We start from the raw sequence: 72,089 nt of genomic DNA, 5'->3' as shown, positions 1-72,089 counted from the left end.
GCGCGTGCCCGCAATATGCTTGTTTATCAAATGCTTTCCTGCGTCATTTTCACACTGATTTTGCTTAACCCCGTACTTTGCTTAGCCCCGTACTATCCTTAACCCCGGACTATTTTTTTTTGGCTTTTCTCACTGCAATTCCTTAGCCCCGTACTAGCCATGGCCATGGAATTCATTAATTCGCTTCACTGCGTAGTCCCGGACTATTTTTCGTTTCTGTTCTCATTCATTTGCTTGGCACCGCAATTGCGGAGTTAGCAGGAGTTAGCACCACAATTGCGAGGTTAGCCCTGCTATTTTGCAGGGTTAGTTAACCCCGTACTATAGGTGGGGTTAGCCCACTTTGGTAAAAACGAGTCTGAACAGAAAGTGGAATAGGCTTAACCCCGGACTATAGGTAGGGCTAAGACCCCCCCCCCCCCCTTTAACCCCACCTATAGTACGGGGTTAAGCTAATTTTTGCCAGTGTGAAAAGAAAGTAGAATCAGCTTAATCCCGTACTATAGGTGGGGCTAAAACCCCCCCTTTAACCCCACCTATAGTGCGGACACTTTTTTTTTTTTTTTTTGTCTCAAAATTTCAAAATTTGACATTTTTTTCCTTTGGGGGGGGGGGTAAGGTCACCTTATTTAGGTTAGCCGTGGGTATAATTTATTTATTTTTTTTATTATTATTATTTTTTTTTTATAATAAAAAAAAAAAAAAAAAAAAAAAAAAAAGCCAAAGGGGGGGGGGGGGGGGGGGGTGTTTAGGTTTTTTTAGGGGGGTTTACATACATTAAAATACCAAAGGGTCGGTTTGAACCCCCAAACCCCCCCCCCCCCTGCTTACGCCCCTGCGTCTGGTACTACCAGTACATTTAAAACTCAACCATTACATTGTTATACTTCAGTTATAAATCCGATGCAACCGATACAGTTATTGCGTGGCATATGTACTGTAAGTCTAATCATGACATTCATGCAACTCGTTTGTCTCATTCTCTTATAATTATACTCTTCTATAGATCAAAACAAAAAGTACCTAGAGAAGCACTAAAAGAATAATGGTTAAATATGTTTAGGTCTCGTGCAACATGAATATCTTCCATTGCCACTGGACATGTTTCCTGCAGTCCCTAAACAAATTTTATGTGAGTAGCGATTTGATAATTTGGATTTGATTTGACTGGTTCGATTGTTATGGTTTGATAAATAAAGTATCAATTTAAAGCATAAGAAATGTTAACACTGACATACAAATATGAGCCTACACAATTAAAAGAAAAGTGTGGTAGATTCACATAATTTGAGATTATATCAAGTGCTAGACTTTTTTATCTTATAGACAGCAAGGAAAACAAAACTACATGACTATTTACATTCTTATCAATATTGGAATGTCACTGTTGTATGTTTTTAAAGAGAATTCCAAGATTGTATGTTATTAAAATAAAAATATGAAAATATGACTTTTTATTTGTATCATGATTATTATTGGCAAATCCAGGGAGAGAATGGCTGCCCCCTAAATTGCTCCCAAAACGAGAAGAGAATGGAGAGGAAATAAACAAAAGAGAATAAAAATGGAAGGAGAGATACAAAAAGAAGAAGGTAGAACAACATAAAATAAGCGAGAGAAATTATGATTGAGAAATAATTCACTTCTATCAGAATGAAGGTGTAGCTAAGAGTTATGGTCTTCAGTATATTCCCAAGTGTAATTAACTATATAATGTGATAAATAAAACGAGTCCTCAATTCCCACCGTAAACGTGTATGCGTTCGGACTAGTGCAAACCAAAAAAACAGTCCATAGATTCTAACTAGATACCTTGTAAACATTTCTAAATTCAAAATCATCGTGCAAGAAAATAAAGAGATCCAAGATTATGAGCATTATCGAGGTAAAAGAAAACGAAAGCAAAAGTTTGGAGTGAAATTGATATTTCACCTGGCCCTAACGTCTCAAGAGATTTTAACTCATCCACATTGTCACAGAATCTAAGTTCCAAAGCTTGAAGATTTTTTTTTTATAAACAACTTAAAGTATTACGAGTGCAGGATACGGTTACAGTCGGAGTGTACTAAACATTAAGAAACTTCAGGCCAATTATACCGAAAGTCCCAAAGGTCCTCGCCGCTGACAATGCAAATAAGTACTGTAGATTTTTTGTTTTAATATAAATATGAAAGAAAAAAATCGAATGAAGGAAATATTGAAAGAAAAACAAGGCTGTACCTGGTACAGATATAGAAAGAGTACCGGAAAAAAGCATGAACACAAATTTATAATGGAAGTAAAAGAATGCGCTAAAAATGACACACCCATGTTTGTTTTCCATGTTGGTTCTCTTTAGAAATGAACGCATTCCTGAATTGATTAGGAAGTAAAACTCGAGCAAGAATTCGTAACCAAGTCGTCATCCATTAATATGAATGAAGCTCATTTAGCCTCTTCTTAAAAGTGACCGACGATGAATTACTTTTAGGTGTACAAAAAATTGAACGATGTAAAATGCATGTTTATGACTTAAAACTAAGTGAACAATAGGATAACCAAATCGCTTGAATATAAGAGAGAGAAAGAGACAGGAAAAGAGAGAAAAGGGATTAGTTTTTAAAGCTAAATTTGACACCGGATGATATATTGAAGGAAATTCTGTTTGTCATGATAGTATAAAAGCAAGAGTACATTAAATGAACAGAGGGAAGGACTTAATGTATTGCAGTAGTAGGGGTGTTCAATCAGTAGATGGGGTACCTTTGCATAGGAAGAATTTCTATCTTGAATTCGGCGGAATATGTAGGAGGAGGATGGCATCTGCCTGCATTGACCCCTGGTTCCGCCCCTGTTTAATGCTCGTATATACAGACCTAGTATATGCTTTAACTAACAAGCCCCAGTATAGCGAAACTGAATCCTTCTTCTAATTACTTACATGTCTAACCTTTGTTGACAATATTTTTATATTTTCTTTGCTTCACTTAGAAACTTGAAGAGATCTCTACGAACTGCGAAGCTCTGCCGACATACTCCAGCCACTATGATTATAAACACTCAGACGAATTCGATTTCGACCGACGAACCTTTGACAATGTGCTTTCGAGTGAAGATGTTAAGGTAAAATAGAACGTATACTAACATGTACCCATGTTTCATTGATTTACTTGGCCCATATAATTGGTGAATTATCATACATTTATAGAACTGTGACTGCAGTTTGACCTGAAGCTGACCTACATAGTACGACCCTGTCATTCACCTTGACATACATTACAACATAGCTATTAGTATTGTAGTCTTCAATGGACAAAACCTGAATCCTCTGTATTAATTTAAATCTTGATTTCCAACCAATTATCATAAATCTACCTCTTAAACATGACAATTTCATATACATTTATCATTATCTTCAAATGTTATGGCATACAAAACAAGTTACCTTTTAAGTTCACCTTTCGATTCATTTCTTCATACCTTTAAAGATAAAGGTGAGTTCTGGTTTTTAAAAAAATGAATTCTCACATAATCAAACGATACTTACACTGAATGTTCAGGATTACAAATATGTCATTTTCCAAACAATGTTGGTAGAAAATGTATACTGGCTGAGTAATGAGCTTAGAAAGATTAGGACATCACGGTTGGTAGCCCCGACACCATTTGTGTAGTCCAATATACATCTTTCTGTGTACAGTGCTTTTACTTTACCAAGACTGGGCCAAATTTATCATGATTTTGATGACTCCAGAACTTTGCAATACACACCAATACTTACATGCTACATGTGATCAACTTTTTCTGATCCATTCCACAGCTTTTCTTTCACAATGCAATCGGATGACCAGAACTCACCTTTATCTTTAACCCATAGAATGTATAACGCGTTTTGGGGTGGATTTTATACCTTCTGGCTGTATATATTTTTTGATTTCTTTGTAGGTGACTGGTTCCCTTTCATTCCTTCATTAGGCGATCAATATTCCATTTTCAACTCTTCCTATTATACCATTGTAGATTATAATATACCAGGCGCGGATCCAGGATTTCTTAGGGGGGGGGGGGCCAAATTTGAAATTATGCGAGCCAAATATTGGTACGTAATGGTGACCAACAGTGACGTAATGCGGGGGGGGGGTCGGTGCAAGGAGGGGCGAGTTTCCCCCTCCCTCCTCCGCGAAACGCGGAAGCTTTGACGTTTCATTCAATTATTAAAGAAAGAAGACGATTCGTTGCACCGTTCCCGAAAATAATCCTCGTCTGAATTCAGTTTTTCTCCTCCCGCGCGAAGCGCGGAAGTTTTTACAATTCATTAAATTATTAGAGAAAAAAGACGATTCGTTGTACAGTTCTCGACTCTTAATCCTCGTCTGAATTCAGGTTCCCCCCTCCCGCGCAAAGCGCGGAAGCTTTTTAGTTTCATTAAAATCATTAGAGAAAGAAGACGATTCGTTGTACCGTTTTCGAAAATAATCCTCGACTGAATTTAGTTCCCCCCTACCTCCCGCGCGAAGCGCGGAAGCTTTTACGATTCATTTAATCATTTGAGAAAGAAGACGATTCGTTGTACCGTTCTCGACTCTTAATCCTCGTCTAAATTCAGTTCCCCACCCCCTCCCGGAAGCTTTTAAGTTTCATCAAATCATTTCCCCCCCCCTCCCGCGCGAAGCGCGGAAGCTTTTTAGTTTCATTAAATTATTAGAGAAAGAAGACGATTCGTTGTACCGTTCTCGAAAATAGTCCTCGACTGAATTTAGTTTCCCCCCCCCCCCACCTCCCGCGCGAAGCGCGGAAGCTTTTACGATTCATTAAATCATTTGAGATATAAGACGATTCGTTGTACAGTTCTCGACTCTTAATCCTCGTCTGAATTTAGGTTACCCCCTCCCGCGCAAAGCGCGGAAGCTTTTATGTTTCATAAATTAATGAGAGAAAGAAGACGATTCGTTGTACCGTTCTCGAAAATATTCCTCGACTGAATTTAGTTTCCCCTCCCCCCACCCCTCCCCCACTCCCGCGCGAAAGCTTTTTAGTTTCATTAAATAATTAGAGAAAGAAGACGATTCGTTGTACCGTTTTCGAAAATAATCCTCGTCTGGATTCAGTTTTTCCCCTCCCGCGCAAAGCGCGGAAGCTTTGACGTTTCATTAAATTATTAGAGAAAAAAGACGATGCGTTTTACCGAACTCCATCGCCCCTCCCCCCCCCCCCCCCCCGGCTACGCGCCTGCGGTCAGATAAACACATTTTGATACTTTGTCCGACCCCGGGAGCTCAGGGGTTTAAGGCAATAAATTACGGTCAGATAAGCATTCAGGGGCCCGCCTTAGGGCCCCTGGTGGGGTCGAAGCGGTGGAGCCCCCGGAAGCTCAGGGGTTTTAGGCATTTAATTACAGTCAGATGAGCATTTTTTTGTTGATACCTTATTATTTTGTGACACTGGCAGGACACTATTTGGCGTGGGGTCCAGGGGGTGGAGCCCCCTCAAATCAGGGGTTTTAGGCATTAAATTAGCGTCAGATGAGCATCTAAGGGCCCGCCTTAGGGCCTTAGGTGGAATCCAGGCGGCAGAGGGGGTTTTAGGCATTTAATCAAGGTCAAATGAGCATATTTTGATGCCTCATTATGTTTTGACAATGGCAGCTAACTATTCTTTCTGTCTTGCTCTCTTTCTTTTTAATTTCTCTTTAATGTTATACTTTTCCAAAAAAGTGGGGGGGGGGGGGGGGCTCGAGGCTCCCGATCCACTCCGTACCTCGGGCCCTGACGTGTAGAAATCTCAAGAATCATATATTCTTGCCTGGCTGTAAATTTAGGCATTTGTCATTTTCCAACAAACACATTATGTCATTCCAGCATTATTTGTAATCCACCGTTATGGAATTAGAATGAAACCACGTTTGAGTTTGATTCTCCCCCCCCTATCAGTACGCCAGTATCTCCTCTTTTCCCTTTTTCTTTCCCTTTCCTTCCTTCTCTCTTATTTTTTCGATTGGGGGGGGGGGGGCAACAGCCTGGGAGGCAAGCAAGGCCCTGTCGGCCCCCCGATCTCCTTATTCCCCCGTTTCTTTTCTTCTTCCTCTTCTTTCTTTCCCTTTCCCTTCTTTTCCTTTTTTTCTCTTTTTTTTTTTGCGGGGGGGGGGGGGGGGGCAAGGCACGCTCGGCCCCCCCTCCGGATCCGCGCCTGTAATATACAGAAATCGTTTACCTATAACAAAGTTTAATATATGCCTTTTTTTTTCAACAGAGTGGAATCATATTTGCTTTATATCTTTTACACCTGGAGTATTTGGACACTGACTTCGACAACTGTAAAATGCACCAGTAAGCTTTTTGTATTTTTAAAGATGTTATGGAAAATTTATTCAAAGTAAAATGAATATATGAATAGAATTATCAAGGGTTTCTTTAATTACATGAAGAATAATGTATTGCCTTATAAGTATACTGTCCACCTTAACTAGTAATAGGTTTGGTTCTGCCAAGTAGTTTACAAGTGGTTGAAGCTATTGCCAATAGTATCGTTTTTTATGAGTGTTTGTTTGGGGAGTGCCAGGGAGAAAAATAATGCCCTATCCATCCATTAATTCCTGTCATGCCCCCTGTGTTTCAAGTTACTGCTGGTATGAAGCACCCGTCATATCCTCTATTTTCTTGGGAATCCGTGTGTGTGTGTGTACCAAGAATGCGAAGAACCATGTCTTTGCAGCTCTTGATTCGTTTCTTTCCTCCCGTCTCTCTCTCTCTATCGTTCTGGCGTTTATTCCACTTTTTCTCTTTCTTTCTTTCTCTCACTTGCTCTGTCTCTCTTTCCCTCTCTCTCTCTCTCTTTCTCTTTTAGTTTACCATTCAGGCATGAATGCTTTCATGTGACTCAGAATAATGTGTATGTATATACTGTCTGCTCAGAGATGGTATAGTGTTGACTCCTATTTCTTTTAGCATTAGGTTAATCCCCCCTTTTGCCACCAGCACACGATATCACATTTTCTTTGTACCTAACACCGATAGGGAAACATAATTAATCGGTATTATTATGTAAAGACAACAAAACTTAATTTTATATTAACATTTGCACATTGACTATTCCATTTCATGAGAACGAGATGGTCTCTGTCTGCATGACTTGACGCATCTATTTGTGTCGGCTTGATAACGTGCATTTGTTGAGCTAAAATTCATTCATGTCAAAATCTGATGTAGAAGAAATTCGTGTACACCAAATATATGTTGCCTTAGATACGCAGTCATGATCATCAAACTTCGTATTTAACTATCAGACTGCGTATCCCGTTCTCCTTGAATTTATCATTTAGTTCACAGAAGGCTAAATTCAGGTTACACATTATGCATCTCGCGATGTTTGACACAAAGGTTTTCTTTTTTCATTCCTTAAACAGATCTGACATTGGATTGTACAAAGGGAATCATACTTACATCCCCGAACTATCCTTCGCTTTACCCCAATGATGCATTCAAGGAGTGGTCCATCACAGCACCTCCCAAGAAGAGGATCCTCGTCACTTTTAATAACTTTAGTTTGGCATATCCTTATGATGGGATTGACATTCAGGACATGTATCATATAAAGTCCTACACTGGCGTGAATATGCAATTTCCTCCCTATCTGACGTCAGGACATACTCTTCATATTGAGTTCACCTCATCTCGAAGTGGCAGAAGGAAAGGATTCAATATTTCATTATCCTGTAACAAACTGTCAAGTAAGTTCACTCTGTAGGATCACATATGAAATAGCATTCTGTAAATATTACCTTATTTGCACAAGATAATACCACGACTCTCTGTTCAGGTAATCTCATTTATGTACGTCATTTGCTTTCATTCTCCCTCTTCTGTCATTCTTTCCATTAAGTTAATGTTTTGCTCTTTCTGATTCCTGCTCTCCATGCCTCTAACGTGAAATGCCACAATATATATTGTATTGTAATTGTTTTTGTATCTTATTGTATCGGTTAGGTGAAATAAAACTCATCGAACTTGCAGCTAGAAGCTGAAATTGTTCAATTTACATGTTTTGATAACATGTTCATTTACTTTTTTAATTGTTCAATTTACAAAGTAATAAGTACATTGTACAAGTGCGTATATTGTACATGAAAGCGCACTGTTCCTAATTTCAAGTTTTTCAGGCTTAAATTCACTTTTTTAGATGGCATATTAAACTATTTCACCTTCAGTCAATTCTTTGAAGGGATGCAGTACTAATATCGAAATATTCTTTATTAGATGCCCTTTCTGGTCGTTTAATGGACGGTGCTTCACCAGCGGAAGGATTCCTCGAGCTATACACACAATCTGGTGAATGGAAGAGAGTCTGTGAAGACAACTTAACCGAGAGGGTGGCAGAGGTGATTTGTGGAGAACTTGGCTATCCTGGTTTCAAGGAGATCTCATACGAGAACTCCACATGTGCTTCAGATCAAGACAACTGTACAAGAGCTCCAAGTTGCAAAGATGGTTAGTATATGCAGTTCTTCTCTATCTTAGAATTAAATTACTCAAAATTCACACTAAGATAACAACAAATATATTTTTCCGAAATCTCTGTACACATCTCTGTAGTCGATTCACTCTGTGTTCTGGTATTTTTTTTTCTACAGATACATATCGTCTGGTGGATTGCACAGCTCAGCTTTCAATGTGTTCGACTGAGAAGGTAGTCGGAATAAAATGTCATGGTGAGTCAAGATGTCTCTCGTTTGTCCTGATTTTTGTAAAATAAGATACATACATTATGATTATTGCTTATGATACTTTTTCAACTTCCTTTTTAATTATTGATAATTTTTTTGTGTGCAAGACTATAAGACTGGTACCATGTAAACGATTATATTGAATGCGGCCTTCAGCAGATGAGAACAGCCACGAACGCCTCGATTAAAGGTTCTATGAGAGAGAGAGAGACAGGGGGAGAGACAGAGAGACAGAGACAGACATCTCAATCTCAAGTTTAATAAGGCTTAATTTAGTGCGCACACAGTGTTAGTAGTATATATCTCTATGGCGCACACATAGCTATAGATATAGCAAGCGCACTTACCTCTACCCATTTACGCATAGTGCTGCGCAAGAATAGGCTCATATGCTCACGCAGTATTAAGCGCTCTAACCTCTACGCGCACTACTGCGCGCTGAAAAAACGTGCAAAAGACTGGAAAATATTGAACGCTTTTTCATGAAACAGCGTGCAATAGGCTCAGTAAATTGAATCACACGTGACCGCGCATGACCAATCATTTGATTAGGATCTGGGAATGAGTTGTACCTTCTTTAGACTCCTCATCATTACAAAGGTTTGCTTATTATCATTTGAATGTTTGTTTCTACATTTAAGTATCTTGTTGGGTTCTTTCCCACTCAGAACCCGGATACAAAGGATGTTTTGAACTCGAAACCGTGACATTCCAGAGCAGCTCCAGATTTAAATTCTCGTCGACAGCACATTGTATATATTTGTGTAAAACACACGAAATCCAAGCTATCGCTATTATGGATCAAATGGAATGTTTTTGTTTCACATCTGCCGACGTCCATTTGGAAGATGCACTGAAGTGCGGTGAAGAAGAAACGTCGCTTTCAAAATTTTCCGTTTACGACGGTAGGCATATGCAGGCATTATTTATTTAATTTATTTAATAGCTTTTGATAACATAAACTAAAAAGCAATTTCAAAACTCTACTGTAAAGCTTTAGAAATCATATTCCGCTAATGTTTAATTTCATTGCCGTGTTGACACATTTCAAAAGGTAATGCACAAGACTATTGAAGTTGCCTTAGGTTCAGTTTCCAACGTCTTTGCGATCACGTTATTGCAGGATATCATCAAACCTTACATTGGTACTACATTGTAATATTTGCACTGAAATCACCTATATCAAATTATGTCCAGAACGGAGCAAAGATAAGATGGCAACTATCTTAGAAATCTTAAAATCAAACCGATAATTGTTATTTTGTATTTAAGCATGCATATCATTGTGATTACATTTCAAGTATGTCTAGGATGTTTTTGTGGAAAATTTTGCAATGTGCCATAATCACCGTTCATATAAAATTTGAAAAAAAAATCATAAAACATATTCCATTATATTTCATCATATTTCACCTCTGACAAAATCAGAGCCGATGAATTTCTCACAATATTTAGATTTCATACCCTCTCTTTTATAGCTTCTATAGGTTTTTGTGAGGAGCTGAACAACACGACTGGTGGTTCATGGGATTCTAAGATCACGTGGTTTGGTTATATCGTTCATCTTACATGTATGGATGGATACAGTCTAAAAGGCAAAGGTACTCTGCAATGTGTGCCTGGATCATCACCATTGAATCCTGTGTGGAACGATTCAAAGCCAGATTGCATAATAGATGGTAAGTGACGATAGCCAACTCTTTTTTTCAAAACGTATTGTAGTGTTTCGAGGGTTTCCAGCGTTAAAGAAAAGCTAAACCTATAGCTCATTACTATGTTCCTTTATCTATTCATTTCGATTTGATTTAAAAATTCCTTGTAGAAACCGTCCAAAGACAAAGATATATACAAAGTTTTACAGAGTTGTAGTATGTAATAGTTTATAAAAGAATGCTTTAACCAAAAGCGGAATGAACAGTTATAATCTATGGCAGGAATCAGCAAAACATTGGAAATAAATGGATATTTCTGGAAAGCATTAACATTTAAGAGAATGGTTATCTTTGACGATTACGCACAAAAACATAATACCTTACAATGATTTATACTACATTTTGGTCTTTAAACAATTTTTTTCCAGTGAATAATATTTATTATATAAAAACAACCAGACAAAACTGAAATTTAGAAAAAATATACAAGATACGCGAGAACAAAACACTCAATAATCGATAATGTGAATCATGTTGATTTTTTTCTTCATTCTTTTTTATTTGTATTTTTATATATTTATGGGATTCCATAGGTTTTAGGGAGGACCATTTTTTCCCGTAAGCCTTAATAATTTCAATACCCATCGCAAGTAAGCTAGTACTGCCGTTATACAGTTTCATTTGGAAAACGAAAAAACGAAAAAAGACAGATTTTGAAGAAGAAAAAAAGAAGAAAAAAATACAAAGTAACAAACATTTAACAAGATTTTGTATGTTCTTGTATCTGTTTCAAGACATCTCCAGAATAATTATATCTTGATTTATTTCATTACCAACAGGTTCTTCTACACTGTTGGATGTAGATTCACGTACGTTCTCTAGTTATTTTCACGTCATTCATGCACTAATGAAGTCCCATATCTATAAAACCGTACTCGATCGTAGACTAATTACTTCAAGAGAAATACTAGTTCTGGAAAAGGCGAAAATTAATTCCTGACTACCCTCTTTCTTGTTTTTCTCATGAAGAGCAATTATTCATATTATAAATTAAATCCTTTGATATTTAAAAACTTGTAGGGTTTTGCACGCCTCGGCTGCACAAATTCCACGTGGTATTCGTTCTGACTGCAGATCGTTCTATAAAAGGTTATCGACTTTTTGTAATAAGTGGTAGAAATCTCGAAATGAAATATCAAAACTCCAAATAGTTCCTGAAAGAGGATGGCAACGAATATCGGTACTTGCGCTTTAAGAAAATATACACTCTTCAAATTGAGAATAATAAAGATAGCGATATCTTCACCATGTTTACAAGAATGGTTCCGCGAGAGAAACCGTCTGTACTGGTCTATGGGATTTCGTCTCAGCAATGTTTTCACCAATATTAACTGAAATAAGCAATAATTTCATAGTACCGTTGCGTTCGCTGGTGCCTTCATCTTCGTAAAAAGCGAACACTTTAGCGCTGTGATTGTTTGCACTGTATCTATGTATTTGGCTGATCTACTTTTTCGTTCGTGTTGTTCTGATCATGTGAAAGTTACAGTTTTGAAGATTCCCAGTTGTGATAATTAGTGAAATTACAAAGAAATTTTGATTTTCTGGGACAGGCTAAGATTTTTGTTTAATACATCAGTAATTGATCAGTGTCCTCTTAACTTCTTTATTAAGCAGAGTCTACTGTATTGCAAATTTGGTAGTTCTATATTTTGTGAGTTCTGAATGTACCTGAAAAATGAAGTACCATAATTAATGATGAGAAACAGTTTGACAAAAAGGAACAAAGTTTAAAATGAAAGGCATATAAAACAATTGCATTTTCTCTATTTGTCGAAGGCGGCCTTTTCGCGAGTAATGGTAATATCCATAGCAAGTAAGCTAGTGCTGCCGTTATACAGTCTCATTTAGAAAATAAAAAAAAGACAGTTTGAAAAAAGATGAAAACTAATACCAAGTTACAAATATTTAACAATATGTTTTATTTTATTGTATCTGTTTCAAGACATCTCCAAAAAAATTATAACTCGATTTGTTACACTTCCAACAGATCCTACTACAGTGTTGAATGGTGGCTCACGTACGTTCTCTTGTTATTTTCACGCCATTCGTGCACTAATGAATTCACATATCTATTTTTAAAAAAAACGTACTCGTATTCAAGAGAAACATCAGTTCTAGAAACAGGCGAACATTTTTTTTTATTCCCTTGAAAAAGAATTATTTCTTAATAGTGATTTCAATAGCCTTGAAAAATATTGCTCACGAAGTGCTATCCTATTGAAGATGTGACTAAACCTAGTTTAACATTTGGGACCACGGTCTGATGCTACATATTTGTATAGTCCCACGTTCGGTGCTTTTCATTGTTAATGATATTAAGCAAGTGCTTTGACAAACCATTTTATAGTAGCTTTGGTGCACTGGATTCTGGAGAGTAATACAATTTAGTTACAAAATTTCCAAACTAATCTGCGTTCATAATGCATCGGACAAAGAGAAAGAGTAAAAGTTAAACAATTCACGTTAAAGTGTAAAACGTCGAGAGTAAGCATCTTGAAACTTGTGTTTACATATATTAAACAGGCAATGTTAATGAAATTATCTTTTACACCTTATAAAGCGGTACGCAATTTTATTTGTGGCCGCTTTCATTTTTACAGGATCATATAGGCCTATATAACTAATAAAAGTACATTATGTATTCGTATACTGAAACTTAATGGAGAAATGTTAAGGATATGTTCAATACTGCCAAAGATCCATGCTTTGATTTTGAATTGTTTTAAATTTACTACAGTATAAGTTGCCTATTTGTAATATTTTTTTGTTTTCGATGATTTTAGTATCAACACTTTACCTAGAAATTAAGTCTACGAACATGATTTCTGATAATGCCATTGAATATACGACAACATCGGTTTCTACGTCAACTGGTGAGGGAACAAAATGTAATAGTGATCACAATGCACATTGGTCCACAGCATATAGGCCTATAAAATGTGCCCTCTGTGGTGCAAATGTGCATTCTTTAATATCGATATCATTCTAATTGCAGAAGAGTATAATCTGGTACTAACACACTAACCCCATTTCAAAGCAATACTAAACCATAACTTTTTATAGACGTTTCTTTCAATTTTTCAAATTTATTTTATGTTTCTCTTACATTTTTATAAAATCCGTATGCACACCATCATGGGACAAAACAAACAATAATCAAGGAGATCCATAGCAAGAATAAGCTTACATTGAGTATATTAACAAAATCACATTGCATATAGTGGGAAAGGAGAAACTAACATGACTGAATATTACGATATGTGATTTCGTCAATCAAAACCCATTCCAACATATGCAGTATTGATAAATGTACACATGTAATTGATTAGTATTTACATACCATAGCACTATCTATTCCTGGAGTTCTCTAAGACTTTCAACGCGATTAATCAACTTAATCATGATATTTTCCTCTATATGCTATCAAATATCACTATTATAGAGCTAGTCTATAGGAGGAAGACGCACTGTCAAAAATATCCCCAAAACCAATTATACACAATAATATGATCATGTTGGTATAATGGCAAATGACCTTTTCCTTTAATATATGACATTATAATGGATAACGGAGAACTGATCATATTCGTTATCATTATCCATGAAAGATTTGTTATCATATTTGTTATGTTTATCAACTGCTTTGTTCCCAGCTTTGAATGTTCAAGCAAGTAATAGCTCATTAGAGATGGATTAAGACTCATTGAAGGGGGCAACATTACGAAACATTCTCTGAAAAGAAAACAAAAGAAAAATAGAGAATAGAAAGAAAAAATCACAATTATCAGATACCTTAGGGGTCTAGACTTTGAAATATTATTTAAAAAACGGTAAAATTGCATACACACAAAAAATAAAAGAAGATTCAATTCGAACACTTTCAAATACTACTCAAATCTCATTGTCCTTTCTACAATTACAAAAAGAACATCGAATTCATCTTGATGATGTTTGTATTATTTTTTTTATTCCTGTGCCTCAAATTTTATATTATTCGATGTAAATTTCAAGAGGTAGAATTAAATTTCCAGGGCTTCCTTTTTTGTACAAATGAAACAGAAAATTGAATATAAAATAGCAGAGAAGAAAGGTAAACTAAACTCCCACTTTAGGAAATGGTCACTTTCTTTCATGTAGAATTTTGGTCCCCTGGTATTTAATAAATGTTATACTTCCTTATTGTCAATTATGTTATTATATTGTTAATATTACTGTATTTCAGTGGAGCCTCTCCTTGACGAGTCCAGTCTCGGTTTTCTTACATGATATATAACCTTGAAGCATGTACAAATGTAACTGAGTAGAGTGAGGCATTTGTGTTGTGCTGTTTTGTGTTGTATTGTTCTGTGTTGTACCGTGTTCTGTATACATCCATTTACTTTATTGATATGTTATTACTGTATGCGATGTCGTTGAGTTTTATTTTCAATAAAAACACAAATACAAAAATACAACAACAAAAAAAACCTTGAAGTAGAGTGCGATGGCCGGGCACAGAGTTCCAGATTAGTCCGAAACTAGATCGGCAATAGGTTCGGAAATGAAATTGTATGTGCGCAGGCGTCATTAACTCGAGGGTGCCTATTTGGCGTAGTCGAATAACGCCTCGTATGTTACGAGCTGTATGATTTTGTGTTACTTTGAGTTACGTTTATTTTCAGTAATTCCACTTTATTCTTGGTTTACGCCTTTCAGTTTTTTGGTTAATATGTTGCTGATTATTTGCTACTTTTGTTCTGTTGCTTCATTGCTTCGTTGATTTTACTTCATATTATTATTCATACTATTTTGTTTGATTTAGTGCTATATTCTGTAAAAGGTAAGGCGACGAAAACTTTGTACCAATCAGCTTCATCCTTACCCTAGTCAGACACCCTCCACCATCCACACACACACACACCCGCGCACACACATAAAACGCAATTCAAGTGTAACTAACAAGATATTTTGATCACCCCTAACTATTTTTCTGTCGTGAGATAACAGACGAGAGAGCCGTTCACCACCCCTTTCCACCCGAAAAGAAATTACTTTTAACTGTTCAATTACTTTCTATATGTTATATTATCAGAATATTCAAGGTAAAATTTCTGTGTCAACTCTTCAATCTTTATCATGATATCATATTTCCTTCATTCGAATCATCCTCATCATCATCATCATTCTCACCTGCATTGTCAATATCATCATCCTTATAATTTGTATTTTCAATTACTTATCTATTCTACTTTCAATGTGTTGATCTATTTCATGAGTTTTGTCAGGGGCTGTCATATTATCGAGCAATCTGCTTACAATGACAGTCCTTCTTCCGCAAATAATTGTATAATGTTTGATGACATCAGTATTTATAACAGTTTATCATTTTGTTTTTGAAAATAACAATTGTTATATATATATATATATATATTTGCTTATTTATGATTCACTGTCAGAAAAATACTTATCGTATTTTATTTTGCTATTGTTATAAAAAAACTGTGTACTTATATATGAATGCAGAAGAAAATCAAATGAAATCCAAATCAAATATTAACCTACCTACCGTTCTTTTATGCCATTATAGTCTTCAATACAAATGGTCATCATCTAGTAACCTTGGGATTATCTATAGCGGCGGGCCTGTTCATTGCAATATTGGTGCTCATTATCGGCGTGGTCATTTACCATAAACACAGAGAGTAAGTAGTTTTTGCATTATTATCATTATTGCTATTATTATTATCATTATTATAATTTGTATTACCATTATCACCATTACAGTTATCATTGTTACTTGTAATACTACTACTACTACGACCCCTAAGACTATTACTATGACTGCTACTGCTATACTACTACTACTACTACTACTACTACTACTACTATTATAGTATAATATATAATATCGGAATTTTATTTGATATGATTCATAGAATGCAATAAGCAAATACACTGTGTATTATATTAACTGAATCTTTACTGAAGCTGCGCTGAAGTAAAGAATTTCATTTTAATGAGCGTATTCTTGTTCTCTTTCTCTATTTCCTTCTTTCTCTCTCTCTCTCTCTCTCTCTCTCTCACTCTCTCTCTCTCTCTCTCTCATTCACTTTCTCTCCCTCTTTCTCTCTCTTGGCTATCTCAATTAAAGTTTTGTTCTATATTTTTGTCTATAATACAATGAATCGCATCAGTTATTCTACAGGATCTAACACTAAGAATCATGGTAAGGAGAAAAAATTAGTTATTGCATCACGTCATAGTCACATTTACATACGGATATCACCCAATAGTGTAAAACATGCATGGCTTTTGGTTTTACATTATTTTATCTTGTATGTAGACCTACTGTATGTCGTCCTTATTACTGTCCCTTTAGTTGACACATCGATGAAAGCTGCACATTGGGGACATTTGTTCACATTATATTTGTAAAAGATTAACAAAGTATGTGAGTAAGCTTCTTGTCGGGGGATGGGGATTCTGTCTTTGTGTGAAGTTCATGTGACATAATATTGTAGCTTTTCGCATAGTTAGTTATTATATCAATGTTCCAAACAGATATGAAAACACATATCCTATTTGTCATATAGATTAGTCTTATCACATAATGCCTTTCAACATTGGAGGCTTTTTCATTTTAGTTTGTGAAATTGGATATTCATGAAATAATTTTTATCTTTCAAGTATTATCAATATTTTCCTACTACAGTGGGTAAATATCGACAATTTCAGAGCTTCTGAGAGGTCTCATCCAAGACAAACAAATTCAGGTTACGAATGTTGGCATATCACCTGAAGAATGCTCTCAAAACGCGCCAATAATTTATGAGGGTATGTGGCTTAATTTAGCTAAAGCCCATGTTATCTTCTACATATTTGATATCTCTATATCTTATAACAACATTTTGGTATTGATCGAAAAATCTGAGAATTTACGACCAAAAAAAATTAGAAGTGGGGGCCTAATAGGATGACACTTTAAGTAATTGCAATAAGTTATGCCCTCATAGTAAACACGTAGGAGGAAGAAAAAAACCAGGGAGTGGAGATGGTACACGCACTGCAAAAACAAGGGTGTTAAATTTAACACCATGGGTGTTAATTTTAACACTTTCCCGGTATCTATATCAGAAAACACCAGCTGGTGTTATTTAACACCAGGGTTTGGAATTAAACAACTCAATTCCACTCTTGATGTTAAAGTAATTCCGCCTTTGGTGTTAAAATCTAACACCATTATTTCAACTTGGTGTTAAAGTTCAATTCTAGTTTTGGTGTTAACAAATGCAACATCATTTCTTTCAACACCAGTGGTGTGTAGAATTTGATCCTGATTTTTTTTTGGTTAAAATCAATACCAATGATTTAACGCTCAATTCAAAGAATCCTGCGATGTCTGTTGGATTTAGTGGTAACAATTTTCTAACTTTTCTGTCTGCAGAACAAATTTTCACACTTAACGGCATGATTGCGCTGATGAAATAAGATATTCAGACCTTGACTTAAAATTCCGTAACCACGATATCCCGAAGAGATTCTTGATAGTAGCTCGCGCATGCGCATGCACGATACGACGTCATATCATATGACAACTGTCGTCCCATGATTTTGCTCGAATCCACTAACTTATGCGCATGCGCAAGTTTAACACCATGTAAAACATCAAGACTCGGAACATCAACCTGTAATTAAATATTTCAACACTGTTGGTGTTGAACGGACGTGAACGGACGTTAAATTAACACCAAGGGTGTTTTTTTTCTATTCCGTGCTGGTGTTAGAAATTTAAAACCCTGGTTTTTTGCAGTGCACTGTGTACGTAAATAAATCTCAGTACCGGGGTAATAATGTATGTTAAGCGCTTAGAAACGGTAATCCGTATTGAGCGATATATATATATATATATATATATATATATAAAAAGCTAGAATTAATTATTATCATTATAAACATATTTGAATTCCAGGCGCTCTACCTATACATACCCTCATTGTTATCCCTCAAGTGTGGGTTCATGATTCTCAATCTGCTCGGGTTCTAATGACTGTGGCAAATTATACCTTTTCGATCCACCATCTTCTAGCAAAAAAATATTCAAACTGCACTAGCTTTCGAGCTGGGGTGTGGTTTCAACGCTGGAACATGGTTTCATTTATTTCTACTTAAATTGTTTTTAATGTTTTTCTTTCTTCCTTTTCCTTAGATAACTCAAAGGTTTTTTTGTCTTAGTATGGGTTCTGTCTCTTTGTTGTAAAGTTCAAAGTATTATAAACATTTTGTTAAGACGTCACCTCAATACATCGCCAATCCTAGACTTCTACAATGTTTGTATAAATATGTCATTTCATACAAATCTAAAAATTGAAATTAACTTAAAGGTAATACAAAGTTTTGGGAGATTTTGAAAATTGGGTGGAAAGTGAATCTTTACAATTTTGATATATTTGGATGCCCCTGTGGATGTATTATAAGCACTAATAAAATTAGCCCCTAAAACACTTCTGTTTTCGAGAAAAATTGAATATAAAATTTTACCGGTGCTCCCGGTAAATTTTGATGAATTTCAAATAGCTCCTATGGCCAAACAATGGTAGCTGCGACCTTGAAAATCTCAGAATATATAGTTGGGATATATAATTTCCAAACGGGAATAGCTAATCGGTCGATTTTAGTCAAGAAACATTGTTTCATAGTTAAATTAATATCTTGACCTTGAGAGGGAGCTATACAACATAAAGAGTTTATTATTTATAATTTCTTAACTTTAAACTCGAATTCAACCGCGACAACGATCAATGTATATTGTAGGAACGTATATGCTTCCAATATGTTAATTTGAACCAAATTCATGACCCCCATACCAAAACTTTGTAATACCTTTAATAAATTTGTAGTCGAACTCGGACATTGGGATGTTTCTTTTCACTCAAAATTATTTTTTCACTGGTACATGTTTATCTGTCACATATCATGACAAGGTCATCGCCTCATTGTTACATGTTTCTGTTTTTCATTGTTGAATTTGTGACAGCTTTTACTGCAAGTGAGAAGGTACGTACAAGTTTCAACAAATCTCGCCTGCAGTGCATCCTTCCTGCTAGTTCAGAAACTCCCAATGTGCTTGAAAGCATGTCCTGTGTGCTCTTGTCTTGTGAAAGATTGTGGTGATATGCCTTGTCATCTAGCTGTAAATACCAGCGATGCTTGTCCGGGCTACGTGTTGCAATCAAATAATTGTATGGTGGCGGTTCCGGGGGTTTGGTCGGGGCAGCGGGTGCCGCCCCGACCAAACCAAGAGAAGAAAGGATAAAATAAAAAATGATATGGGATGACTCGGGGGGGGGGGGGGGGGGTGTCAAAAAGATTTGTAACCAAAACGGCACACGAAATACCTAATGACTTTTTACTTTTTTGTTTTTGAATTTGTGCGCCCCCCCCCCCCTTTGCCAGATGGGGGAAAAATACAAGAATGAGAGATATAATCACGTGACGTAAAGTATTTGGGCGACAATAGTCACAACTGACTAATCGCCGATAAACCAAAACAGAAGAAGAAGATAATCTTGGATCCGCCATTGATGCTCCATCCACCCCCCCCCCTTTTCTTATTCTCGTGTGTTGAGGAGCTCTGTTTGAAAGAAATCCTGTTGTTTTTTAGTCATTTATTTTATTCAAATTCAAACCCATTGCAAATAATAGGCAAGTCAAACAAAACCATTGACTTATTTTTTTTAATTTTAAAAAACAGCTGTGACCGGAGTGAAAAAAGGAACTATAAGCTGTGGCCAGGGCACATATTTATTCAAATCAACGAGACTAAAGTGATTAACTAACAAGAAATTAGCGTCAAGTAATTACGCTAACAATAGTAAAGGCTTTAATTGTCTCAGCATCAATGCAATCAGATAATTGCATTCTCTTTCGCTTTCAAACGCCACAAACCTGACACCTTATCTGAGTTCAAACCTTAAATAAGATACATAAATGTCCCTTCAATTTACTAACATGTCATTGTGAATTAAGAAAAATCTCTTCAATTGTAATTAACCTTTTACTGCTTGTGCATAGTAAATAGCTGCCAAGCATTCCTATTTTGGAGGAATGATTCCTATTTGTTGGCCTTCAAGCTATCGATTTGAACCCTAGATTCCTCTCTTTTTCTGAAACATTTTGTGTGAGAAGGTATATAAAATAGTTTGTATTGGCTAATTTTGCATTAGGAGATTTTTGCTGTGAAAGATTGGTAGGTACGCTTAAAAGTCGGGTGACATCCAAATATAAGTTGTGCAGGGCTACATACAACTCGTATTTTGTTATTCAAACATCTAAATATATTTCATAGATTTTTTGAATGTTTTTTTGAGAATAATTTTCTCAGACATGCTACGCTCCATCCTTAAAGATTGCTCCATATCTCATTCATCTTGTGACATCATCTGTCAATCATTAGTGAGCTGACAAGAGACAGTGGTATATAACTTCCCCCAGCTCAGCGCATGCCCACAAGAGAATTGCATTCTTTCATACAATACCTCTACATTGGTGATGCTACAGCACGTTTGGCATAGCAACTCCTATGTTGGTATTGTATGGTCCATTGTTAACAGGTGGTCAGCTCTAGTGAAGGCATATACCTCTGTATACTGTTATTTGAATAACAAAATATTAGTGGTATATGCAGCCCTGCACATCAACAGGAATCAACTTATATTTGGATGTCACCCGACCTTTATTTAATAGTTAAAGCCTCAATGACTGACATGTGCTGTATTTGAATTTATGGCTGCATACTTGGTCATATTTCCTATTCCTTCTCAACTGAGGTTAGAAATAAAAAGCAGCGATGATTTTATAGTCTGCATGTGCCTGCCATCAAACCTAACCCTATAGAATGGTGAGTTTTTATCTCATTACAAACACAAACACACACACATATAATATATATATATATATATATATATAAATGTATGTGTATACCTAAATCTATATATATATAATTACATATGAACTTGCAAACGTTGCCCGTTGTCTTATTACCTGAATGTTTACCTCTATTTGTTCCTCATGCAAAGACATTAAAAGAGCAAAGATACAACTACTTTATTTTCCTGTTGTTTTTTACATTTTCTTCATATAGGAAAGGATTCGAGCAAAGACAAGGGCAGACAGATGACACACTATCAACTCCCACAAACAATAGAGGAAGAGGATTCCCTTTAAACTCTGCAAGATCCACCAATGGATCAACCAGTCCCCAGAGATCCAACACAAATGACTTCGCTACACGAATTTCTGTGATATCATCTGCATTACCCGACAATACACCCGAAGATTCCCAACCAACTGAGGTTCCACGTGTCCCACCTTTCTCACGCCCTTCTGATACGTCAAATAGTCTGTTCAGTTTTCTTCATCGGAATAATCCCAGGAGCGATAACCATTACGTTTCTTCAACCAGTGTCACAAATCCATGTTACTACGCATCTAGCTTTGATAACCCTAGGTCAGGTGATACTGTCAGGCTCCAAGAAGCATATCAAGAACCGTCTTCTATGGACATTTCTAATCACGCATACGAAGGTACAACTGATTATGAAGGACAGTCCACTGTGACCCTTAAAGATGTCAATCTATATCACTATGCATCCAGCTCTGAATATCCAATGGTAGCTAGTTCTGTTGCGACAAACCCTGAAGAAGCTTATCAAGAGCCTTCAACTATGGACATGGCTGATCATGCATATGAAGGTGCGTCTGATGATCAAGGACAGTCAAAGACAGCGATTGAAGACAGATTTTATAGAGGATTCTCCATGACAAGTCGTCCTTTGCCTCACAGACCATCCTCCGCTAATTGCAACGATGGTCCAACCCTACCTCCGAGAAAATCATCACGAAGGTCTAAACATGTAATTCATGAATTCACTCCTTTAAGACAGAGAAAATGTACCAAGGACATTGAAAACAATAATAATCTTGTCGGAGCATGTTCATCGGATTCAAAAGTAATACATGATTTACCCAAGAAGCACGCTACTTCAAACAAAAGGAAGGGGCAAATTGCAACCCCTGTATATTATACTCTCGAGGATAATGAACAACCCAAAAGACGTCTTCAGCATGATAACCAAGAATCACCTCCCCTGAGAAGACCTCAAGGTGGTACGCTGGACCCGTTTTATCATTGCCTTGAGAACGATAATCAAGGGCCATACTCTGGAGACAACCACCTTGCATATGGTGTACCAGTTAGCACAAATGCACAGGACAGCACTGACTTGACCAACTCAGTTAGGATGATTAACAATATCCTTTATGTTCCTACGCCAACTTGCTCAAAGAAACATTAAATAATTATAATTATGCTTCACGATCATAGTTTTACACAGAAATGTACCTCGGTCACTATGCAAAACCGGCCCACACCGACTCCATACCTACCGATTTCGTTCATTAGGGTGCTGTCATTTTTTGTTCAGTTTGTAGTAGGTCTCTGTCTGTCACGTTGGTGTGACTGAGGTATTAATGTGTTGTCAGCCCCGATTTGATTTCTTCGTTCTCTTTATCGCATAATGTATACTGTATTTAATATTTGAAAGTAATAATTGTTACTGTTGGTTGCTGTGTTTAAGGGCGGGTCGGCAGGTGTCCTCACAAAAATACTAGGCTACTTTATTCTTAAACGGCATATAAAGTATAATGAAAACTAGAAATATCGCGATCTGTATTGCCGCGCAATGAGAATGTATCCCCCGGCAGTGGCAGCGATTTTGTGTCATCCTTATGTTCGAAGGAGGGACAAAGATCCCCTCCCCCCCCCCTGAAACAGATAGAGATCGCCGATTGTGGCTCAGACTATTGTCAAGACTAGGAGCAGCATCACCAAAACAATATATGGGTAGATTAGAGTATAATGCATCTCTGTAGAAAATTTGAAGGAAATCTGTCAAGAAATGTGTCAGTCAGAACGCACAAAAGACAGCCACCGAAAAATGGCCTTTGACCTTATAACAGACGGAACACAGGTGGCAGCATCACAAAACAATAAAGATGTGTAGATTGTACTAAGACACACCTCCATACAACATTTAAAAGAAATCTGTCAAGAAATGTGGCAGTTAGAGCGCATAAAAGACGACCTTTGACCATATAAAAGACGGAACAATGAGGGCAGCATTGCCTAAAAGTGTAGGTGTGTAGATTATACCAAGATACACCTTGTTAAAAATTTGAATAAAATCCATTGAAAAATGAGGCCTATAGAGCACACACGAACCATCCAAAAGAATATGGCCTTTTAACCTATAGAAGACGGAACACTGAGGGCAGCACCACCAAAAGTTATAGGTGTGTAGATTCTACCAAGATACATCTCCATACAAAATTTGAAAGAAATCCGTTGAGCAATGATGCAATTAGACCGCAAACTAGAGTGCCACAAAGACATCTATCAGAATATGCCCTTTGACCCCATAAAACACGGAACACTGGAGGCAGCATCACCAAAATCTAGAGGCTTGTAGATTATACCAAGATACACCTTCGTTAAAATTTGAACGAAATCCCTTGAAAAATGTGCCCTATAGACGGAGCGCACATAAACCATCCACAAAAATATGGCCTTTTACCCTATAAAAGACGGAACCCTGGGGGCAGCATCACCAAAAGTTATAGGTGTTGAGATTTTACCACGATACACCTCCATACAACATTTAAAAGAAATCCGTCAAGGAATGTGGCAGTTAGAGCGCACACAAGAATATGACGCGGTGGCGGCGTAACGCTGCTGAATCCACAGTATACCCCACCGGCATATTGCCGGGGGACATAATAAAAGGCAAAGGGATTTGAGCAGTACATGACTACTAGACAGGTGGACATCGTGTACCTGTAATATTAATCTCCAAATATCTTGCCAAAATACTTGTTTGGGAGAACAGAAAAATGAGTTTAAAATCCAACTACAGTATACACTCACCATATAAAGTGACTTGTACGCTATTTTTCATCATCACTGGTGCAACTATGAATAAATTGATTTCTGAAAAGGTGCTTCCAATGTCTTCGCAGCCATCCCGATCCCAAATCGAGAGAGCCTACTCGAACCTTATTCCCCCTAGTGTTGTTTGCATTATTGATTCGGGGATAGGCCTACTTTTAGAAAATGTGCCTAATTAGAAGAGAACAGGAAAAATGAATAACAGTACTGACATTTCATTCAGGTGTCATAAACTTATGCTATCATTATGTAATGAATTTATCCCATCGCTGGAGACAGTAATTTGGTGAATGGAATGAAAATTGTGTAGAACGATAAATGACTAATCATCATTAGAATCAACCTTAGCGGTACAGTATTGATAAGAATTCGGCCTTCCATGAATCTTATGAGATTTTGCAGCTGTTACGGAATAAACTAATATTCCTTTTGGTGCTGTATCTATTATCACTATTACTAAAATAGATGGCATTTTAAAGTATTCTTATCTTAACAAACTGACGTGCAATATCTGTTTTTTATCCATTGAAAATTCCCCATTAAGATGCTGAGGACAACTCACTGGGCATTGTCTCATTTTTGATAACTATCTACCTTTCTGTCCATTCAAATTTACATGTAAAAATTTAAGACGCAATCGCTATTTCAATGTTATCTTTCTGTATGTCTATCTTTAGTTAGAGGTAATGCTGTGTTTGAGAGGGTATATCATGTGGTTAGAAATAAGTTCATAGTGTAATTTTAGCTGGCAAATGTTATCGATACGGCATTAAGTGTGTATATGTTATTAGCAGTAGGGGTACAGTAGTACTTTGTTTTCATTTTTGTTTTAATTTTGTTTTGTTTTGTTTTTTCTTTTCTTAAACGCTTCTTGCTCTTAAAAATATGGGTATTTCTAGAAAAGACAACAAAGACAGCCTCAAACATTTCGTTTGTGTCTATTTTCTCTTTATTTCCCACTTTGAAACATCTTAAAACCATAATAAAGAATTGTGTTTTTAAGTGTTTACACAGACAAAAAAAGGCATAAATTACCATACATAATTATCTATACACATAATTTGATAAATGCTCACTTTTTTAGTGAATATTTTGCAAAACATGGACATGCTTCCATGATTTACTCTGACAACCAAACTAGCATTGTGTAAACTAGTGATTCTCATGAAGAAAAAAAAACTGACTGACTAAACGAAAAAAGGAACATGTATTTGTAGAATCTAATTGTAGCTTTGGGTCAAATTGTACTAATCAAATTGATATTCAGCACTCGCAACACCATCGTACCCCACCAGTAGATATGTATTTGAATTCTTACATTTGAATAGTGTCCTTCAACTACAATATAAATAAATCATGAATAACTCAATAACATTTCACTTTGTTCATTCCATACTAAAGATTTTTTTATCAGGTCCACAAGAAACTTCAAGCTGTTTTCTCTCATAAAGCAATGCACATGAGCTTACAAGTTGCAATATTTTAGGCTTTACCACTTAACTAAAAATTTCAGTCAAATTTATATTTTGAGAAAAGCACATATTGGAATATTTAAACTGAAATTTAGAATTCTACAATTCTGTATACCTTGAATAGTGTTTGTATTACCTGTATCAGAAATATTTGAAACCATTATACAAGTTTATATACTCAGCTTCTCAAGGATGCTGTATGCTATCAAAAGCTACTCCTGAGAAAGGTGTATGAATAAGTAACTTTAAAATTAGGAAGAAGAATAGAGCATCGTTTGTGATTAATGTCATTTTTTAGCCAAAAATAAAATAGGCCTTTTATTAACTTTTCTTAGACTACATGCAGTGTCTACAGGCTCATTCAGATATGAAGTGGTAAACCACTGTAAAAAAAACCCGGTGTAAATGGTTGGTAACTGCGTGCAACAAAGTTCCTTAGCTCTGCCTTATAAGATACAGAAATGTGACGCGTATTATACTTTACGTCACAATTGTTTAAAAACGTTGCGGTTTGGTCACATCATATATGAACATGGCTTCAGCATGCAATTTAAACTTTTCATGTACAGTAGACAGCTCTTCATTAGATTTCCAGATTAACAATTCTGAAGAAAAAAACGTGTTCACTCTGTAATCAATTATTTAGTGATCACATACACTGTAATTCATTCTCTGTCAATATAATGACAGGGCATTTGAAATGTATCTTATTGTAAATGTGTATATACTTGTACATGCGGGGTACATGTATGCATGCTCTTTATAAAATGACCTTTGGTAAAACTCAATCATGACATCATACATGTTTAATCACCTTAATCACAATGTATCTTACGACAATGATTGCTACTAGAGAAGATATTGAAAGAAATGAAAACTAGATATAACATTTAAATGTAAATGATTCATAATCAGTAGACAATTATGCAACTGGACCATTGACACTACCAATCCAAGCTACATGGCAATTTTATCTGTCTGTAGGCTCATATAACAATCCATTATTTGGCTCTATTAGTATCATTACTCATAAGACTATGTAGAGATTCATGCATGCATAATTTACCATTTCAAAATCTGTGAGTAGTCAGTTGGTGTGTAGGATGTACAGTGGTCTTCATTTTTCCTTTGATTATACAATCTATCCGCCCTCGTTGATGCTGTGTGTATCTATCGCACACTTTGCTCAGCCTTACGACTTCGTGCGATAGATACACACAGCCTCAACTCGAGTGCGTATAGATCGTATAATGAACTCATGCGCATGCATCATTTGTATAATGTGTAAGGCTATGACATTCAATATTGTACATGATTTGTACACTGTTTCTTCTTGCAGCAATTAACTTCATATAAATGTTCTCCTGGTTGCATGTGTTGCTAGTAAATGTAGAATTGAAACTCATGACTATCTCTTCATTTTGTACTGCATTCTTGCCATTCATGTTCTGTTCTATCATGCCTCACACAACTTCACCTCATAATAATTGAACTACATTTGTATGATGTATATGATACAGAAACCTTGCCAAAAATGACAACAAAATCAGTGCGAAAACACCAGATACGGTATCCAGGATTACCACCCATGAAGCAATTCCAATGGTGACCCAGGGATTTGCTTCAGCAACAATTGCTCCAGGATTTATTTTGTATGAAAGAATTAGGGATGGAGTCGCAAGTGTGTTTTAGGTTGGGTTTATGCCTAGGATTAGGTATAGTGTTGGGTCCAGGATTGAAGTTTGAATTGATTTCTTTTTTTGGTATACGAATTAACACTGAGCAATTGTTGCAGAAGCAAGCATGGTGCGTACAACCCTACATGGTTCAGACCCTTGTAGAAATAGGCTACAATCAAAATGCTTTCACTTTGTCCAGTATACATACAGCTACTAGTGTATTCTGAGTCTAACCTGTGTGAGGAGTCTGCACTGATTATTTGATGGATATATTCAATTTTAATGTACACAGTACACAGAGAACAGGGGATATCTTAGGTGCTGAAATTGGGGTTTTATGAAATTGCTGCTCTACAATAATATTTGTATGCATCTGAATAATACAGACTGAATGAACTACAGTGTTCTTTTTGAAGAAATATTGGTTCTTCTTCAATTTTGAATTTTGGCTAAATGAATAGAACCTATTCGTATCAATGAATTGGGTACTCACAATTGCTTATCAGCAATGAAGTATTTATCAATGAAATGTCTGCAAAACGAAATACAATATATAATATGGCATCATTAATTGCAGTCTAAAGTTACATGAAACATGTACACATGTATAATCATTGTATAAAAAAAAAGGAATTTATGGTAACTCTTACACCTTTCCAATAGCACTGCATTTCAATTTTGAATATTTACTTCAATGTAAATAATACTTGAATGTAAGCAGAGCAGATCTGTAATTGTCATATTAGAACCTAGCTTGCCCCCAAAGGCTTGTCCACACAAACATTACTTATATCCACGTTCAAAATTGTTCTCCCAACAACTGATTAAATCATAATGCATACTGAAGTATCATGAATTTTAAATTTGACAATCCTAGGTATTGCCAACTTTTCAACAATTTGTATTGCATCAAGAATGATCTTGAGACTTTTAGCTTCATTCAATTCTACCTGATTATAGTGTACATGTATACTATGTTTTTCCCTTGAAAATGACTATTTTGATGGGGGAGGGGAGGGGAGGGGGGAATGAAAAATGTTTGAGTAAAATTGTTATCTCCCAACCAGAATAATGGTTATTTATCAAAATGTAATATAAATTATTATTAAAACTTGTAACTACTGGGTATTCAATAAATACAGGCTTCCACAAATTCTAGACATAAGTCAAAAACTCAAAATTCTAAACCCTGTTACGAAAGCAATAATAACCAAATATATGATTGTTAACTACACGTGAAAAAGAATAATTTACACGATTCACAATTAATCACTAAATAACTTTTAAATAAGAGAATACATGGAATTTTTTACAGAACTAAAATTAGAAAACACAAACAACACTATTGATAATTATGGCAAGAACTTTTTTTGTCTTAATTTTTATTTCACACACATGTAACATGATGCTGTCCTTTAGTTATTTTTGTCAAAAAAATGTCATTCGGGTTTTTAAAAAACGGCCTGTAAACATTTTACAATTACAATTAAAATAAAAATTTAATTACACTTAAAAGTCATTTGAAATTCTACATTATACTCATGATGAATTCGGCTTTAAAATTTCTAGCAAGCTTTAATCAATTTTTAATCTACCTTCAAAGTACGATAATGAACACAGTAGAAGTGAAAGGGTATCTTGCACATCTATGCTATGCAACAGTTGTACAAACAACCGTTTTTTCACATAAAGTATGAGTACTGCATCAACAAAATCGAATTTCAGAGCAATTCCAGCATGATACTAATAAGCATGAATACAACTTTAAAAGAAATGGAAATATATTGTCTTACCTCATTAAATAATAACGACTATGTCCACTTCTTGTGACAATTCATCTTATTAACCTCAAAACAGTGATTCAAATTCTAAATCCTTATTAATGTCATATTCCTTTTAAAAAATCGCAATGGAATTGCATGATCAGAGAAACTGGCTGAAAATCAACATTCTATTTTGTGATAATAATGATAATAACTGTTATTTATAAAGCACTTTACGAGTTACAGCGTAACAGTCCAAAGCGCTTGCCTCGGTCACTGGTTTCTGTTACGATCCTGCAATTTACAGTTACAGTGCACACTCTCTACTCCCTGGGGAGCATTCCAGTCAGTCACCCTTTTGTCAAGCAAGTACATGCCATTTCAATCACACCAACGTTTGTATCCTAACAGATACCTATTTAACACCTGGGTGGAGAGGAGTAGCATAGATAAAATGCCTTGCTCAAGGACACTGGTGCTATGCTGGGGATCAACCTTGTGACCTTTGGATTCCAAGTCAAGTGATTAGACCACTCAACTACAAAACCTCTACTTTATCTTCGTGAATCATATATTCATCATCTGTGTCTTTTAAGACCGTTTTAACCCTCAAAATGATCAAGATCAAAAGGAAATGATTTTTATTTTGTACTGCATCTGACAAAGGAATATTCAAGACAACATGTGAGGTTTCAAAAAATTAAAGACATTTCAAAGCAATCTTTGGGGAGAATCCTTTTGTACACCTATAGGTGTATATAACAAATACAAAATAAAGCAACTTTAATCCATTGGCGAAGACACACATGATATTATTAGGTAGAGTATTGAGATCATGTTTTAATACCTTAATGCAAAGTATGTACAGTGTATTGACTTGCAGGCATTGTGACATACACAGATATTTGAAATTTGTTTAAATTTCTTACTTTTGTACACCTATAGGTGTATATAACAAATACAAAATAAAGCAACTTTAATCCATTGGCGAAGACACACATGATATTATTAGGTAGAGTATTGAGATCATGTTTTAATACCTTAATGCAAAGTATGTACAGTGTATTGACTTGCAGGCATTGTGACATACACAGATATTTGAAATTTGTTTAAATTTCTTAGTTCTAAAACTTGCTGATATACAGTCAGATTCTTCAGTTGCTGTGACAACTAATAAATAAAATGTAGAAATTTGGACAATTCATGAAAATTGTAAATATAATATCATGCATTTGGCAATAGCTTTGACAGCTATGCAGCATAGGAAGTCTCAATGTTCAGTAACCGCAGATACCAACTGATGACCTGGTTGAATGAATGCCACAGATATCACAGAAACCATCAGAATTCATTGCATAGCTACATGTATACAAGAATCATACGCGATAATTTATTACTTTTTTCCTAGTCTGTACATTGTATAAAGAAACATTGCTTAACAAAATGCTGTAGAGTGAAACACATGTTCGTGTATCAGCTCGAAAGAAACCGTGATAAAGAACCAGTGTCCCGTTATACTCTGAGTCTGAATGTGTTATCATATGAAAATGGTATAACTGGGTGGAGCTTATCATGAGCGCTACTGGTGCTTGGCCAACTGCCATGTGAATTTACCTCTTCAAAACCAGTTTCTTTACATGCTGTTGTTTTCTAGTTTTCACATTCATTCATTGGTTCTTTTATATTATACGTTTCTGCATACAAGTTTTGTATCAATTTCATATAGTCCAAGCAGGCTCTCAATAAGCACTGGTATTAATTGAAGATTTAGTTTCGTTGAAAATTGACAAGACTTCGTTAGACTGCAAAAGATTTGCAGTAAGTGCAACAGATACATTAAAGTGTACACATACATTGTACATTTGTCTCCTGCAGTGATCCAATTTCATCAGTTAACAAAAAAGACGAAGAAAATGGTCCAGGGAATATAGAGTGTATAAATTGGTGAAGACACAATAAAAAAAGAGACTTTCTTACTAAATCATAAATCGGGTGAAAACCTCATTTCAAAGAGGTCTTCAATTGTCCAGAACATACCTTACATGTATTATGTATAAATAAATAGAAGTGAAGAATTCAAATGGACTTACAAATACATTGTTAAGTGAAGTACTTCATACAAATATGATGTTACAGGAGAAAGGATACGTCTTAACATGCAATACACAGGGTGTGAATACAAAGAGGTAGAGGAATTTCCGATACCTAAATGTTTTGAATGGAATTAAGCGATAAAAACCAAACACTGCCATATATGGCCTTGACAGAGAAAGATACCCTCCCACTTTTAATACAAAGATGAGGTGGAGATATTACACGTAATAGTGGTGCTCCAACAAATGCTATAGCGACAATGGGTCATATTTTCTCCAAGATGGAGGGTTAGGGTTGGAGTTGCAAAGAATTTTAGAATAGACGTAGGGGTAGGAAAGGGTAAGGTCAAGGGCTGCTGTTTGGAATTGGTCAGTTTTGAATATTGACTGCAGAGCTGTTGTCGGCGGAGCATATGTCGTACAACCAAAATGTTACTCTCCATGATTAATAACTACATGTATGTCAGTCATTTTAGTAGACTATGTAACTAACAATCTGAATATCGAAATGCAGCATGTACATGAATGATTGCTGTGAGAAACCATTCGTCTAAACAAAACGGTTCATAGAGATTTACATATCAATTAAAAACAGTTTCAAACTACGAGATGACCATGCAGTCGTTGTAACGACAGCTGGCAAAAAACCTTGAAGTTAATTGCGTCTTCAAAGTGTGTCTGACAATTCAGACCTTCATCACAACATCACACAAAACCACTAGCTAAAATTAAGATTACAGACTTTTACGTAAATCTTGCAAATGATAAATGGAACCTGATTCATGGTAAGTAAATAAAACATGAGGGAAATCTTTGGTCCCTTTTTTACAAATAATCTATGCTTCATGCAGTCTATTCTCTGAGGTGCGCTACTATTTGTATTCATAAGAAATTCCCTGATTGTCCTTGATTGGAGTAAATTTTCTCAAAGTTCCACATTTTTCATTGACTGGAACAAACAGGAATTAATTTTCCAGGTTTTCTTGGATTTCTAGGATAACTGGGAACCCTGTATAAACCCAAAGGTAGACAAGAAACTTTTTTCCCCTTAAATATAGCATGCTTCCTATGGTGTGTCAAATCACCATCAGGAATGGCCATGATATACATACATGTATGTGAAATCAATAGTTATTATATTTCTTCTATCTGTCATATCGTTAACATCTTCATAATTAATTGCGGCATTTCTGCTCGCATTTATATCCAAATATGAACTTGAGACATCAACTTGGACATTTAAAATAAATTGAGTGCTCTACTAGGAAATAAAATACATCTAAGTTTCTATTACATTGCATTACATTTTTTTAATTTAAGCTGTATAGTGTCATACACTACACGTAGCTAGATTAACCTTGTACTTAGATTCCTGTTAGTCACATTTTCACGATGTAATCATAAGATAAGATAAACACCCACATATTATAAACTGAAACAGGATTTAAGAATCGATAGATAAATACTCCTTGTACTAAAAATGAAACCTCATAGTATTACAAAGTTTGTTTCACTTTACAAAAGGAGCCTACTTCCTTCTTCTTCTATTTCAAAAGCTTGAATTGTATAGCCATCAAAAGAAGTTATACTGACCTCACAAATATTAAAAGGGGGATTTCATTTATGTCATACATGTACATGGCATTTAGACAACATTTTCTAGCCTTAGAAGTAAAGGAATCAGCAGTGAAGATTTGTGTTATGGGTATAGTAAAAGGACTACAGGAGGTCCTAAGAAGATGTGACAACCAAATTGAACCAACTATAAATTGTCTTTTCTTGACAAGATACAGCTAAATTTATCATGCATGTATGTCATACAGGACACAGAAAAATTTGATTATCTGGAAGTTTAAGTTATGCTGAAAACGTAATAAATGTGTAGTCCAACTATCAAAGAAGACTCTACTTTACATGTACTAAACATTTTACATTGAAAATGACAAAAAACATATAAACAAAAAAGGACTAGATTATTAAAGATCTTCAGGATGATATGTCGTACCAGACATATCTGGGCTTTGCCCGTTTACTGACCCATCATGATCAAAATCAGAGTTTTTCTTTTTAAATGAACACAATCTAAACAAATCAACATTAGAATAAGAGATTTGAGTCTTCCATATAGAATAAAAATGGCAATATTGGTTCAAATATATATGAAATTCTTGAGAAGAATTGAAATTGAAATAGTGATATTGCATGCATGCAAATCAGTAGGCCTGTAATATTAAGTCATATATACAAAGCCCCCAAATTAAACCTTGCCCAAAACAAGATATCTACATCTAGCTAAATCAGACTTTAAATGTCAGTAACATACTAGGCTATGGCCAAATACATCATATGCATACAGTGTAAGAACAAATACATATATACAATCAAACCAAAAAGGCAAAGAAATGCAAGCTCCAATTCCATATACATGTACACGTCACTACAAAATATACTGGTACTATGTCTGTATGGAAGTTTTGATCAATATAACTTCCTTGTCATCATGATGTGTCTCCCTCTATAGGCCAGTAAAACACATTATTGAGACATATGGACATCTTAATCCCATGAAATGATAATGTAAAACAAATTAATCAATGGCAATAGTTGACTATTGCACCAGCTTCAAGTTGTGAATTACTTGTTTTATAAAACGGTTCAACAATATCAATATAAAGTTGAGAAATAAGCAATAAACCCATTCAAAACGCCAAGATTTGTACTGTCAAGGGGAAGCCATTTGCTTTGACTGACATCACAGTACAAAAGCGCAGCCCACCAGTATCTGCGCTCCTCAGCATGCGCATCACTTTCTTTGCTATATGAAACTACACGCATTTGATCATGTCTAAAAAAAAATACGCAACAGAGACAAGCATACAAGCTTCTTAGCCTTGCATTATCTCCTTCAGCCATGGGTTATCCCTTTTCTATAATAAACTTTTTTGCACGGTAGGCATGGTAGGATAGACGATCACATGGTGTAATAGGACCAATTAGATTGTCCGCATTCTAGAACCCGTTTTATAATCTAAAGTGATCATTAAAATAGTTCCTTACCTCTAGTTTCAGGGCTCTTTTTGTACTGAGTGGTTCGAGTGGGAAGGCAAGTTCGTGGGTGTCAGCGAGTTCTCGGAGGTCAAAGCAGTACTTAGCATACTTGCTGACACGTTGATGTTGAATCGAAGAAGTTCTAGGAACTGTCGCTCCAATTCGTTCCTGGAAGACAAGGAATATCACACCATTGAGTTTAATATGGTCTAGGTACTTTTTCAAGCCTAACCTAAAGGAAGTGGCAACCTTCTTGTGTTTCCATGATTAAGATTAGGCCCGTTTTTAAAGCCCAATTTCAGCCCAATGTCTCCAACAAGTACGTGTGTATACAGTATTATTTTGTTTGCCCACATAATGCTAGTACCGGTATCCCCACCGCTCTTAGTGTTTTAATACATGAAATCCATTCATGTTTTTCCCTATCGAAAATGTGTGTTAACGTGTCACTTGGTGAGTGTGGTTGTGATCTAATCCGATCCAAATGCAATTTGGGGACATGGGCAAGCCCCCTTGCCAATAAACAAATAAACAAAGCGGACGTTTGCAAGTATAAAGTGTGTCTCGCCTGATTTACATGTCAGTGTCCTTTAACACATTCATTATTGTCTTTAAACTATTTTGTCACTTTTTTGTTTGATGTACATTTTTGTTAATTTGTGTTTTATTTTTAATATAAGAGATTGCTTGCTAGAGAGCTGCAGATCATAGTGATCAGTCTAAAGTGCACACAAAGTGAGACGTGCCCATGTGTAAAACATCTGGGTAACCACATCAGTATTAATTGATATCATTTTTCCTGAGACCCTGCTATCACATCATTACCAAAGCTGTAAACTGGCTACCACGATTAAGCACTCGAGTATTAAAAGAATTTCTTCTTCCCAATTACCCATTCCCTTGTACCAAGAAGATCTGGAAGCATTGCCCCCTGCGTGATACAAAGCATCCAACACTGGATTGGGACAATAAATCGTAAACGTTTTAGCCTAGTGACTCGAGAAGAAGAAACTATTCACTTCACCAAGATGAAGAGTGGCAAATGTAGATACAAATTTCGTCAAAAAAACATTAGTATAGTGGCAATCGATTTTGTAAAATAAATTAATCAATAGCATTTATTCAGTATTTACAGTCTCAGCTTTAAAATATAATAAACAGGGATTGTCCAGTTCTGGAAATCCACAACGAGCTCTCAGAAGTAAACAAAATCTAATAAAAAATTTCTTTAGTTTAACTCTAAATTTTATAAGAGCTTCTTTGAAGGTTATGCTATCAGTTACCACAAATTTAAATTGTTGCAATTTTAGACTTTTTTTTTTTTAAATTTTTTTCTACTGTTAATTCTCTTAGAATTTGACAGTCGTCTACATTCCAGACTGCTTGCTAGGCGTGATGTTGATTTCAGCATATGTTAATAATCTCTCTAAATACACCTGCAGAAAAAAGAAATAAATGTTCCATTCTTTTCTTTCTTTTTTTAAATTTAAGTGTAATAATGGGCTATTCTTTGCCAGATAACATAATGGGTTCAACTCTACCCTCTTTTAAATTGGCCTATATTTGGTTAATTGAGGCTTTTAAAGCGGAAATTGTAAGTTTCAGCCCACTTAGCCATATGACTTTTGGGGAGCATGCATTCTGCAGGCACGTAGACCAATAATTGAAACATTTTTATCAATCTTTAAAGGAACCATATTTTTATTATAATGACATAAGAAGAATGCACCTAAATAATCTGTCCTTTTCAGTATTAAGTTCTGAGTTGGGGACCAAGTCAGTGCACATATAACACAACTTCCCTTGAACAGGGAAATTATATCTTAGAAACTTCGGAGGGAACTGTCCACAGTTTGAAGATTTTCGACAAATGTTCGACATACATGTAATTGGATGATTGAAAGCAGGAAACAATACAAACATCCTCTGGTGAAAGAAGGAAGGTAAGTTGAACCTCAACATCTTATAGATGGATTTCTGAAATCTTTTTTTTTTCCCTTGCAAACCATGAACGATTACTTTAAAATGAATTACTTCTTCAATAGAACATCCGATACATATGCGCCGATCTCAACAGTGAGGGGGAGTAGGGTGATTGATTCCGATTTCCCATCATCGTAAACAAAATCCTTAGCAAAGATCCTATCGTATCGATAGATGATATTGTGATGGTCATTTCAATTACTTATTTCTCGAGGATTTGTACTCAGACCAAAGTTTATCACATTCATCTCTTGTTTGGAAATTGTCACGATTGGCATTCCGTCTGAAACATAAACATCTTTTGTGAACTTCATCACGCTTGGCCATTAATGCACGGAGATCAGCATTTATCCAGGAAACAGATTCAATTCGAACCTTAACTGTTTTTTCGGGGCAATAGCATTAACAATGTCCATAAACAACCGTTTCAATTCATACAAATATTCATTCACATTAATATTCGGTCCGTCAGTAACATTCTATCGGTTCAAATGGGTTTTGGATAATAATAATTTGAACTCTTTATTATCAAAGTGTTTGAATGATCTAAACTGGATTATTTTATGATCACAATTTGATTTGTACTTTGGAAGTAATTTACGTATTGCGTAAACCAAGTAATGATCACTAAGTGAAGTGTGAACACATCCATGCTCGGCAATATTTTCAGCTCTTGACGTAAACACAGTATCAATCAATGTATGTTTCAGATCTGTTCGTCACACACAGGCGCGTACGCAGGGGGGGGGGTAAACTCACCCCCCCCCTTTTGATTTTTTTTTAAAATAAAAAATAAAATAAAAAATTATGCCAATGGCTGACCTAAAAAAGGTGACCTTACCCCCCCCCCCCCCCCCAACGGAACAAAATGTCAAATTTCCAAATTTCGAAACCAAAACAAAATAATATATATATATATATATATATATATCAACAGAGTTGTTTGATAATAAATATCAGAGAGTTTACTACTTGTTTACTAATCCCCGTACATTTAAAAGGAGGAGATTTGTTCCTTTAGTGAGAACTGGAATTTTACCGTCTGTAAGGGAAAGTACTTTACTGTCAAGATCAGTTTCTTTTGCTGAGTTTGCTGCATTGGCATTCAAATTCAAATAATCAATGCAATGCATGTCACTGTTGATTGTTGAAAAGTCTGCGTGCTGTCTCGAGACTGTCGATCAAATCCCGGGGAAATTCAGATGCACGCCATCACCGGTGAGGTGGGTATCAGGAACGATGTTGTCGTTGGCTAGCAGGGCCTAACCGCGCTGATTGGTCACAAGTTTCAATGCTTGGTTGACTTCGTCAACACGAGTGAAGTCTTCCGAGCTCTCCCCTCGGCGATGAATAATTGAAGAAATTGCGAGCGTTTTCACATTTGTAAACTCCGTGATATAATCACCTACAGAAACTAGCTTGGTGGTGATTTCGTCCGCAGTATCACTGCACACATTGTTTGTGCCCAAATGGATGATAGCTATTTTAGCTTCGGACATTTCGGCTTGAGACTTAATCACTTCACAAGAATCCTAGATCTTGACACCTGGAAGTGATTCACATCTGATCTTGAGACGCCGCGACAATTAAGACGGGTCTATTGACCTTGTCATTGAATCTCCAACAGTTAAGACGTCCGCTTTATTTACTTTCTTGGAATCAACAATGCGTGAAGAAGAAGAGGTTCGCCGATTGATCGTAGGGTTTACCCAGGGCAGCCTCATCAGTATTCATACTGTTCACCCTGAGGGCCCTGCAATCATGATCGAATCCCGGTTTTCTTTTACTCTCGACTCAAACTCTTTCTCAATCCCTTTCTCCCTCATTCTACTGATCTCATTTCTCTTTTCTAAAGCTTTTTGCAATCATTCATTATCCCTTTTTTGTATGTTTTTTTTTGTTTTCTTTTTGCCTTGTACTATTTTCCTCCATTTTATTCCCCCCCCCCCCAAATTTCGAACTTCTTAGCTACATATTTGTCTATATATTGATTTCTAAGCATATACTTTGTTCATCTTATATTATACAATAGCATCTGAGGAACTAACACTTCAACAAACTCTGCTTCAAGTTATTCTCGTGCTTTTTCCATTATATTTGTCGTTTTATTACATATTTTTTGTGATATAATTTTATTATTCTTGAATTGTGTTTTGCATGAGAAATAAAAATCATTCATTCAACTCTCCTAATAAATGGCTCTGTGTCGTATCTTTTAAGAACGCCATCACATGTCTATATTAAGTTAGTCTATGGGCAGGGGGGAAATTGAAACTTTAAATACCTAGAAAATATATTTCTGTATTCTATTTCATTTTCATTAAAAATGCTGTAAGAGTGTTGCCTTCTCTCTTCTTTTTCTTTTATTCATGCATATATCGTCTGTACTTTTATCTCTAATAAATGCTGATTGAAATGAAATGATAAGGAAGAAGTTGACTTCACTTTTACAACCGACAGTTGTTTTGAAATGCATTGTGCCCTGATCCTACCGCCATTAGGAATTCTCATTACAGTAAAATCTCATTCACCGGGATATTATTATTATTATTATTACTTATACCTCACTTTTCCCATAAGGCCCAAAGCGCTTACAGTAATAAAAAATAACAATTACATAAATACAAGTAAAAACTGCAAAATTTATGTGTTTTTAAGAAGCTGGAGTCTTTACTAGTGGTACAATGAATTTCGCTGTCTGAGAGATCTGCATTTGCACACATTGTGATGCAATATTCATTGACACCGACTACTTTGTGGCTCTAAAAGAGTTTTCCATTTACACCATGTGGCCTGTTACTGAAATTTATTAAATAATGTTAATCTTTCGTACATATTTAGTTCGAGTGTCTTGAAGAAAACAAAATTAAAACAAATATCGACGATGGAATCTTGGTTTTTCTGAAAAGTTATCCTACATTATAAATGAAACTAGCAGGACCCGCGGAAATCCGCGGGATTCTAGAGGGGGCGGGGGGTGTAAATAGATATATAGAGAATGTCTAAATTAAAACCACCAAGAACGTTATTTGCCATTCAGGCCATTAACAAAATATACATGTTTAGCGTCCCCGCCCGCTTCCTTTTTGGGGGGCCGCCTCCTATTTTTTTTTTTTTTTTTTTTTTTTAAAGAAAAAAAACATCGTCCCCGCCTGCTTCCTTTTTGGGGGCCGCCTCATATTTTTTTTTTTTTTTTTTTTTTTTTTTTTTGAAAGAAAAAAAACATGAAAAGCACTGCTAAAATGTATTTCTGATTTTAAAAAAGAAAAAAAAAATTGTAGGCCGCCATCTTGAAAAATAGCCCGAATGCCAGGGAAAATGTACGGAGCGGCCATTTTGAAAAAAAAAGAAAAAAAAAGCGCCTCCTCCTTCCCATTTTTCAAAAAAACAGGACGCTATAAGCATGTTTTTTTTTAATTTGGCCTTATATTAAATTTAAAAAAACAATCCAACTGTACCGGTAGTTATTCTTTGGGCCACTGGAACTGCGTAGAGTTCCGTAGTGTAGCGTACCGACTACGCAGAAATTAGGCTGCGTATTAATGGGAAAATAGTCCCTGCGTAGGTTATGCGTAGGCTGGCGTACAAGTTTGCTTATGGTTGCTTACTGTGTGGAAAGCTTTTACTGCTTAGTCGATCTGGCGTAGGGTAGCGTACTGTTGCATAAAAAGGCGGACTTTCTGCGTAAAAAGGCGTAATTTCTGCGTCAAGTTTCTACGCCGAAAGTACGCAAAAAAAATTAAACATGTTGAATTGTTTTCGTTCACCTTGCGTACCCCTTTCCGTCCCTCAGCATATAGTAACGTAGGCCAGCGTAGTTGGTACGCAACACTACGCAACTCTACGTATTGACCCCACGCCAATTAGTGACCCGCAAGTGTCACAAATAAAGTATTAAAAATATGCTCATCTGACCCTAATTAAACGCCTAAAACCCCCGAGCTTTCGGGCTAAAACCCCCGAGCTTTCGGGGGTTTATGGCCCCTTGAAACCGTGGACCCCACGCCTATATTATATATACACTCAACTGGCTGCGATCTGATCTCTCGGGGATCTCCCCCCCCCCCCAACTTTGAAGAACGTAACCTCCGAGCTTTTGGGGGTTTATGGCCCCTTGAAACCCGTGGACCCCACGCCTATATTATATATACACGCAACTCAGGACCCGTGGAAATCCGCAGGATTCTAGAGGGGGTGCAGGCAAAAAATTTAGTTTTTCATTTCGGGGGCTCCATTTCAAATTTTTGGGAAATTTTCGGGGGCTACTTTTTCAACTTTCGGGGGTTCTTTTTTCTGGGGCTACTTTTTCATTAATTCATAAAAAACGATAGGCCTACACTTTGTTGAGATTTGTTCAGTAGCCTAAGGTTTCAGGCTTCCTTCTTTATAATTGCCTATTTAAAAAAACAAAACATTTTTCTAGTTCAATAACTAAGTTTTCATGCATTGATTTGATGCAAGAACTGTAACATAATAGACCCTAGATTGTGATTATTTCTCACCATTAATTTCGATAATCATTTTTCAAAGTAAAATTTTCACAAGAAAATCAGACAGTCGTTTAAAAACGTAGACATTAGTAATACTTTTACTAATTCTAAGCTCAGGTTTCGTAAATCTATTCACGAAACTATATTAAAATCGCGGCAATAATGATGCAAACCAACAGATAACAATTTCAAAGTGTCGAATCTCTTCGACTCGAATTCAACTCATACACTGCTGCATAACTGCAGCGTAACTCAGCTCATCTCACACACTACACAGTGGCAATGCACTATTGTATGCGTGTCAGTTACGGTGATTTTGTCTGATTTTCTTTACTTTGAAGAAATGATTACCAAAATTACGTAAACATGGCGAGAACATCACAAAATAGGCTTTAATTTCATACCTCTATTTATGGAAACTTTATAATATTGCAGCAATCGTGAATTCGTGATGGAAATTGATTGCAGTTTCGCGATGTTTAGTGGTTCATGGTCTAGATTCAGCTTCTACCAAAACAAAATCGACCGCCAAAAACTCGAGCCCTACGCTCCGTCTCGATCTCGCAACTGCGAAAATGTACGTGTTTTGGCGTACTTGCGTGCGACATGGTAAGCCAGGTAAGGTATGGAATATGGTTCGAGTTTTTTTACGACCGATTTTTGTGTATACAATTTTATACGGATAGTCATCGGTCGTGTGTCTACGGATGTAATGTTGAATATCCATGAGGTATCTCTGTCGTCACGCATATTCTGCATTATGCATGTCGCGTCTGTTTTCGCCCTGGACGTCGACACGGAGGAAGACCTCGGGCGGAGTGTAGCTAATTCCACAGAGTAGACTCTCCCGCGGACGATGGCACCGGGCACGGGTACCCCGAGGGGAGGGTTCAGGAGGAGATAGCCGCACCAACTTGGGTCGGCGATCTCATTAAAAAACAATAGAATACAAAGGCTCGCGGAGACGTCGCGCCCCCCGCGGAGCCTTAGCGTATTACTTATATAGATAATTGGAAAGAAAAGGCAAAATATACCAAAGGAAACGAAACCATTATTGATAATAATGATGTTATCTGGCTGATACTTTTAACTCCTTTTCTTTTGATAAAGGTCCCAATCTTGCGAAGAAACTAAATAATATTGGCGTAGATTTTTCTAAATTTCTTCCTGAACCTACATCGTCCTTTCTGTTTTTCAACCCTAATAACCCCAGTGAAATAATTGATGTAACAAAGGACCGTAATGTCATGGCAGAATAAGCACATCGCTCCTTAATTAGAATTATATATGTCAGTTATTCTCCTTTTACTCACATTTTAAATTGTTTGTTATCATCTGGCGAGTGCATGTCCATACTCTCTCAAAATTGCTAAGCTAAATCCGGTATATAACAACAATAATCCACATGAATTAAGCAATTCTCGCTACAGCATATAGTAATAATTATACATTTCAATAATGCATTGCGCCCCGGATACTTCGCTATACTAAGATATTCTAATAATGCCTCATCTACAATTCTTAATCTTGCTCTATAGTTACAAAGTCGGAAAAATACACGAGCAGTCAGCATCTTTATTAATTACAAGTAATATGACAGCATTGGCAAACGCCAGCGCTTGAAGAGATTCTCTCGAGAAAAAAAAATGTACACGCTGCAACAACACACGTGTCAGTAATTTTTAAGAATTTCCCGTTAGGCTATATACAGCAAGGTCACGTATTTGAAGATACCAAAGGTCTACATTTTTAATAAGTTTACATCAAGTGCAAAGACAACAAATAATCCTATTTATTTAATGATTACAAAAGAAAACGCTTCGTATATGTGCTGGCTCCCATTATTTAACCAATACAAACCCATTATTTCATGAATTTTAAACAATTTTATATAAACGCAAATTTGTTTAAACAAAGTTGATCTTTATGTTTAAATTCATGACTAACCTGTTTCCTGATTCTTTAAAGAATGCCTTTGTTTTGAATATCACTATCCATTCTTACCCTACTCAAAATTCATTAAACTTTCATTTGATAAATCCTAAATTATTCCTTGGGACTTGTCTACTCTCTGGAGTATTCTTTTTTTAAACTGTACAGTCCAGTCATTCTGTTCTTTAATGTGGGGAGTTCTACAACGCTGGATGGGAAATGACAACGCAAAAAAAGTACAACAAAAATGGAATCGGTTTCATATTTGAAAGTGTTTTAGGCTTTAGCGACACTTCAGAATAGATGTCAGCAAATGAAAAGGCTGTTCGTAGCTACACATCTCACTCCCCTGTTGATACTGCTAACCTATTCAAGACCTTCTTCTTTGCTGAAGTAGGAATCAACTTAGCAAAAGAAATTCCTGATACGCCTCTCCCGATATAAAACAATGTATCTTTCATTAAGACTTTTGAGTTTACCCCTGCAATCGAAAATGATATGTTGGGAATTATAAACAAATTGAAAAGTAGTAAGTCTGTAGGTGTACACTGCGTCCCAGAAAAAATGAAACCGAGAAGTGTCGATGTTTTATCATAACTTAATCACAACCATAATTAATGAATGATACATATTTGGAAAGCTTAGAGTCTCCTCTTTCAGTTGATGCTACTCAGGTGATGCATATTTTATGCATGAGTGATTAAAAACAATTTGAAGGAAGGAAACCAAAAAGTAATTTGGCGGGCGGTATCTGAATATCAAAGAAAAATTCATATTTCTAGAAAGTTCATTTTCTGCTCTTTCAAATGATACCTCAATCAAGAAAAATGAGCCAGGAATAACAAAGTTCTGTTTGTTTAAAGTAGCCCTTACATTTTCATAATTTTAACAAACGAATTCGTTTTCACTGGGTGCCTGCCGTAGCAAAAAGCAGACATATTGCTCTGTTTAGTCTCATTTCACAACGCCCCCTATCGTCAGAGTCAGCAGCCTAAAATGTTAGCCTATGGACGTTTTTTTTTTTAAATCGTTAAAAATTCATTTTTTGTTTAAACGAAAAGCACATCCACCCCGACATATGTTATCACTAGCTCTTTCATTGGAGCCCTCATGTCTCATTGACTTTTGAAAGTTCACCCACCGTAATTTTTCAAAATAGGTTGCAAGCTTACCATTGCCTATAATACACATGTGAAACAAGTCGAACTTTGGACTCAGTCTGCCAAGCGATTGTTAGAATATAGGTCAAGCACACGAAGGATAAGAAGCATGAATTATCAATTATCACTTCTGCTATGTTCATTATGTCCATTTCATCCAACCCCCACCGTAATTTTTCCATTTAGTAAAAGCAAACATTTAGCCGAGGTAAGCAAAAACATAAATATTCATGATACACCATGGACTATTCGGTTATTAACCCATAGCCTGCCATGAGGCTGCATGCACGCTACCTATTGAGTGCCATGTGCGTGCAAGGGCGCATTCGTAGTAGCAGCTATTGTTCATGCTCATTGGGCTGTGCTGTGTCTTTTGCACTCGCCATTCATAGAACCATCGCGTTAATCAGATTATCTCCAAAACAACCTGGCACAGTGGGAATTAGCCCTGTGGCACGATAAGAGTTAACAGAGGGGTGCAATCGGTCATCACGTCAAACTCGCCTAATTGCCACCAAGTTTTTCATATCATTATATAGTTTGGTATGTTTCTTTTACTCACTCATGACTTATTAATAATTAAATATTAATGATGGTTTAAAGATTATGTAAAAGAAATTTTAGTTGATATTTATTAACAAAGTAATTTATATTTAGCAAAGCAATCTCACATACAAAATTACTATGAAGTGTCGTCTGCTACGCCGATTGTCGCCTGCTTCGTTTAAGGCACATATTTATCGTTTGGACTGTAAGGTATACCAGGGAGATTTGTATTTTCCAGCGGTACAAGGTATAGCAGGAAAATGTTGTATATGCGGATCCTTTTAATGATTACGTAATGGAAGTGGCGAGACGCCACGATTCCGTATGGTTTGAATAACTTAGGCAGGTGAAAGTTATTGTATTGAGAAGGAAAGGAATGTTCACACCCGACGGCGCGGTGGTCAGTACTAACATAGCGAAGAAGAAGAAGATTTGTATAATTCGCGCCATTGCGCGCGAACACATCACACCCAATGGCATACATCCGGTACCCTGCAACACAGTGGAACATTCTAAGAAATTGAAAATTTATCTACAAAATAGACCTCTTGAATCATCTGAGACGTAACTTATCCTATTCTGATGACTTCAATGAATTTCAAGATAACAATGGCTGCGTTTCCATCCAAAAACAAAACTAGTTTGCAATTAGAAAAAGTCCATTTCTCGATAATTTCACAAAATATATTTGCCGCCGCATTCAATATGACGTCATTGACAGCTGATTGGCTAGTTTGGTAGTGACGTCGAACGAGCTATGTTTGTGCTGCAGTGATCCAGCGAGCGAAAATGAGACAATCGGAGCAATATGTTTGACAAAAGGCTTAACTCCGTTTCGTTGACAATCAGCCATGCATGAAGACTCTCTGATTGTCAACGAAACGGAGTTAAGTCTTTTATTAGTTTTGTTTATTGATACGACCGGCAGCCAGTGAAAACGAATTCGTTTAATAAAATATGGAAATGCAAGCACTACTTTAAACAAACAGAATTTTGTCATTCCTCGCTCATTTTTCCTGATTGAGGTGTCATATGAAAGGGAAGAAACTCAACTTTCTAGAAATGGGATTTTTTTCTTCGAAATTCAGATACCGCTCGTCAAATGTCTTTTTGGTTTCCTTCCTTCAAATTGCTTCTTATCACTCATGCGTGAAACATGCATTATCTGAGTAGCATCACATGAAAGAAGAGACTCTAAGCTTTCCAAATATGTATCATTTATTGATAATAGTTGTGATTAAGTTATGATAGAACATCGATACTTCTAGGTTTTTTTTTCTGGGACGCACTGTACACCTACAGACTTTAAACTTAGAAAATATGTATTACTGGATGTGCCAAAACAAATAAGTGTCAACTGTCAAAAAACAGTTTGTATGCTCATTGGAAGCAACCACTTGATATCTAAACAAAATATCCTCCGAGTGTCATTGAATGACATCTCAATAGATGAGGACACTCCATTACAAAATTTATAAAACTGTTAGAGAATTTTAGAAAACTATCCGGAGTCCGTGCAAACAATGATACAACAAACGCACTGTTGTTAGGCTCCCTACGGGGAAAGTTATGTAACATATCATCTGGTCAAACACTGAAATGTATAAAGATTCTTGGGGTAGCTTTTCCTTAAATGTAATTAGTTAAACAAATAAATTATAAAGAAATATTAAGTATCATACAAAAAATGTTGAGTTGGTGGAAGCAGAGAGATTTAACAATGATGGGTAACATACAGCAATTCATGTGTTGTTGTTTTAATGAAGGTTTTATCAATCATTCTAATGGTTTCCAATTTAAAAAAATTACATATCAGTTCTATCTTAAAACATTCCTTTGAGCAGATTTAACATTAATTTGAAATAAATAAAGGTTCAAATTTTGCAATACATGTAAACTAGCTAAAATAGTCGCAAATTAAGTTTGTTGCGTTTGGAAGACCAAGTATACAATAACCTAGGCACATGCGAAGCCTGCACACGACCCACAAGCAGGTTGGATTGCCCTTTAAGCACAAACTTGGAACAACGCGGTTTTGACAACACTTTTTAAAGGTCCTGGTGCTCACTTATCCGCGGCAGAAATAGTATGGATAGAGTATAATTAGACAGAAAATTGGTTACTCTTTATCATGGTCATAATCTTTTAATTAGGAGCTACAAAAGTTGGCACACTTTTTTATACGCACTGTAATGTCGGTTTAGTACGCTGTCTGTCCCGTCGACTGTAGGTGTGGTGAACCATCAATATGCTACATTAAAAGGCCACGAGGACGACCGTCGCATGGGGTTAGGGTCTCGTGGGCTATAGCTGAGATAATTGATAATAATATGAGCTTGTTTGACATGTTTAAATCACTGCGTTTGACAGCTCTTCAAAATACGTTTTAAATAGGTTTTAAATTTTAAAAAAATGATGGGATCTTGCCTGAAACTTTCCGAAATGCTTTTCTACCCGTTTTGAACAATCCAACCACCGCCATTTCTCGAATGGTACCCTTTATGATTTATAAATAGGCCTAATCAAGAATGTTTCACATCAATTTCTGTTATTCTTTGCAAAGTTCACGTAAACTAGACGTATGATTTCGGACAAGAATGTGTAATACATAAGACTAATGTGAGTGACAAGTCGTGATGTTGGCTTGTCTCACAGACTGCAGACATTGGATGCTTGTTCCAGACCTAAACAGTTTTCAAAATAGTTGTAAGACATTTTCAATTTATTTCTATGAAATACATTAAGTTACAACATATGAATCCCTATCAGATGCGGTGCCTCCTCCCCTACTTTTTCAAGTACCAAGAAAGTGCCTCTTTTTTTTATATACGAATAGTTCACCTTTAATTTAGTTAGAAGTGCCTCTTTTTACATGGGAACATGCCCCTTTTACTTTGTAAAGTGCCCCTATTCCATCAAGAATTTTGTTGCCTTTTTTCCTTTGCAATAAATGTCACTTTTTCCATTCTCATAAGTACCTTTATTATTCTTTAGTTAGTGCCTCGTTTCAGGTACGAAAAGTGCCCCTTTTCCCTTTTGATTAGTGTCCACTTCATCTCTGATAATTGCCTTTTTCAAATTTGAGAGATACCCCTTCTACTTTGACAAATGACCCTTTCCCTTTGTAAGAAGTTCCCCTTCCCATTTTAATAACTGCCCCTGTTTTAAATCAGATAAGATCACCTTTAATTTTAACATGTGCCCCTTTTCCTTTCTAATAAGTGCCCATTTTCCTGATGATAAGTGCCCCCATTTAAAAAAAGAGCGCCATCCCCTTCACATAAATGCCCCTTTTCACCGATGATAAGGGCCTCTTTTCATTATAATAAGTGCAACTTACAACTCCGAAAAATGCCCTTATTAAAATCTGATCGGTGCCCCTCAAATGGCTCCGAATAGTCTCATTGGACAACGCCCCCTATCTTCAGAGTCCAGCAGCCTAACATGTTAGCCTACAGACTTTTACCCCCCAAAATCGTTTTTTTTTTTGTTTAAACGAAAAGCACATCCACCACGACGTTGACACTAGCTCTTTCATTGGAACCGTCATGTCCCATTGACTTTTGAAAGTTCACCCACCGTAATTTGGTCAAAATAGGTCGCTAGTTCGCCATTGCCTATATAACACATGTGAAACAAGTCGAACTTTGGACGCAATTTGCCACGCGATTGTAAGGTTATAGGTCAAGCACACGAAGGATAACAAGAATGAATTATCATAGATCAGTTTTGATCGGTTCATTATGTCCATTTCAGCCAACCCCCACCGTAATTTTTCCATTAAGTATAGGCAAGCATTTTGCCGAGGTAAGCAAAAACATGAATATTCATGATCGCCATGGACTATTCGATTATTTACCGAGGGGTGCAATTGTGCACCACATCAAACTCCCCTACTTTAAGTCAATTATTTCATTGTATTATGTAGTTTGGTAGGTTTCTTTTAATGACTGTTTAATTATCAGATATCAATGATAGATTAAAGATATGGAAAATGTTAATGTATTTTATATTTAGCAAAGCAATTTCACATACAAATTCACTACCAAGTGTCGTCTAATCCGCCGATTGCCGTCTGCTATATACGTCCAGCGAGCGAAAATGAGACAACCGGAGCAATAAGTTTTTTTTCAAAAAATGCAAATTTCCCTTTATTATAAGTGCCCCTTTTTCATTCTCATAGGTGCCCCTTTTCAGGTGCGATAAATGCCCCTATCAAAATCTGATGCCTGCCCCATTTCCGTTAACAAATGCCCATTTCCCATTCTTATATGTGCCCTTTTTAATCCCTATTGAGTGCCTCTTTCCAGGTTTAAAGGTTAAGACCAGTATTGGAAACGCCCCAATTTAAAAAAAATGAAATGGAAGCTCTTATTACCAATCATGTGAAAGAATATGTTTTTAATAATACATGATGATAACAAATTTGCCGGAAAACCGCCTACTAATTGATCTATTTGGTAAATTATTTTATCTGTTGGTGTGTGAGAGATAAAAACGCACGTGTCGCGCACGTGTGCGTAGTCCCATATACATCTGTCTGTGCACGCGCGTATGCAGGGGGGGGGGGGTTGGGGTTAAACCCCCCCCCCCCCCCTTGAATTTTTGTTATGAGTATGTTTTCTGTATGTTTTTTGTGAACCCCCCCCCCCCCAACGGAACAAAATGTCAAATTTTCAAATTACGAGACCAAAAAGAAAAAGAAAAAAAGTGTCCTCGTATCCTCTTACCCCCCCCCCCCGATTTTAACCCCCCCCTTGAAAAAATCCTGCGTACGCCACTGTAACTATGTACAGTGCTTGTAATTTTATGAAGACTGTGCCAAATTTCTTATCATTTTGATGATTCCAGAACCTTGAAGTTCATCTAGGCTAGATGATCAACCTTTTCTGATCGATTTCACAACGTTTCTTTCACAATGCAATCGCATGACCATAAGTGGTCTCTATCTTTAAGAAGTACCTCATTTTACTAAACAGATTAAGGCTAATGAGAGAAAATGAATGGGTGACAATAAATCTGACAATAATATATCATGCCAAGATGGGTAAAGATGTGATGCAAAGCCAGTTATTACAGTAAAACTAGTACATGCATCACATGTTTATATCCTCCTTTTATCTTTCAGCCGACATGTTTATGATGGCATTTCCCTTTCAGTTTTGTTTAATTGTAAAAAAGCTGATTAAAAGCTGTCTGGCGATAAAGTACTTAAAACGTCCATATGTATTGGTTTCGAATTACATAGTCCTTCAAAGGTCTTGATCTTTTGAAGGACACTCATTATATGATTAAAAACTTTCTAAATTATGTAAACACTTATCTCAATACGAAAAAATAAAACGTGTTTTCCTATAACATCACTTAAAAATGCTTACATAGATAGAAGGGAGAGAGAGAGAGAGAGTAGGAGAGAGGGGGAAGAGACAAAGGTAAATACATAGAGACAGACAGCGGGGCGGGGGGGGGCAGAGAAGGGAACAATGATACAAGGGGAGAGATAAATAACAGAAAGATACGTCCACAAAACAGAGAGATATATATAGAGAGAGAGAGAGAGGAGGTGGGGAAAGAGAGAGAGAGGGAGTGGTGGGCAGGGGAGGGAGTAGCCTTTTGACAAGGCCTCGTGACTCTGGCTTAGCGGCTGAGATGAGTCTAGATACCCGGGGTGAACGCGCGACCGCCACGAGAGCCTTTTGCAATCTAGATATTACTGCTCCGCGTGAATTATTCATAGCATTGGATATATTGACCAATTAGAACGGCCATCCCCCAGTTGGCTTCGTTCGTGATTCGTTCATTATCAAACCATGTAAGAAAAGGTAAAAGACGTAAATACGTTTTGCTTATGAGATGAACATATAATTGATAGATACAAAATATCACATTCAAATTTATTTTAAATGCAAAATTATAATGAAATAGAAAGCATTTGATGACTTATGCTAACAATGATAAGTGAGATAATTGGACTCTCCCTGAATATAAAATGAACCGTTTTCGTTCCATGGAGAGGTCAGTGGTCTTAGCCCGAACGTCAGTGTGTGTGTGCGTGTGTGTGTGTAAACTATGAACGTCAGTTCATAGTCAGTAGGTCCATGTTTGTACTATACGTACAGTTTACTCCGTGTGTGTGTGTGTGTGTGTGATATATACTATATGCTTACGTAATGCGAGGATACGTTCGGTGATTGGACGGCTACCTTTTCGGTAGAGAATTTCAGTCGAAAACAAAGGTTAACATAAGAAATCCAAAGCCAGATTACCAAAGGCTAACTGGCTGTGATTCTCGCTCTGTCGTTCACTCGGGCTTTCGCGATTAGTCTCTTTTTAGTCGCTCGGCGTCTATCAGACATGTGGCCTTGTTCAAAGGCTAGGGAGGGAGCAGAGGGATCGAAGGAGAAATGAATAGATTTTCTCTTATTTTGAAGACAAACAAATACTTAGTGCTGTGAATAAACCCCTAATCAGCGATACACTCCAACTTGATGCAGTAAATGTCGAGCTTTTAACTGCCATAGCTATATGTTATAACGTTCAACAAGGATTATTTTGATAAAGCGACTATTATTTCCCCGATATTTTGTCTTGGAAAGTTTATCTGAAATGTGTATGACTTAGGCCTACATGGTATTTTAGACTACAGAAAAGTTTAATGAAGATTATAGAAGTCGAGAATAACCCAATAGATTTCTAGAACTAATGCTTTTGAGTTTTGACCTTTACAAATTAATAGGTTAAGATGTATAAACACAAGGTTTTCAAGAACCCCCGTTTCCTCAACCCCAACCTCCCAACCCGTCAACACACGGGTCAGGAGGAACTCCAAAGGTCCAGGTGCCAGTTTTCTGTTTTGTGGATTGTGTATACCACTGATGCTAAAAAGAACAACAAACGAACGGGGAAATAATGTACAGTCTATGCATGAATTATCTCGACATGTGCGCGTGATCAGTTAACTTCTTGGTTAAGCGAGTGAAACCAGCGTACATGTATCTCAGTATCAGTGCAATTGAGAACTGTTCGCGAATCTGGCTGATCTCCGTTATGTTCCTAAAAGTTTCGTAGAAAAAAGTTATATGCTTTAGGAGCTAACTTTTGGGCCATGGAAGAACCTAACCTTTCGTGAGGTGTTTAGAGAGAGGATTATTAACATTAACGTTCTTTACGAGTGAGCGGGTAAGTGTCTGCCTAATGAGTATCTCCAACAACAACAAAATAATTCCGATTTATGCCTGGAATTTTAGCATATATAAATATGTCTGTCTCACAAATATCTATTACAACGAGAAAAATACTGATACATGTATAAAACGATAATGAACCATTTTATTTTAGATCATATTGTGAAATGACTTCCCTGTCAACGCTTGCTAGAAAATCTAGTTATTCATCATCGGACAGTGCATTCAGGGAATAAATTCTACGAGTACACATCTAATAATTGGATCTCTTAACAATAACACTGTCCCTGCTTGGATCGAGAGAGACAACTGTGATAACATGTCTTGTCTATGACCTACGCACCGGGCAAAGAGTTGATCGCTAATGCCTGGATTATATTTGCCCCGGGCGCCGTACGATAAATAAGTCTACGATTTTTTGTAGACATCGTAGGAAGCTACGGGCTACGATGTTTGTGCTTACATTATCTACGAGCATCGTGTCATTTATTAAATTGGCCCTCGGGGGTAGGCCGGGGCTAATCCGTACAGAGGCTGCTCGGAGATTGAATGCTCAATATCACGGATACTGCACGGGCAGCGAGCAGCAACCTTGCGATAGCTGTGCAATGGCCGTGCGAATGGCCCACGAGTCTACAATCTCTATACGATTTTTTTGTGCTCTCATGTTCACCGAAAAATCGTACGTTTGCTGCACAATCAGTGCAAGGCCTCCGGGCGATGCCCGTGCGGGGATTGTGCAATGCCACCTACGACATGTATACGGGTTACGGGCTCACGATTTAAAAAAAAAATTGTTTAACTTCTCGCGAAACAAAATCGTAAAGGCTGCGGAGCCCGTGAATCCGTACGAAAATCTCATGGCCGCCTCCTGCCCCCGTACATAGGTCGCACGGAAAAAGGGGGATACGGGCAGGATACGGGCTCCGTAGACTAATCGCAGGCCAAATGTGATCCAGGCATTAGCTGGTCGATTGAGAGGCAATGGAACTATCTCTGACTTTATAATGGTAAAAAACTGACTTTCTATAACCTGTCTAACTGATCATAATAATGATGATTAACAGTATTTATGGGGCACCATACTTTTCAAAGGGGCGTTAGGTCATAACAATACAAGAGACAGAAAAGTAATTAGAAATCATAAGATAAAAGCTTCAAAAGGGTCATGTTTTAGGATAAACAAAGATAAACAGACAACAAAATAAAAATAGGTGATCATACATAATGTACCTACATTCACCGTTTAATATATGGACCTGAAGATAACACCTATCAGTCCTGGCTTGAAGTGTTTTACATTGTGTAACCGTTTGAAGCACTGTGGTATATTGGTGATGGCTCTTGACCCTCATATGAGAGGTCATTTATTTATTTATTTATTTATTTATTTCTAATCTTTTGACAGGGTAGCCCATTCACGAACAAGTAGTGGTCTTCAATGGGGCCCTGAATGAACATATTTACGTCGTTTATAACATTTATACAGAACAGTTACAAAAATAATACTCGTTTGCAAAATAAACATATATCATTAATCTAGTAAACAGTCATGTCAATAGGAAATTATTAATAAAGTCGCAATTATGTGAATAAGTCATGTCAATATTACAGAAAATGCGCATAGTGTATGTTCGGCTGAGCCATTCACAAATTACAACTTTGTTTAAACAATCTCTTAAATGAATTGACAGAGTTTGATGCTCACTCAGAATCTGTGTTTATATACATACTTATGGATAAGGGGATTTGCCCACATCAAATGTTTGTTTGTCCTTTCGACTAATTGTACGTGGCAAGGCTTGGGTAAAAATTGTTGCAGGGCCCGCAGGAAGAGCAGTAGGCTATTAATATGTATGGCTCGGTGTAAAAATGTAAGGGGGAAACGTGTTAGAGGAAAAATGTCAGAGGAAAAAATGTAAAAGGTAAAAATGTTAGAGGTAAAAATGTCAGAGGTAAAACAAATTGTCGGGGTAAGAAACAGTGTTGCCATAATATCTCATCACTTTATCACACAAAATGTCGAGACGTAAGCTACTGGGCTAGTCTATTATATTCCCTTCTTTTTTTATCGTAATGTATATTTTATAAATGACTTTGCATCGTACTTCGTACGTGTCCTGATGGTAATACAAGGTGGAAAAATAATTTTTGAAATTTATATTTTGTGATCAGGTATGCATATATCAATTTCTAACATTTGTCGATATTTTGAATTGTTTGATGTTTTAATGCTTATTTGGTATTGAGGAAGTAAGTACATAGAAATTTAAGATTGAATGTTATAAAACAGGGAATTAGGGAAAGATCGCATAGAAATTCCATAAATTCAGTCATCAGACCCTACTTCATGTTCATCCCACCAAAGACTGTTATGACAAGAAAACATTTAGAAAAAGACACGGATTCTTTTCCCCCCTCATCAATACTCTATTACAAAAGTTTAACAAACACTATCACAGCTTCGCTTGAAGAATGTTAGATAGTAGGCCTACATGTATTGAACGTTGAGACATATCTAGCAAGGTATTAAGTCATGTGCTTTCGACTTTTATGCAGTACGTTCCGAAAGGCAGAATTATTGTATTTGTTGTGTTAAACATAACACAGTGTAACTTTATATAATAACATCATGGTTGTGATTAAGGAACGTGAGAAAAATACAGGTTTAAGTCCCTCAAATTCAACCGTTTTTTCCTACCAAATTCATGATGCATTTTGTTTAATGTGTCGGCCAAGACTTAATCACAAACATTTTTTTCCTGTTGGCTGCCCATGAGCTCTTAAACTCGTGGCAGTACATACATGTGTGCAAATCATGTTACTCTGAATAGTTGTGTACTTGAATGTTTTAAAACACACACAAAAATGTATTCTTGTAAAGTACAACAATGTGAATTATATATGATCAGGCTCCATTTTGCAATGGTATCATGATTTATCATCCCAACTATGACTTAAGAATACCAAGATGACAAAATTTAACACCTGTTCTTGATGAGCAAGATTTAACACGATCGGATCTATAAAACCAACTCAATTGCAATTTCAATACCATATTGTATGTCTCATAGAAATCATATCTTTGGATTACATAATACGTCATTGTCATGTCATTGTCAAGGCTACTGAAATTGCCTGAGGTTGATTTTTCGAAAGTGGAAGCTTCGATCATCCATTCACTCATTCATTGGTTCATTGCTTCACATTAATGCATTCCATTTCCACTTCCCAATAAGGCAAATGTGGATAAATTTTCAAACTGAATGTAATGTAATTATAACTAAAAGATCAAATTGTCTTAGACTTTTGCAGTGTACAAAAGTGATTTGTATTGACTTCTGTTTTGTGAATTGTAACAGTCGTACAACTTATGACATAGACAGTTTTGATAACTGACAATTTACTTACTGAAATGTATGAATAAAAGTCATGCTTGTATAGGCCTGCTAATTGATTGTGAGGATATGTATATGTTTCGCTGAAATAATTCTAATGTAGTCCAACATTTATCATTTGGGATGTGTTAAAAGTTGAATTTACATTTTAAAAAGAAATTAAAACTGTATTTCGCGCTTCAAAGGTGGTATATACTGTACAGTCATGTAGGCTACACTATACTGTAACTTTGAACATAGCGTGCCCAATTATCATTTCAAGCAGATTTATGACCCCCTCCCGCCTCTACCATGACTAAGTCACCTATTTTAAACTGATTCCAAATCATTTCCTTTCTACTAGAATCCATAATGTATGGACAAGTTGTTCCAATTATATTCGTAGCCGACTTCAAAAAACTGCAGCTGAAACATTGTTCCGCATAATAGCAATGGCTTATTGGAGGGGGAAATAATATCGTGCATGATTAATTAACACATAGGACTTTGTGCTTCATACTTCATAATTTGCACAGCTGTTCAAAAGTCCACATGTGCCAGCGGGCGCGTACGCAGGATTTTTTCAAGGGGGGGGGGGGGGGGTTAACATTTATAAATCGGGCCGAAAATTTCGCAACGACTCAGCCAGCCGCTGAATAAGCGGGGGGGGGGGGGGGGGGGGGGGGGGGGGGGGGGGGGGGGTAAGAGGACACTTTTTTTTTTTTTGGTCTCGAAATTTGAAAATTTGACATTTTGCTCCGTTGGGGGAGGGGGGGTAAGGTCAGTTTTTTTAGGTCAACCATGGGAATATTTTTTTTTTTTTTTTTTTTATTAAAAAAAAAAAATCCAAAAGAGTTTTTTTTTTAGAGAAATTTAGGGGGGGGGGGGTTTACACACAAAAAATTACCAAAGGGAGGGGGTTTAACCCCCCAAACCCCCCCCCCCCTGTGTACGCGCCTGTGTGCCAGCATTGGCAAACAAGACAACCATACGCATATAATAACAGGAAATATGAATCTGAGATAACAACGCAAGAAAATTTCAATCTCATGTAAAATTATAATACTTCATAGTATGGGATAATACTGTATAGTACGGGATAGTATAGTGTAGTATAATGTCCAATCATAAGTGTCTTCAGCAACCCGTTTTAAGAAAATGATTAGGTATTTTATCGAATACATATTCCAGTCCGATACACTCCAGAGGCAGATATTTACAAACAAGTTGCGAATGGGAAATCAGTTATTACATTACTAGTTTAAATGTTTGTTTTTTAAGTTTGGAGGGTCAAAGTTTGAGATGTTTTTTCATTTGGAGGAGTTGGGAAATCTAAAATTACTTATTTCGAAATGTCACTCTGATTAACAGTTGGACAACTTTCCAAACTTGCTCCATTTTTGTGAGCAATACTTGTGTCAGTGGAAGATGTAACGTACTTGTACAGCTCCAGGAATAATATTAGAGAAAAGGAGTTTCATGATTTGTTTCCTATACCACAAATTATTGTATCGTACAGCGTCACAGTCTAACGGGACACAGATGACCGATATTCAATTTCAGATTCACCTATACTGAGTCATCTCATCAGTTATCTTTCTAATTATTTGTCCAATTCTTTCACAGTTTCAAAAACGTGTTTCTTCTTTTATTTCCTTTATTTGTTCACACATTGCCATCTTTGGATTGCCATGTGAAGGCCTCCACAAATGTGTTTCAAAATGAAATGTTGTTTGATATTTCACCAAACAGGATTAGAATATAATATGAAATATTTTCAAGGTATGACATTATTTAATAAAGTCTTTGGAAAGATGTCGAAATTAATTATATTAAACGGTAGGTTATACAGGGTGAAATGTGAGGAACTTATTAAAGCAGAAATTCAAAGAAAATCACAAATATGTCAACTAATGTAATTCACTAGAAACTGGTAAGCTAACAGATGGCCATCGTACAAGTTTTAGGTCAACTACATATCGGGTGATTTATTTTTAAAAAAACACAAATACAACCACCTCCATAGCATCTGGGATATATAATACGAGAGATTCGCCAGAAAAAAACACGATGTTTTATAATGGACCAATACTGCCCAAGCAGACGACATCCCATACGAATGAACATAATTGAAAAGCTATTATTTCTCAAATTATAATGCGTTTAGTGTATATAAATATGATGGCATTTCAAACCATTCAAAAGGGGAAATGAAACCGATTCTAATAACTAAAATCTTTTGTTTCTAAATACACAGGATATGGGTTAATTAACAATCAAAGAAACCAGACTTTCAAATTGAAAACCCCCCGGAATGATATTAAGGACGGCATTTGTTCCCTCTTGAAACGCCGAACATACCGCTGTGTGTGCAGCTGAATATACAACGGCGTCTTATTTTGTTTACAAGCGACAGATTCCTTTATTTTTGTATCGCTGCATTTGTTATAAAAAAAAAACATGCGCGGGGTTTAGAGTGAGGCCATACATTAAACATTATGCCTGACGCTAGTGAAGTAAGAGAAAGAACTCAAGAGAAGATGAAAAAACAGGCACTGAAAATGTGTGAGATGTCATGGGACATCGTCTGCTTGTGCAAAGCATGTCCATCCTGTGATCGCACACATCTCAGCAGCGTTCGGAGAGCTCTTCAGGTGCCATGCCGGGGCTGTATTTAAGCGTTTTGTAATTTATAATAATCTTTACTTCGAATGTTTCCAAGCATTGAATTTTGATAACCTTGTCGAATCAAAGTTTCAACTTTGCAATAATGAAAATAAAGTTTGTTTTTAAAATCAATGAATATCTACTTTAAACAACTTAGCTTAGCTTAGAGGTTATACATATAGGTTCCCCTAAATAAAAACTAATATTTGATATAAGTGGTTTGCAATGGTGAAGGACGTAACAACAATAATAATAGGTGGGCAAGAAAGTCTCAACATACGATAATTGAAACAAGCAAAAACAACAACAAAATTAATTGGCTACGAAAGTGAATGTCACGCTCGCCACTTTAAAATATTTTGGTCACCCGAGCGAGGCGGTAGACATGAACAATCATGGCAATGTACAACAATAAGTAGGCCTTAGCCTAGACACCATATACCATTTCCAATATGCCGAGACGATTGTATTATTTTACCCTCTTGTTTCCTCTTTCCGTTTCTTTCTCCGCCTCATGTACCCCTCCCCTACTCTGTCATTCCATGTTGGGACCTTGTAACACCTAGTCACATATCTATGTGCCTATAATTATGTTTCAGATGTGCTGAGCTTTTCAATCAATTAAATAATATGGTTATTTCCATGTTGACTGTTGTACACAATAACATTGTAAGGGGAAAAAACAATATTCAGCAGTTGTGTGTAATAGTGGGATCGAAACCAAAGACTCGGCAGAAGAGTGAAACCTCCCTGGCATTGCAATGATCCTACTCGTAGCGATAAATATTACAGTGAAATTACATGTATATATGATATGTTAACCATAATAGTCAATACTTGTTGGTACTTTAAGTTGTCATAACCAGAATAATGTAGGACCTAATATAACTCGCTAGCAAGCCTTTTTTTTAATAAGAAGATTTAGCTTGTATCCTGACATCTCTTTCTAGCGGCGTATTTTTCTTCACTGTTTTTGTTGTTTTTGAACATTTTCCAACAATTATTCTCTTATCATTTGTATTTCGTTTCTCACACAGAGTATGATAGGGTATATTATAAAATGATAAAGTAAATAATAATTTAGAGTAATGTGAGAGAAACAATAAAGTATGATACGATTCCTCGTGTGTTTTTTTTTGTGGATTATATATTCTTCCCTGCATGCCTTGCTCTGATTACATAACCATATATGTATACCATGCAAGGGCCCTATAACATGAAGAGGTATGAAGGATTCATTCCTTCTAAAATTAATCGTATCCCCTTTAATCAATTGAAACTTTACATTAAATAGTAAATTACGATAAATTTAATATTACAAATAGATTCAATGAATGATTGTAAGATGCGACTGATTGCAGCAAGATTTGAGGTAAAAATAAATCATTACAATTAAATGTAAATCGATGTTTATATTATATGCCGCCTTATTGTATCTCAAAGTTGTATTTGGTGGAATTTATTTTATTTGTTTGTCCGTGATATTGTACTCTCTTTCGCTCAACACGGGCTCAAACAATGAGCTTTAGGTTCAGGAAAGTATTTGGAGAAAATGGGAACAATTTATTAAACGTAAAAACTGTAAAGTCGTCGACACTAATCTGATTTACGCATTTTTTTGTGCATACAATTAACATTATTAGTGGACGTCATTCAATTATATGTAGGTTATGTCTTCAAAGCGTGAATAGGTTGTAAATGGTTCACGAATTTGAATAAGGTTAATAAGATAATTGACCCTGTTTCTCTGTTCACATAATGTTTGACGATTCATTCATCCAAAAGTATCAATAGATAAATATCATATGTTTAATGATGCTTTGCTAATATAGTCTACTCTGCCAGATGCTATTAACTAACACAAACTCAGTTCAGTTGATACATTAGCCGGAGTATTTGCCACAAAAAATATTATTATCAGCTCCTACCTTTGTCATTCCCAAATCCCGTAAACAGGCTGGGTTCAAATCCTTTCAGTCCTTAGCCCCACGTCTCTGGAACAAACTCCCCTCGTTCTTAAGAAACAGTACTTAATCACTAGATTTGAGTCCTAAAAAAACAACTGAAAACTTACCGGTACAACTCCTCTTAAATTGTTCAAAGTCTAAGAGAGCAGCGCCTTGTATCCTTTGGAAAAGGCGCTATATAAATCCAATTATTATTATTGATATTATTATTATTATCATTCATTCTGGAATTGTATTGTTTGAAATATCATCTCACCATTTGTGTATATACTGGTGAATTGGCATAGGATGGATGGAAAATAAGTCTATATTCCAGACTGTGCTTAATTGGTGTAGTTTATTTAGAAACAAAACTAACATTCGCAAACAGATGCTCAAAAAACTTGGAGATATCGGAGTTATCGTCGATAATCTCCATGCGTTTTCCAAATTATTGGACTTTTAGCTTACCGTATATTAGCTAGACTACATGAAACGGGTGTCAGCTGAGTGAGTGATACTGCTGAGCGTGTCTGACTCGTCTTTGTTTGTTCTGAATACGTATTATATATAGAATACTGTCTTGTCATATTTGTATAGTGATAAATTAGCACCGTTTGTCTTGTAGACGCCATCATGAAGAATTACTTCTTACCAAGTCTTCTTCTAGGTCGCATCCACTCTTCCTTGCACTACGCTCAAAAGTGTGTGCACTTAATCTATTGAAGAGAGAAAACCTGTACACACAAATAGCAGACAACCATAGATCAACGTCTTTATCCTTCTTTGATCTACATGCAACGCATAGTGAACCAAGATCACCATATCAGTTGCCCCTTAGACTGTATGATTACACAACAGATGTTGATAACTGCAAACTGTTACTTTGTATTTCATCCTGTAATACGTGGAATCGAAATACAATCTTCTTGTCAAAGCTTTGTTCACTTGACTTCAGGTCAACTTCTTTGAGCGACTTAACCATCCTACTTCTCTTTAGCGGACTTGTTGAAACCAACTCTGGTCCATCGACTGGTGCTTCTGAGACATTCCCATTTTAGTGAGGAAGTGAGAGACATGCGATCACTGCGGCTATTGGTGCCACAGTTTCGGTATCTCCCCAGCATGGGTGTCAATCCTTACGTAATACCTATTGCTCAGGGGGGATGAATGAATAGATCATCCCCCCTGAATAATAGGTATCAATTACAGATTTACGCCCATGCTCCCCAGACTGCTATGATATTCTGACACAAAAGTCCAGGAGATTTGCTTGGGTGTGCTGTGTTCCTCTACCAACAGAGAGTCAACCAGCTTGCTGTAAGGACTATATGCTTCTCGCAGTCGAATCGTTTTTCATCCCTTCACCACAAATCCAGAGATGAAGAAATCCTTCCCTCCATCAAACCTGTAGCCTCTACGCCGACCTCGAGACCTGGAGGACGTTAATTGTCAACCACGATTTCACCCTCCATCATGAAATCGTAAAAGGGCATTTAAATTGATGGTTTCAAACTACAATGGTCTAAAGGGGAGTGCCAAGAAATCAAGCTTCCATGCAGCTATTGCTCATCACACTCCTAAATTTGTCTATTGTTGTGAATCAAAACTGGATGATAGCATATCTTCATACTCAATTATCTCAAGCAATAACTCCATCTATCGCGACAGAAACATCCATGGAAGTAGAGTATGCATAGCAATCATCAACACGTTAACTGTCACTGAATGTCCAGAGTTTGACTCTGACTGTGAGATACAGGGGTGCAACGTGCAACTTGCAAATGCCAAGCCACTGTATATTGGTAGCTGCTACTGCCCCCCATCAACACACAAGGTCTCGAAGGCTTGTATCAGTCATTGTCAAATGTTATGACCCGGCGATTTCAATCATCCCGACATATCAACTGGGATAACTAGTGGACTACAAAACTAATCCAGCCACTTCTACTTCTTATCAGAAGCTGTCGGATATCCTACTGTATAATTCCTTGTCCCAAACAGTCAGGGAAGTTACTCGACCTCCATCCAACAACATTATCCAACAACATTATCGACCTGGTTGTTACATCAAATCCTGCCCTGGTTGAGAGAGTTTGTGAATATACAGTCTGGGATATCTTACCACAAAATTGTCACTTTACTCTTGCTGCAAATCCAAACATCTCTGCCAAGTCCCTGAAAAAACATATACCCGATTCACAAAGATGACGAACAACAACTGAGAGATGCAGCCGCTGAATTTGCGACACAATTTCTCCAATCAGATCCAGAGAGAAGATCAGTGGAGTCAAAACTGGACAATCATTGTCAACTTCTTATATAGGTGATTGGATTGTCTGAGCTCATTCCTTTCAAAATGAGCACCTCCAACACCTGGACGATACAAAGGCCAGTGGGCCTGACGAACGTCTACCCAAGCTCCTAAAGCTGTTAGCTCACGAGATTGCTTCTCCATGCACGTACTCTCTTTCATGAACGCAGGCACTGGTTACTTCTATATTATATACAAGTCTGGAAAAAATGTGACCCCTCCAATTACAGACCGATCTCACTTACCTGCGTCTGCTGTAAAGTAATGGAACACATCATTAAAGACGAAGCAAGTTGCAGGGAAAACATCCTCACTGATGCACAACATGGCTTCTGGCAGGGTTTGTCAACAACCGCCCAATTGATAATAGCCGTCCACGACTGATCTTCTATCCTGCAGCAGCGCAGTCAAGTTGATATAATATTTTGGACTTCAAGAAGGCATTCGTTCGTACTGCATCATCTCCTTGCGATCAAACCTCAGTACTACGGTATAAGCGGCGACTCACTACAGTAGTATGTCGCTCCTCACTGATAGACAACAGGCAGTCATCACCCTCGGCACTAGGGTGAGACACGCTCCATACAGGTGGAAATCCTCGACCAATTAATGCACCCTCCTCTACAAGATTCATCACCGTCTTGAGTCTCCATACCTAAACCAACTAATGTCATTCATGTTACAAACTTCGTAAGACTCGACCACAACCTAAAAAAATAATTCCTGATGCAACAATTGACTCCTTCAAGTTTTCCTACTATCCAAGAAAGATAAGGATCTGGAAACCATCTACCAGGCTCAGCAGTCAATGCAGAAGGAATACCATACTTCAAGGAGGCTGCTCTACCCTCTATCAGAACGATGCAGCTTCATGTAGGCTCTCACATAGTATAAGTTAAGTAGCTTGGTTTCTATTTGCACTGGACTTAGCATATTTCACTGTAAATTACGGTGTTTTAATATATCCACACACCATTCCCCTGCACTTCCCGGACGCGCACTTCTTACAGTTACTCGCTTCACGTACCACCCAGTATCTTCTTCAGTGAACTACCAAAGGGATTACTCAACCAAGTACCATGCAAGTATCACTGAAGATATTTTGCTGATGTTTCAGAATTCATGCGTAGATTCGGGTAGTAATATATCATTAATATTTGTTGTACATTTATTTGGATTTATATAGACTAACATTAGGGGATATTATAGTATCAAAGTTGTAATAACGTAGTCGTACTCGGAGCTAAAAATATAAAGATCGAGCACATAAATCGTTCACGACTGTTGGCGACATGGTGCTTAATATCATACATATTCACTTCGTGTAGAGTTATTATTTTTGGTGCTGTTTTTCACGGTGACGGATCCAGGATTTCCAATAGGGATGGGGGATTGAAATAAAAGAAATCTCTGACGACCCCCCCCCCTCCCTCCCCCCGGCCGCCACCCCTACCCCCAAAGGAAGCATTAGGGCATGCTTTCTCAGCTTTATTAAAAAAAAAAAAAAAGTAATAACATTCTGTGACAAGCGAAAAAGTGGGTCATGGAATTTGGGGTTCCTTTGTTAGTCTAAATTAGCCACAGGGGAGTTGTAATAGGCGGCTGGTCTACGTCGAACGCCACGATGATGTGCCTTTTTTAAATATTTTGTTTACAGAAGTTGCTGAAAATTACACCAGGAATGACCGAGCTCAAAGACCAGACCATATACAGCAAGAACTTAAAAAGAGCGCGCATCATCGGGACAAAGAGCAACAGAATGGTAATTCTGCTTTTGGTCTATACAGGCGGGATCTGAAACCACGAAACCACGAAATCACAATTGAATGAAAGATTTCCTTCAAATTCAATTTAAATCAGTTTCAGCTATTCCTTTCCCACGGTGCAACTATCCAGCTTTAGAGAAACACGTGCGACGACCGTATGCATTCATATTTAGCAGACGGCTCTTTCGTGTTCTACTTTTTAATCAGAGTAGACCACTTTCTGATCATTTTATACTTTGCCTTTGAGTGCGTGACCTAACCAAAAATAAAACTTGTAAAAGAAAATATTCTAAACGTTCAGAAAATATTGACATTTCTGATGTCATCGAAAGACGATTAGACAATTAATAAGTATTGATTGCAGAAGACTCATAAAACAGTAATTTGGAGTGATATGCATTGTGGTTATTCATTTGTGCTTGTTAACGCTCAGTGTAAATGCAAGACAAATCTCATAGTTTCACTTTTCTTCATAAATGTGATACTACCTTTAAGAGTGACTGTTGAAAAGCAATAATATCCAGATGAGGAAGAGTAAATCTTTACGATTATAATAATATACAGTATGATATCTTTTGTAAAAGCAGTGGCGGATCCAGGGGGGGGGGCCGAAACGGCCGCGGCCCCCCCTATTGGCGGCGCAAAAAAAAGGAAGAAAAAAAGAGGAAGAAAAGAAAAAAAAAAGGGAAGAAGAGGAGAAGAAAAAAAGGAGAAGAGAAAAGAAAGGAGAAGGGAAAAGAAAAAGGAAGAGAAGAGAAAAGAAACGATAAAAAAGAAAGCCCACCCCCCCCCTCCCCCTCCCTCCCACTCCGGGGTCGGAGGGACCGAATTTGTGTTCCCAAAATTTCCGATAAAGAGTTACTTTTCACGCAACAAAGTCCGGCCCGTAATACACAAAAATCCGGCCCGTACTGACTTACACCGGAGATAGAGGGGTGCTTTCAAAGAGAGGGAACATACATGTGCGTACCCTATAGTAAGTGTGTGTGTGGGGGGGGGGATTCGGTGAGAAAGGGGGAAAGACAAGTAACGACGAATAAGGGAGAACTGTAATCGGGAGATTTGGGGTCATTCCAGAAGGTTTGGCAAACGTTATTGAATAGAGGGGGCCGGGCCGGCCGCATATAATCTCGAGCCGCGGATTCAAAGTTAAACGTAAAAAACAGCCCCCTGCGCTACAAAGGTCATCACTCTTTAGTGAGAAATTTGAAAAGGGCACAATATTTTGGATGTTTTTTAAATAGAAGCTATATACTCAACAGTCATATTTTAAATTAACGATTGGGCCGCTTCATTACTCTTATTTTGCCCTTCATTTGAATTCAGCTCATACCAACTCGCTCGTGTTTGTATTTGAACTCATGTTGGTAGTAATCATGGACAGGGGCGGTAATCATGGGCCCGATAGGGAGACACGTCCCCCAGGAAATTTAGAAATATAGCTAGAAAGAAATATAGCGGAATTTTCTAGAATGCATAATTTCAACATTGCAAAATCTTGCTTGGTTGCTACGCCCCGGCCCTCGCCCGATAACACAAAACTATGATATGACGCTCCCGGCCGGGATTTATCCATGGTTAGTGTAATAGATCTTTTCTCCCTTTCATTTCTACTAACCTAATTGTGTGCTATCACAATCATGATTGTTTCATTTTCCCTTTAAAGCAGGCGCGTAGCCAGGGGCGGTAGGGGCAGGAAGAGGACATAGGACGAAAAAGGAGCAGACAAAGAAAAAAAAAATTCTGACAAGTCGAGTACGGTACAACGAATCGTCTTCTTTCTCTGATAATTATATGTAATGTCAAAGCTTCCGCGCTTCGCTCGGGAGGGGGGCAACTGAAATCAGACAAGGAATGGTAAAACGAATCGTCTTCTTTGTCTAATAATTTAATGAAACTTCAGAAGTTTACGTGCTACGCGCGGGCGGGGAAAAACTGAATTCAGCCAAGGATTTAGAGTCGAGAATGGAACAACGAATCATATTCTTTCTCTAATAATTCAATGAAACGTCAAAGCTTTCGCGCTTCGCGCGGGAGGGGGAAAACTGAAATCAAAGAAGGATAAGAGACGATAATGGTACAACGATTAGTCTTCTTCCTCTAATAATGTAATGAACCGTCAAAGCTTACGCGCTACGCGCGGGCAGGGAAAAACTGAATTCAGACAAGGATTGATAGTCGAGAATGGTACAAAGAATCGTCTCCTTTTCCCTTATAATTTAATGAAACGACAAATCTTCCGCGCTTCGCGTGGGAGGGGGGGGGGGCGGAACTCAATTCAGACAAGGATTAAGAGTTACGAATCGTCTTCTTTCTCTAATAATTTAATGAAACGTCAAAGCTTCCGCGCTTCGCGCGGGAGGGGGGAGGGGGGGGGCACTCAATTCAGACAAGGATAAAGAGTCGAGGACGGTACAAAGAATCGTCTTCTTTCTCTAATAATTTAATGAAACGTCAAAGCTTCCGCGGTTCGCGCGGAAGGGGGGGGAACTCAATTCAGAGAAGGATTAAGAGTCGAAAATGGAACAACGAATCATCTTTCTCTAATAATTTCATTAAACTATGAAAGGCCGAAGTTTCTGTGCTTCGCGCGGGAGGCGGGGGGGGGGGCTGAATTCAGTCAAGTAATAAGAGTCGAGAATGGTACAACAAATCTTCTTCTTTCTCTAATAATTAATGAAACGTCAAAGCTTCCGCGCTTCGCGCGGGAGGGGGAAATCTGAATTCAAACAAGAATTAGAGACGAGAATGGTACAACGATTCGTCTTCTTCCTCTAATAATTTAATAAACCGTCAAAGCTTACGCGCTACGCGCGGGCGGGGGAAAACTGAATTCAGACAAGGATAAAGAGTCGAGAATAGTACAAAGAATCGTCTCCTTTCCCTTATAATTTAATGAAACGCCAAAGCTTCCGCGCTTCGCGCGGGAGGGGGGGGGGGGGGAACTTAGTTCAGAGAAGGATTAAGGGTCGAAAATGGAACAACGAATCATCGTTCTCAAATAATTTCATTAAACTATGAAAAGCCAAAGTTTCCGTGCTTCGCGCGGAAGGCGGGGGGGGGGCTGAATTCAGTCAAGTAATAAGAGTCGAGAATGGTACAACAAATCTTCTTCTTTCTCTAATAATTAATGAAACGTCAAAGCTTCCGCGCTTCGCGCGGGAGGGGGAAATCTGAATTCAAACAAGAATTAAGAGACGAGAATGGTAGAACGATTCGTCTTCTTCCTCTAATAATTTAATGAAACGCCAAAGCTTCCGCGCTTCGCGCGGGAGGGGGGGGGGGAACTTAGTTCAGAGAAGGATTAAGGGTAGAAAATGGAACAACGAATCATCGTTCTCAAATAATTTCATTAAACTATGAAAAGCCTAAGTTTCCGTGCTTCGCGCGGGAAGGGGGGGGGGGGCTGAATTCAGTCAAGTAATAAGAGTCGAGAATGGTACAAAAAATCTTCTTCTTTCTCTAATAATTAATGAAAGGCCAAAGCTTTGAAAAGCCAAAGCTTCCGCGCTTCGCGCGGGCGGGAGGAAACTGAATTCAGACAAGGATTAAGAGTCAAGAATGGTACAACAAATCGTCTTCCTTCTCTATTAACAATTAATGAAGGGTCAAAGCTTCCGCGCTTCGTGCGTAAAGGAGGGGGGGGGGGACAGCGAGCTGCCCGAATATGAGTTTTTGATATCTTTTCTCGTTTATTTTGGTGATAAATAACACTTTTCACAAATTATTGTTGCTCGCTCGCTTCGCTCACTATTTCGTATTGTGAAACCAGAAAATTACTTTCCGGCAAGAGGCTATAGCCCCCCCCCCCCCCCGATGAAAATGTCAAAAATTCTACCGGTATCGTGCTTCTTATATGACCTCGTCAGCAGGCGCGTACACAGGGGGGGGGGGGGTTTGGGGGGGTTAAACCCCCCTTTGGTAATTTTTTGTGTGTAAACCCCCCTAAATTTCTCTAAACCCCCCCCTCCCCTTTTCAGCGGCTGGCTAAGTCGTTGCGAAGTTTTCGGCCCGATTTAAAAATGTTAAACCCCTCCCCCCTTGAAAAAATCCTGCGTACGCGCCTGCTTGTCAGTATTGGTATGTTGAGTTGAAAAAATGGTCTGCGCAATTTTCAAATTTCCGGCCCCCCCTATTGGAAAATCCTGGATCCGCGCCTGAAAAGGAATAAGATTTGTTAAAGTTTATTGATAATATTATGATTCTCCGACTTTGTATACGTATTTCATGTATAGGTTAAAGCAAGGATGTTTGTCTATATATCCTCCTGGATTTAAGTAACCCGAGCTGAAGTAAGCAAGCAATTTATCATCCTCTCCTTAACAACAAGGGGGCTTATCTTCAAGACTACTAAATGTGACCCTCAGTTAACCCCTGTTCCTTTGAGAAATAAATTATAGATACTGCAGAGGTTCCTCTACCATCGTGCATACTGACATTGAATGCCAATCTGTCATTCTTTAATACTGCCCCTGTTGCACTTCATTCATACGAAATACGGTTATAGAAATAAGTATTAATGAATTATGTATAAAATCCTTCCATCCTATAAACGAACACATATATTTCGATGAATAGTCCACATGGTTTCAGCGCTTAAAGAGAAGGTTGAGTTCTGGGAAGAGGTGAAAGATAATTTGTGAGCCTTATCATTGTTATTGCAAGTGTGGAAGAACATCAGATAAAAAATGTTCCCTGAAAAGCATGGCTCTTCAATTGCCTTAACATTCTGAATATGTCATCTAATAGCATAAAAACAGCATAAAAATTGGGACAGATTTGTATGCCACATGTTCGTGTAGTCCCATATACATATTTCTGTGTATAGTGCTGGTAACTTTACCAATACTTGGCTAAATTTCTTACCATTTTGGTGATCCCAGAACCTTGCAGTACACACCAATACTTATATGCTAGATGATCAACCTTTTCTGATCGATGAATTCCAGACCGTTTCTATCACAATGCAATCGCATGACCAGAACTCAACTTTATCTTTAATATATATTGTTTGTTTCATGCATCGATAATAATGGCCCACAGTGAGGCTATGTTGGTTTGAAATCTCATGCTACATGTGTATTTACAGTTGACATTGAACATGTTAATGCAATTCCTAAACAATGTATGTGAATATATAGCTTCATAAATGAAGGAATTAGAAACTAGTACATTAAGCCTGAGTTCAGAAGCCAATCCATTTATTATACATAAGTGATAATATAGTTTTAGTTTTAGCACTGAATATTGTTTGTTTCATACATCTATTTTTCGTTTAATAACCACTAAAATATGGGCCGTCGTCTTTGAATTTTACATGTTACGTATCTTAAATATTAATTCAAACGAATGGATAAAAGTCACATGCTCAAGAACTGCTGGAACACAGCCAGACAGTGATTGACATTTAACCTGTCGGGTTCATGCATACTGAATTTCAAATGGCGGACCGGATATGGGCGGATGATTATATTTCCGTTGATATGCAGGCATTCCAACAGAAGTAGAATCTTATTCCAAACAAAAGGTATGTAGTCGCACTTCAAAATCTTGTCTCATGTCATCTAGCTATAGCTAACTTACAAACCAAATTTAACTGCATGTGCTGAAAACATACAATGTTGTGTGTAAACCTGACGCACATGCACGCATTTGCTCGTTTATGAAATCCTTCTCTGCGTCATGAAAGAACCATTTAGTGGACTATGCACTATAGACGATTTTATTATGGTTTGCGTTAATAGAAATGACTTATTAGAACTATGGCAAAATTAGCACCATAGCCTAACATTTCTCTTCAGAAATGGCGTTGAATCCTCTAAAATGTTTTGCCAGTTTGTTTTACCAGATATATTTGTGATAGTCAAATGAAGAGTTCTACATCACACCACGACTGAGTAAGGCAAGCTTTATGCATATGTCTATACATCATATCCTCTCTTATCTTTCTACTGCAAACTATTCTTGCTTGCAGCATTCTCGGTACCACCAATATCACTGCGCATAAACATATACAGAGACTTATTTCTAATGAAGTTTGTTTCTCCTCTCATTTATAATTGAAATAAAAGTCTTTTATTTAATAGTCACGTTTGCTGATATTGTCATCATTTGTGTCTTCATTGATACAGATACGTTATTCTAAAGCCAGATCAAACAAATGCATTCCTATCACGTTTGCGAAATGTGATTATACACGTCTGGTACTACCAGTTTATTTAAAACTCAACCATTACATTGTTATACTTCAGTTATAAATCCGATGCAACCGATACATTGCGTGGCATGTGCTGTAAGTCTAATTCTGTCATTCGTGCGACTAGTTATTTTCAGTCCCTTAGAATTATCCTATCCTAAAGCTCCAAACTGAAAATACATAGAGAAGCAACAATTACTGAAGAATGGTGAGATAAGTTTTGGTCTCATACAATATATATATCTTCAATTGCCACTGGACATATTAAAGTTTCTGCAGTCCCTAAACAATGTTTATGTGAATAACAATTTGATAATTTGGATTTGATTTGACTGGTTTAATTGTTATGATTTGATTAATAAAGTATACAATTAAAGCATAAGAAATGTTAACACTAAATATAAGCCCATACCTTCACAGAATAACCAATGAAAACTGACAGCCCTAAAAAAGAAAAGTGTGGTAGATTCACATCATTTGAGAATATATCAAATGCTAGAATTTTTAATGTTATAGACAGCAAGGGAATATGATCACAAAACTACACGTATAGTTACTATTCACATTCAATACTATATGCCTTGGGGGTCTCCATTCTCTATAGATGTACACAAGAAGATGCCTTTCAATATTGGAATGTGACTATTGTATGTATTAAAACGAATTCCAAGATTGTTTGCCATTGAAATAGAAATATATGAAAAATATTACTTCTTACTTGTATGGCTGCCCCTAAGAAAGGCAGTGTTACTTAGATCATATATACAGTTTGTTGTGAGTAACCCTAGCACATTTCACATGGCCAAATTATTTAATAGATCTAGCGTTTATAAACAATTAAGAAAACTCGTAAAATTCATAACAGTAATAATACAATTCTTTTCGTTGGTTCCTAAGGCTGAAAGGCATGGTCCTATTTTTGTTAATAAAAGTGTAGTTACTCGTAGAGGTAGACAAACCAAACCACGTGATATTTTAGACTTATAACTTTAAACTGTATAGTGTATACTTAGTCTTTGGCTCATGTTTATTGTGTTTTGGAAATATAAAAATGTATATAGCATGTCTATGTATTTTATTATTATATCTTACTTTGTTTTATATATCTTTCTGTATTGTATTGTAAATATGTTGTGCTCTCATATCCCTGAAAGGGGTCGATAGAGTCAAATCTTATCTTATCTTATCTTATCTTATCTTATCTTATCTTAAATTGTCCCGAAGTCGAGTGAGAAGAAAATGGAGAAGAAAATAAACAAAAGAGAATAAAAATGCAAAGGAGGGATACCAAAAAAAGAAGAAGAAAGAACAACTTAAAATAAGACAGAAATTAGGGTTGAGAATTTATTGACTTCTGTCAAAAATTGAGGTGTATATAGAGTTATGGTCTTCAGTATATATATTCCCCCGTGTAATTAACTATATAATATGATAAATAAAACGAGTCCTCAATTCCCACCGTAAACGTGTATGCGTTCGGACTACTGTAAATCAAAAAACCTCTATAGATTCTAACTGGATACCTTGTAAACAGTTCTAAATTCAAAATCATCGTGCAAGAAAAGAGATCCAAGATTATAAGCATTATCGTGGTCACAAAGATAACGAAAGCAAAAGTTTGGAGTGAAATGGATATTTCACCTGGCTCTAACGTTTCAAGTGATTTTTACTCATCGACATTGTCACAAAAACTAAGTTTTGGAAACGCCCCCCCCCCCCCTCTCAAAATATGAAAAGGAAGCTCTTATTACCAATCATGTGAAAGAATATGTTTTGACTAATACAAATTTTGCCGGGAAACCGCCTACTAATTGATATATTCGGTAAATTATTATATTTTTTTGGACCGGATAGATCGCGTAGACCCATTTACATCTTTCCGTGTACAGTGCTTGTAACTTTACCAAGACTGGGCCAAATTTCTTATCATTTTGATGATTCCAGAACCTTGCAGTACACACCAATACTTAAATGCCAGATGATCAACCTTTTCTGATCGATTCCACAACGTTTCTTTCACAATGCCATCGCATGACCAGAACTGATCTTCACCTTTAAAGAAAAATATGTTTTTTTTTA

The sequence above is a fragment of the Strongylocentrotus purpuratus genome, unplaced genomic scaffold (genome assembly GCF_000002235.5).
Source record: "Strongylocentrotus purpuratus isolate Spur 01 unplaced genomic scaffold, Spur_5.0 spur5_scaffold_7, whole genome shotgun sequence".
NCBI classification, from domain to species: Eukaryota; Metazoa; Echinodermata; class Echinoidea; order Camarodonta; family Strongylocentrotidae; genus Strongylocentrotus; species Strongylocentrotus purpuratus.
This window is presented reverse-complemented; position numbering follows the sequence as displayed.